General features: G+C 46.1%; 2 protein-coding genes across 3 annotated transcripts in view; both read right to left on the bottom strand.

Annotated features, from left to right (window-relative positions):
• Positions 1-7,835: 7,835 nt before the first annotated feature.
• Positions 7,836-50,432, bottom strand: LOC143285685 (prolyl 4-hydroxylase subunit alpha-3-like). Of its 2 annotated transcripts, none has more exons than XM_076593085.1 (13): positions 50,319-50,432; positions 35,381-36,379; positions 20,144-20,292; positions 15,975-16,219; positions 15,323-15,380; positions 14,336-14,577; positions 13,599-13,669; positions 11,926-12,043; positions 11,331-11,384; positions 10,310-10,384; positions 9,449-9,517; positions 8,867-8,963; positions 7,836-8,354 (listed from the first exon to the last, which is right to left on the bottom strand). In XM_076593085.1, exons 2-13 carry the CDS (start codon positions 35,587-35,589, stop codon positions 8,272-8,274), a joined length of 1,470 nt encoding a protein of 489 aa, XP_076449200.1. In that variant the 5' UTR covers positions 35,590-36,379; positions 50,319-50,432; the 3' UTR covers positions 7,836-8,271. The 2 variants fall into 2 exon arrangements, with proteins under 2 accessions (XP_076449200.1, XP_076449199.1); XM_076593084.1 differs by lacking the exon at positions 50,319-50,432 and adding an exon at positions 42,960-43,222.
• A 13,110-nt stretch (positions 50,433-63,542) lies between these two features.
• The window catches only part of LOC143285684 (uncharacterized), a 14,045-nt gene continuing 9,696 nt past the window's right edge, over positions 63,543-67,891 (bottom strand). The window contains exon 5 of the mRNA XM_076593082.1: positions 63,543-67,891. This exon is cut by the window's right edge and continues 1,043 nt beyond it. Coding sequence (XP_076449197.1) covers positions 64,077-67,891 — 3,815 coding nt within the window. The 3' untranslated portion in view covers positions 63,543-64,076.

The raw sequence follows: 67,891 nt of genomic DNA, 5'->3' as shown, positions 1-67,891 counted from the left end.
TTCTAGAAATTATTTTTTCTCATTCGGGAGATTGGAAGTTAACTTCAAAGCATTCTGTGTTTATGAATCTGAAGATTCATTCTGATATTGTAATATAATTGTTCCCAGTTGCAATATGGCATGTAATCCTTCAACGTTTGTGTTAAAATTTTTTTGGTTTTGATGTTTGAAAAAGATAGGTTTATCCAGTGTAGTTCGAGATGTAAATTTATGAGAAGGGGGAAAAGAACTGATGTATGCATTAATGCATTTGATGGAAGACATGTTTCAGGATGTTTTGTAAAGTTTTTTTTTTTTTTGAAAATTTATATTAGACACATGAGCTTGAATTTGTCAGTTTTGTGAAATGGTGAATATAAGATTTGGTGCACAATTTTCTCAATTCTTACATGGAGAGGGTGGGGGTGGGGTGATTATTGAGTGAAATTGATGCAGTAATGTTATTTGAATGACATGTTTTAGAATGAGGTTCTTCGCTTGGGGAATATCATGGAAAGATATAAAGCACCTCAAAGATTTTATGAGAAAGCGGACGTAAGATTTCGTCCATTTGTTCAGGGAGAAACTCCTTGAGAGATTTACACAGCAATGTTTTAATGTTGGATGCGCTTTGGAATCCAGAGAATTCTGGATGTGCTTTCTGACACTGATAAAGCAGTGTCACTCATATCCAGAAACAAAATCACTTCATTTTTATTTTTTAATGTTTTATTTGAACGTTTATTTTGCAATTTATATTCCACAGAACATACGCACACCTGTATGGCATATTACAAAATGAGTATTTGACCACCACAAAGCCATTGTGAATTGCACATGTTATGTAATATTTCTAAATTTGTACTGAAGCTGTTTTGGACCCAAAAGCCTGCACTTTAGTCTTCTCAATCAAGTCCCACCACTTTCCCCCATGGATAAGACTAGACATACATGTACGCTCATTCACGAGACTGGACATTATGGAAACAGCACAGTCTTTTTCTTCCATTCCCCCCCCCTCCCTCCCACAATCATTTAAGGTCCAGGGCCAGGTTGCATAAGGTGATCTTTCCAGCACTAAGTTTGCTTATCGTTTAGACGGTTCCCAACTCCACGGTAAATGCCATATACTTAGGAACATTCTTAGCATCTGAGCAAACTTAGCGCTGTTCGCTCATGCAACCCCCAAGTCAGAATCGGGTGGAAAAGTCCCTACCTCCTGCAGCCCAGTTGTCTGACACTGATCATCATGGGAATGACAGAAATGTTTGGTTGTACTTTGAAAACTACACATATATTTAACATGGAACCAATGCTTGTTGCTTTTTCAGAAACTTGCTGGGCTCTTTTTAACTGGCTTCATAAAGTTTTATTACAGGAGCAGGCGGATGGTTGCTTGCTACAAGTACAACTATCCTCACTCCATTTGTGTAACCATCATAGAAAGCAACATGCACATTTGGTGTCATATACTGTACCATGTCAAACTGATGCAAACTAGGCCTATTGGTTTGCTCTGCTTGGCCAAATTTTGCGCGGCTAACAGTGAAAAGACAGGCCCACCCGCTCTCAGCCAATCAAACGCCTCTAAAAACTATAAGCGCTTAATCATTCCTTTGGCCAAGGCTCTCCACGCCATCTTGTCAGGTTTACGCTCTGTCTCGTCTTACGCTTTTTTCGGCTATTCAGCGTATCCTTTTGGCCTTATTTTGTTGCATGCGGCTTGTGTTTATTGTATTCTTACATTCTGTGTACTCGATTCGACTCGGTACCCTCGATTTTTTCTGCCTCTAAGTCGATCCTGTCTTTCCTTTCTCTGTTGGGGGTCGGATTTTCGCTGGGTGCCTAAGCGCAGGTTCCATGCCTCGTGTGCCATACCACGAAGGCAGGGGATCATGATGCTGGGATTGAGACTTGGTAAGACTCTCCCAGGCCCGGAGCTCATGATTCCTCCCGATACGGATCGCGGCGATGCGTCGTTAGACGCGACGTTCGTACCAGTAAAACGGTCATGAAGGGGACCGGGGGGAAAGAGGTACGAGCGTCGCCTCCCGAGGTGTCCCAGCGCGAGGCGGGGAGAAGGGTGAATGGCAAGTCATCTCCGTGCTGTGGGGACTCGCAGCTAGGCGCGGACTCCCAAGGGGAGGCCGCGCCCGGCCATTACCCGGGTCCCCACTCGGAGACGGCCCTCACGTGCCCCATTGTTGTTCCCCCTCCTCCCTTCTCTGTCGACCCCCCTCCCCCACCTCCTTTTGGGGGGGGAGAAAAATTTGGTTCCGGGGGGGGATCTCTACTTTGCCCACCCCGGGCCAAGCCACCCCAGTCTCCCCACGGGAGGGGATTCGGGGAGCGTGGCAACCTGCTCTGCAGCTAGGTGGTTCCGCCTTTGAAGCGGATTGCCTGCTCAGAGAGGTGGCTAGGGGTGCCCCTTTGAAGGAAGCTAGAGACCCCAGAAGAGTGCCCCTCTGGGACTTGTTCCTGGTGCTGGATTTCATTCGAAAACAGCCCTTCCTACCATTGGGGACTATTCCTTTTGACATCCTCACCCTCAAGACCACTTTCCTTCTGTGGCTGGCCACAGGCAGTCGTAGAAGTGAGCTGCATGGGCTTAGTGGAATGCCACAAGATCTGGCCTTCCACAGAGATGGTTCCATCACTATTCGTTTCCTTCCAGAGTTTCTGGCTAAGAACCAAGACCCTGAGGTTCCTTCCCCCTCTCTGAGGGTCAGACCTTTGTCTGATATTCTTGCCCAAGATGATGAGGATAGGCACCTGTCCTGTTCGGTGTCTCAAATATTATTGGGATAGGTCTCGCCATAGGCGTTCTTCTCAGAGGTGTCTGCTCATCTCCCTCAATGAGAATTACAAGAAAGACATCGCTGCAGGCACCATTTCCCGCCAGGTTTCCCAAGTCATTCGTAGAGCCTACTCTCATGCACACAGGGATATCAGCTGTCTTCATCCCAGAGCACACGAAGTGTGGGCCATAGCTACTTCGGCTGCTTTCCAGCACTCAATGCCAACGCAGCATGTCTTGGAGGCAGCCTTCTGGCGGTCTCAGAATCTCTTCATCAACTTCTACCTCAGGAATTTCCATATGACCAGGGCTGACGGTTCCAAGGGGAACCCTTTGTCGCGGCTAACACTGCCGTCTCAGTTACAAGGGCTCCCCATATGAACCAGTAGGCGTTGCCCTCCTCCATTTGCTTTAAATTCTGCATCAGTTTGACATGGTACAGTATATGACACCAAAAGGAGGAGTTTGTATTATACTCCATGTTTGGTGTTAAATATACTTACCATGTCAAACTCGAATGCCCGCCCATCCGTCCCGCATCTCCGCCGTGGTTCTCATGGGGCATTTTTGTTCATGGCCACGGAATGATTAAGCGCTTATAGTTTTTAGAGGCGTTTGATTGGCTGAGAGCGGGTGGGCCCGTCTTTTCACTGTTAGCCGCGCGAAATTTGGCCAAGCAGAGCAAACCAATAGGCCTAGTTTGCATCAGTTTGACATGGTAAGTATATGTAACACCAAACATGGAGTATAATACAAACTCCTCCTTTTCATGACGATTTCATCATTCATGGTCAGTGTCTTCATAAACGAAACTTTAGTGCAATAAACAAGTTTTGATAACTGGTGCTCTTAATGACAAACACATCCCAATTACATTTTCATTAAAAGATATGACCGTAAGGGCACAGTCTCCTAGTGTGTTCAAATCTTATCTTGTAAAAGTGAGTGGACTTAAGTCAATTCCATTGTGAAAGGTTTTGGACCTAATTGTGATTACGACTGTGAAAATGATCAATATGGATGTTGTTGAAAGTTTTTTGTACAAATGTTGATTGAATCTCTGAACACAAGTGAAATAGATTTGTTTCAGAAACTGTGTGTGTACCTGTGGTTGATGAGAAAAGACTGGTCAAATAATATACCTGCCTTAAAAAAACTGTATAAAAACAAAAGTCATGCCTTTCCTCCCCCACCAATTCGGCAAAATCATTTTGTTGCTGCAAGCCATGTTGACATGCCAGTGCCCAGAAAAAAAATGTCAAGACAGCTGGCAGTGTGCCACCTCCACCAGTGAACACAGACCCCAGGTCAGCATGGCCGAAAGGGCCTTCACCATCAGGTCGTTATTGTTACTCGTTGCTTTTAGTCCAGCCGACCCCACAGGGCCATATCAAGACTGTCAAACCATACAAATGCTCAACCATGTCAACAAAAAAACTGTCACATGCACACACACAAAAACCTGCAAGATAAACACAGTTCATGACATCATCCTAACTATTAGCTCCTTACAGCAAATAGGATTAGGTTGTGCTGAGAACGCTAGCCATTCCACTTAATTTATTATCCCCAGATTACAAAAAAAATCGGAAAGAGGGGGGGAAAAAAAAAAAACTTATTCAAAGCAAACAAAAAGTACCTTAAACAGGCCATACAGGCAAATAACCCTGCAGAATGGGCAGCTTGTGCCCATCCAGTGCTTACATCTCACTACCTAATCACCAGAGCAAAACAGCAGAGACAGTACATCACAGATTGTGGAAAAGTGAAAAAAAGTGTCAAGGCTTGCTTGCAAAAGGAATGGACTGGGAAGGCAGAAAAAGGAAAATACAGCAAAGGAAGAAGAAAGAAACTCGTAGCACAGAATTTCCAGAAGACGCAGATGCTATTTATATTATAACAAAATTTTTTTAAAAACCAGCATCCCCATGGGGGCCTCAGGTCACAGCTCTAACTGTTGTGGGAAAACACTGGAATCCAGGATAAAAAGCATTGACTCATTCAACCCTGGGGAGTTTACAACCTTCCATGCTATATGGATGTGGAACAAATACAGAAAAATTACTGTTTTTCCTAAAATACATGGCCTTTTCTCAAAAATTATTTGTGGACAGATCTGGAAATGCTGTAAAAAGTTAGTCTGCTTTCTTTGCAGTTTATGCATAATACGAGGGTCATTCAATAAATAAGGTGAATTTTTCGGTATAAGGACTTCTAATACAGATAGAAGCTTACTTTTTTTTTTTTTTTTTTTTTTTTTTCCCCACATGGATTTAATTTGTTTTGCAGATTAAAAAAAACTTTGAGAGTTTTGGCGATTAACAAAGATGGCCGACCAAGAAGCATGCTCCAGGATTGAACAGCGGTCAGTTATCAAGTTTTTGGTTGCTGAAGGGTGCAAACCAGTTGAAATTCATAGGAGAATGTCAACTGTGTATGGTGCCACATGTTTCAGCCGAAAAAATGTCTACAAGTGGGCTAAATTGTTTAAAGAAGGACGGAGCAGTGTTGAGGATGAAGACAGGCCTGGAAGGCCTACAGAAGTGAGGTCTCCTGAGGTGATCGAATCAGTCAATGACCTCATGCAGTCTGACAGAAGGGTGACAGTGGATGACATTGCAAGGACTTTGAGCTTATCTGTTGGGACAGCACACAAAATTGTCCATGATGACCTTGGCTACTCGAAGGTCAGCTGCCGGTGGGTGCCAAAGATGCTTACTCCAGAGCACAAACAGAGGAGGGTCGAGTTGTCCCAGCAGTGTCTCTGCCGCTATGAGAGGGATGGTGATGAGTTTCTGAAGAAGGTGGTCACATGTGACGAGACATGGGTTTGGCACTATGAGCCCGAGTCCAAACGGCAGTTCATGGAGTGGAAGCACGTAGGCTCTCCTGTGAAGAAGAAGTTCAAGTCCCAGCGGTCCACGAGGAAGGTGATGCTCACCGTTTTTTGGGATATGCAAGGCCCAATCACCATTTCATTCCTTGAGAAAGGAAGCACTGTGAACAGTGCCAACTACTGTGAACTGCTGAGGCAGGTCAAAAAAGACATGAAGAACAAACGCAGGGGTCATCAGTCAGAAGGAGTCATCTTGCATCATGACAACGCAAGGCCTCACACAGCAGCCCGAACGGTGCAGACCATCAACGAGCTGGGCTGGGAACTGCTCCCTCATCCCCCTTACAGCCCAGACCTTGCCCCTTCAGACTTTCACCTGTTTGGTCCCTTGAAAGCATTCACGAGAGGCATGAACTTTGAAAGTGACGAAGTCAAAAGTGTTGTGAGCGACTGGCTGAGACATCAGTCCAAAGATTTTTACGCTGAGGGAATACGGAAGCTTGTGCATAGATGGGAAAAGTGTGTGACAGTGCTGGGAGACTACATTGAAAAAAAAAAAGAAAAAAAGTAAGCTTCTATCTGTCTTAGAAGTCCTTATACCGAAAAATTCACCTTATTTATTGAATGACCCTCGTATGTAGGAATGTGAAAAGTGTTTTACTGGGACAAATTTTGACGGCTAGTGATCCTAGGGCACAGGGCCCCGCGAGTAAAAGTCCATGGAAAAAAACATCAAAGGAGGACGCAGGAACCAGCAGCTTTCTGCAGGAGTTGTTGCCCGATACTGCCGGACGTGTGTAAACCCTCTGACCCCTGGGGACCTCTTGGCACACCAACAAAACAAACTGATGACCCCATCAACTTATCTGCCCCCTCCCAAAATACTTCAAGTAATAAACCTTATAAATCCACCCTGCTTGTGTGGATCAGACTGCCAATGAAAACAAAATCTGGATGCCCTCATTACTATTACAATCATCATTTCTTCACCAAAAGCAAAGCAAAATGGACAATACGAATACTCGTATGTTCACCAAAAGCAAAGCAAAAGAATATCAATGATTGTATGTTCACCACACACACACACACAAAAAAAGAAAAAGGCTTTAAAGTCATTGACTGGAAATAGACTGGACTAGTTATGAACCACACAATCTGTCAATGTACACATACGTGTTCCTCCAGACACAAGGAACATCTCACTTTTACATTACTGGCATCTTCAGACATTACTTGCTGACTGAAGTTTAGTTCACCCTGACCTGAAGCATGTGTTTACTGGGTGACTGGGTCTTTATGAAAGACTGACGGAAACTGATTCAACAAAATCAGATATACTGGTACTGCAATATTATACAGAACACACGATGGGATTCATCCACAAAAGATGCATCAGAAGTGGTGGGTATATGCTTCCAGCACTGCAAGGTTGGGGTGTTTTTGTGTGTGCTTTTTTCTGGCTGCCCCTTCATCTGCACCATTTCAATGGCATTACTCCCACACCGTTTACTCCATCCCCCCATATACAGCCACACACAGGTTCATCTGTCGCAGTCCCAATGTTAGCAATCCACAGGGAATTACTGACGTCAGGTCACCAGGAGGCCACACACCAGAGGAGACACTGCACTGCTGCGAAGTCACTTCGGTGGTGTTCAGTAGTGTCTGTTCTGATTAAACGTAGCACTGCAAGGTTTGCATGGAACAGGAACACAGAGGAGGAGGAGTGGTACTGATGAGTGATGTGCGCCTCCAACAAATTACCACCAAATATTTCATACCGGATCACAATGCTGCTGTCGAATCCTTTGGTCTGGGAAAAAAATGTAGTGACATCTTGAACACAAAATAAAGCACAAGCTGTCGTAGTTAAAACACTGCAACATGCTTGCAAAGTCCTTTGTTCAAGGGAAGTGGACAAAACATAGTACAATCCTTTGTTCCAGAGGAGTGGGCAAAACATAGTACAATCCTTTGTTCCAGAGGAGTGGGCAAAACATAGTACAATCCTTTGTTCAAGGGAAGTGGGCAAACATAGTACAATCTTTGTTCAAGGGAAGTGGACAAAACATAGTACAATCCTTTGTTCCAGAGGAGTGGGCAAAACATAGTACAATCCTTTGTTCCAGAGGAGTGGGCAAAACATAGTACAATCCTTTGTTCAAGGGAAGTGGACAAAACATAACAGCACAATCCTTTGTTCCACTGACCAGGGAAATAGTACCACAATATTTTTGCAATGCAAAGTCCTTTTTTCTGGCAAGGTGGACAAAATCCTTTGTTCTGGCAAAGTGGACAAAATCCTTTGTTCTGGGGAAGTGGGCAAACCATTGCAACACAAAGTCCTTTGTTCTGGCAAAGTGGAAAAAAACCCCGACAACATTGCAATATAGCTACAAAGTCCTTTGTTCTGGGGAAGTAGATAAAACAATGCACCACAATCCTTTATCTGGGGAAGCGGCAGTGATTTCCTTGCGGCCCAAATCAGGCGCAAGCTATGTCTTATATCAACAGGCGGTGTCTTATATCAACAACAAGCGGTGTCTTATCAACAACACGTCCTGGCTGGAGTGGATCTGGCGCAGAGAAGACACGAGGATGGAGTGAAGTGGAGGAAATAGCAGAACTGCCCTCAGCGTCTGACCTCCAACCTCTGACCTCACGTGTTGCCCCGAGTCCTTGGCGTGGTCCGACAGCTGTGGGTCATGGCCGTGCTGATCTCGTGGATCCATTTGTTGGCCACTGCAACACACTCATGTCATTGTGTGTTCATGTGCACACGTGTTCACACACACACACACTAACACACACACCATTATGTGTTCATGCACACACATTATGTTCACACACACGCATTATGTGGTAATATACACACATACACAATTAGATATTCATGTGTGCATGCACACACACAATGTATTCATGTGCACACGTAAGTTCACATTATTGTGTGCTCATGCACACACATTAAAAAAAAAATCTTCACACACACACACACACACACACACAGTAGTAATCCAATATCAGAAAATATGACATTGCCAAACTCACCCTTTTTTGCTCAATGAGGATTGCCCAACTCACCCCATTTCTGGCCAATGAGGACTGCCCAACTCACCCCATTTCTGGCCAATCAAGATTGCCCAACTCACCCCATTTCTGGCCAATCACGATTGCCCAACTCACCCCATTTCTGGCCAATGAGGACTGCCCAACTCGCCCCATTTCTGGCCAATCAAGATTGCCCAACTCACCCCATTTCTGGCCAATCAGGACAGGACACCCTCCGTGCAGACTCCTGCGGTCTGGCAGACCATCAGGACTGAAGTTGTACCAGAACAGAGCGGCTCTCTGAAACACAGTTATACAACCACTTTTTTTTTGTCCGTTTCTTTGTTTGTTTGAAGCTCATGGATCTTCATGAACCAGCTGACTATAACTTTGTGCTACTTGAAAAAAAAAAAAGAAGAAAAAAAAGAAGAGGATATGAAATCTGGGTTAAAACATTATTGGGAATTTTCACCCAAATATCAAACAGGTTCTTTATATCTTTTGTTGTACTCTCGCGTGTGTGTGTGTGTGTGTGTGTGTGTGTGTGCACGCACATGGATACGCATGCGTGCGAGTGAGTGTGTGTTGTTGTTGATGTTTTACAACACCCCAAAAACATAGTATAGATCCCTGCATGGTGGGACAATAACTGGTCATACATGTAAAATAAAATAAAATGGAAAAAAAAGGCTTGCACTTTGAGGTGAACATGGGAGTCGGTGCCCAGAAATACAAAAGAACAAAAACATTTAACAGTACAATAAATTCCAGACAAAAAGACCGACCTTCACAGGCGGTGCCCCGATGCCAAGGTCAGGAAAGACAGTGGCGCCACCTTGAGACACGTCCCCCAGCTGTCGACAGTTCCCGTCACAAGGGAGAGAAGTTCATGGTCAGTTTAACACATCAGTACCTGCCTGTCATGCACACATGTGTGCCGCATCAATACACTGATCACAATGTATTTGTGCAAGCGCACACATACATACATACAAATGGACGTTCAGTTACACACACACACAAAGAGAATATTTCTCCTTCGTTTTCCTATAATCCTATACAGACAGTGAAAATCCCAATTCTATCCAAGACAATTCTATGAGATGATAATGATAATAATAGTGAAGATAAGAAGAAGAATGAGACGATAATCAATAATGGATACTTACATAACACTCTGTCCTGGAAATTGATCTATGTGCTTCACAGAACACATGATATTATACATAAGACATTGCATCATGGTTACATATACACATCAAAATGAACATAACACACTATGCACACACAAAAACACAATGCATACACACCTACAGTAAACATAGTATTCAAACATACATGTATACATACCTACCCCCTTTACCCCACACACACATCTGCAAACGCATGCATATATGTACATAGTCATATGTATACACACACAGTCAAGCATATCACATGTACAAGACTATTTGGATCCATGTACATGCCGCAACAAAACATATTGCTGAGAGAAGAGGTGAGTTTTGAGGCCAGACTTGAAAGAGACGAGGGGGTGAAAGTGTCTGAGGCTGCCAGGGAGTCTGTCCCACATCTGCAGGGCTTCAACAGAAAAATATCTATGTCCATAGGTCTCAGTTACCAAATGGAATAATGGAAGAACTCACATAGATCATGAAGGTGGCAGCACGATCTCCACTATCCCTCAGGTAGGGCTCTGCCTCAACAAAGGCGTCCCTCGCCTGAAATTGAAGATGCCGACATGAAACATTTCTGCCTTCAGCCGCCATACCTCAACATGTGACAGGAATCAAGTGATACATTTAGGGAGGAAGGTGGTAGGATGGATGAGATGCTTGCATTGCAACACAGTGTCTGTGAGGGTCTGGGTTTGAATCCTAATCTCACACCTTCACCAAAGTTGGACCAGAAAATCAAACTGAGCATCTAGTCACTCGGATGAAACAATGACCTGAGGTTCTGTGTGCAGCACTCAGTTTGTGTACTGTAAAAGAACCCATGGCAACATAATTACAGTCCTCTGGCAAAATTCTGCGGAAGACATCCACTGTAATACCCCCGAAAGCGGAGTATGGCTGCCTACATGGCAGGGTAAAAAAACACGTAAAAGCCCGCTCGTGTGCATACGAGTGAACGTGGGGGTTGCAGCCCACGAACAAAGAAGAAGAAGATCCACTGTAATAGGTGTACAAATATATACGCATGCACTCAAAGCCCACGAAGCACGCTGGGTTTGCTGCTGGTCAGACATCTGCCCAGCAGATGTGGTGTGGTGTGGACAGATTTGTCTGAATGCAGCGACACCTCCTTGAGACACTGAATTTGAAACCATTCCATTCATCATAAAATGAAGTTATAGATGCTACAGTCTTGCATAAACATAGCAAATCAATCTTAATGGCAAGCACCAGTTCATTTACTGACATTGTATCATATAGGTACAAATGTAAATCTGTACATGTACATACAAATGACCGTCTAAGTATACATGCATGCACACAAGCAACCACACACCTTTGACTATCCTATGATGGTCACACACACACACACACACACACACGCACACGCACACGCACACACACACACACACGCACACGCACACACACACACACACACGCACTCACACACACACACACACACACACCACACAAAAGAAATGTCACTTACCCTGAAGTAGTCACAGTGTGGAATGTAATGACCACCAATTCCATAATTCACCACCTGCAATGGGCAAGGCAAGAGTTCTAAACTAGTACTGTATCACACACACACAGGGAGAGGAACAAGTGAGTGAGTGAGAGAGAGAGAGAGAGAGAGAGAGAGAGAGAGAGAGGGAGGGAGTGAGGGAGAAAGAATTACGAGAAAGGGGGATTGAGAGATAGAGAGATAGGGGGAGAGAGGGGGAGGGGAAGAGAGAGAGGGGTAGGGAGAGAGAGTGTGTGTGTGTGTGTGTGTGCGCGCGGACATGCGTGCATGCGAGCAATCGTGTGTGTGTGTGTGTGTGTGTGCGTGCATGTGTGCGTGCGTGTGGACATGAGTGCGGACATGCGTGCATGAGAGCAATTGTGTGTGTGTGTGTGTGCATGTGTGTGTGCCTGTGCCTGTGCGTGTGTGTGTGCATGTGTGTGTGTGTGTGTCTGTGTGTGTCCCTCCCTCCCTCTCTTGACGAGAGTGTTGGATTGTCTGGGTTTATCATTGCTCCAGTGTGCTATCGCTTGCTTTCCTCCAATAATGTGCAGCAAATGAACAATGCCCAGCTGACCTGGAAGTCTTCCCCAAAGCTGCGGAAGGGTCTGAAGACTGCGTGAAGTCCAGTGACGTCCTGGATGCGGCGTGACACCCTGGACAGGGCCCCACTGCTGACGTCACGCAGCCACGCCCTGTCAGACACAGGCTGTCGTGTGTCTATTTTTTTGTATTTTGTATTTGTATTTTGTATTTCTTTTTATCACAACAGATTTCTCTGTGTGAAATTCGGGCTGCTCTCCCCAGGGAGAGCGTGTCGCTACACTACAGCGCCACCCTTTTTTTTTTTGTATTTTTTCCTGCGTGCAGTTTTATTTGTTTTTCCTATCGAAGTGGATTTTTCTACAGAATTTTGCCAGGAACAACCCTTTTGTTGCCGTGGGTTCTTTTACGTGCGCTAAGTGCATGCTGCACACGGGACCTCGGTTTATCGTCTCATCCGAATGACTAGCGCCCAGACCACCACTCAAGGTCTCGTGGAGGGGGAGAAAATATCGGCGGCTGAGCCGTGATTCGAACCAGCGCGCTCAGATTCTCTCTCGCTTCCTAGGCGGACGCGTTACCTCTAGGCCATCACTCACTTGTTCACACTGACACACACTCAGCTCACAGCTGTAGTTTAACTCTTTCAGTGCCGAGCCTATTTCATTCTCAGTGTGTGTACGTTCACTTGTTCAAATTGACACACACTCAGCTCATGTACAATAGTAGTTTAACTCTTTCAGTGCCAAGCACACACACTGTCCTATTTGTGCGTTCATATGTTCAAACTGACATGCACTCAGCTTGCATACAATGGTAGTTTCCCTGTTGGACACATGCTGTCGTGTGTGCACGTTCACACATTCAGACTGACACGCACTCAACTCACGCACAATAGTAGTTTAACTCTTTCAGTGCCGGGCCCTATTTCATGCTCTGTGACAACTATTTTGCCAAAATATTTTGGTCATGAAAGTTTGTTTGTTGGTTGTTTTTTTAATCTAGCATGTAATCTACTGAAAGTACATGTACCATACTTTCCTTAACTCTCTTCATACGAACGGCGAAAGAGACGACGTTAACAGCGTTTCATCCCAATTACCATCATCAAAATATTGCAAGCGGAAGGCTCTTATACTGAAGAGGTGAATGTTGACAAAGAATACCACAATTCTGACGACGGAAGCTAAAGGTTGGGTCATTCAGACACCCACTGGACATCTGAGGGGTCTGTGTAGAGGAGAAGAGAGGACTGGCCGTACTGAGTGAGTTAAAGGAAAATGAACACACTGTACAATTTTGACAATTTCACATGAATTTCATGACATTTTGGTAGGAATTAATGATGCAAAAGATTTCCTTCTTACAAGATTCTGTATTTTACTGAGGCTGCTCATAGAGTACTGATACATGTAAGAAGGGATGAAGTCTGCTTACATCTGGTGCTCTCCTACGACAGCGTTCTTGTCCTAACCAGGTGGTCAGTTTGAGGGATGCTGGGAAAGTCTGGAGACTGTGAAGCATAGGCACTTGCACAGTTAAACGTGTTAGATCGTAACACATGGCCATCGCTGCAGTGATATATTCACACATTATCACATCCATCTTATCACACACACACACGCACACGAACTCAACTCACTCTCTGACACCCCACGCCCCACCCCCCGGCACACCCACCCACCCACACGCACACAGTTCTCTTACATTTTGCCCAGACGGCGCTGCACCCTGAGGTAGGAATCGTCCAGAGTGGGTCCTGTGTGAGCCTGCTCCAGCTGTCAGAAAAACAGTTTTAGAATGAGGCTATACATGATGATGATGATAACAATAATGATATTAATAGTAACAATAAGAAGAAGAAGAACAATGATAATGATAATAATGATGATGATGATAATTAATAATAAGAAGAACAATAATGACAATTATTATGATGACAATAATAACAACAATAATAATAACAATAAAAATTATTATTCTTTTTCTTCGTTTGTGGGCTGCAACTCCCACGTTCACTCGTGTATACACAAGTGAGATTTTACGTACGTGGATGTCCGTTTTTACCCCCACCATGTAGGCAGCCATACTCCATTTTCAATAATGATGATAATGATTGATAATAAAAATAGTAACAATCATCATCACTATCATCATCATTATGATTATATGATTATGATTATGATAATGATTATTATCATCACTGTTGCTATGATTATTATTACGATTATAATTATCATAAGAAGAATGGTCATGATGATGATGATGATGATGATAGTGGTGATTATGATGAGGAGGATGCAGAACTTTCACATGTTACGATCTCCTGTACAAAATGCTGCTCAAAGAGTCAAAGCACCTAACATGAAACAAATCATTCCATGCAGACCGCACAAGCTGTTCCGTCACCAGGCAGTGACAAACCACCACACCCTTCCACCCACCTTGCTCATGGCTTTGCTCACAATCATCGCCGCTTCCCGCTCGCTCACAAACTCGTAGTAGAGCACGACGGGAGGGTCGGTGCTCAGAACTTCCGTCTTCCACCTGCTCACAGGCACGGCCCCGGCCCTGTACTCGCAGCGCTGCGAGCGGAGTGCCGAGATGTCCGTGCTGTTCAGGAAGTGCTGGCACAGCGAGAAGAACTTGGCGTGCTTCCTCTGGATGATGTGCGTCTCTGTGATTTCTGTGGAGGGGGGGGGGGGGTGTGGAGGTTCGGGGAGGGGGGGGAGGGCAGAATGGTGCGAAAGGTAAGCAATGTACGAGACGGTGGGGGTCAGCGTGTCGTGGACGTGTGCATACACTTACATGATGTGACACTTGTCCTCACATTTGCGTGCACATTCTCGCATGCACATACATACATCGACACAGACACAGACAGAGACACACACATTCACACACATACACACACACAAAACAGACACAGACACACACACACACCCACCCCCCACACCCCCGCCCACACACACACACCGGCACAGACATTCACACACACACACACACACACACACACCTATAAAGTTTGTCTTTAACAATAATTTGCACACACACATAAACACACACACACACACCTATAAACTTTATTTTTAACAATTTGCACACACACACACACACACACACACACACACACACACACACACACACACACACACCTATAAACTTTATCTTTAACAATAATTTGCACACACACACACACACACACACAATAGCGTGGATATTTTTTAAGGCAATACATTTTGTAACGATCATCCATTGTTATCGTTATTGCTATTGCTATTATTACCATCATCACCATTATGATCACCATTAATTTTATCATCATTATCATTATCATTATTATCATCATCATTATTATTATTATCAAAACTATTACTAGTACTATCATCATAATACACGTTACTTAAGGGGGACATAACTGTATAACTTACCATCATTATCATTCTGTGACAAACTTCTTTTACCCAAAGACACATGCAACGGAAACTCCTGCAACAAAATTTACAGAGAAACAGCACGTCAATGAACCCTGATCAAATAAAAAGGAGAGGAATAATCATTCCATGTGTGCATACACACACACACAGACACACACACAAACCACACACACACACACAGTGTGCAAATGCACCAAACCCACAAACCTGCCCACGGACACACCTAGACACACATATTCAACACACTAACACACCTGGACACAAATACTTGTTCATACACCACACACACACCACCGAACACACACACACACACAACATCCAACACACACACACACCATCCAACGCACACACACATACACACACACACCATCCAACACACACACACACACACACACCACCACCCCTTCCCCCCCTCACACACACACAACCACCCAACACACACACACACACACACACCACCCAACACACACACACACACCACCCAACACACACACACACACCACCCAACACACACACACACACACACACCACCCACACACACACACACACACACACCACCACCCATTCTCCCTCCTCACACACACACAACCACCAAAAGCACACACACCACCCCCACCCCCCCACCCCAACCCCCCAAATCTCTCACCGATGAAGGAAACAGCGACAGCCCCAGACGCCTCCAGCCCTCAGCGAGGGACGGGAACCCCAGCCCCTCAGCCTCCACCACCAGGGAGGCGAGGTCTGCCCCCGTGAGGTTGCTGGTGGCGGAGGCGAGGAGGGCGGTGGGGGGCAGGTGGTAGGAGGCCTGCAGACGCACGATGGCCCGCCCAGCCTGCCGCAGCACCGAATGGTCGGGGTACTCGATGTGGCTCTTCTGCAGGCTCTTCCTCACTGCACCCACACACACAGTCATCGGCGTCATCGTTGTTCTGATGTCTACTACTACTACTACTACTTCTACTTCTTCTTCTACTTCTACTACTACTACTACTACTACTACTACTTCTACTACATTTACTACTTCTACCTCTACTACTACTACTTCTTCCACTACTAATGTCTACTACTACTACTACTACTACTACTACTACTAATTCTACTTCTACTACTTCTACCTCTACTACTACTACTTCTTCTTCCACTACTTCTACTACTGCTTGTTCTTCTACTTCTACTACTATTACTACTTCTACTACTACTTCTTCTTCTACTTCTATTACTACTTCTCTCTACTTCTTCTTCTACTACTACTACTTGTACTACAACTACTTCTACATCAACTTCTACTTCTTCTTCTTCTTCTTCATTCGTGGGCTGCAACTCCCACCTTCACTCGTACGTATACGAGTGGGCTTTTACATTTATGAACATTTTTACCCCGCCATGTAGGCAGCCATACTCCGTTTTCAAGGGGTGTGCATGCTCGGTATGTTCTTGTTTCCACAACCCACCGAACGCTCACATGGACTACAGAGGATCTTTAACGTGCGCATTTGATCTTCTGCTTTGAGAATACACACGCGCAGGGGGTTCAGGCACTAAGCAGGTCTGCACATAAATTATGTTGACCTGGGAGATCGGAAAAATCTCCTCCCTTTACCCACCAGGCGCCGTTACCGAGATTCGAACCCCGGGACCCTCAGATTTGAAAGTCCTACACTTTAACCACTCAGCTGTTGCGCCCGTCGTACTGTTTCAATTGGCAGGTTCAGTTTCTGTTTCTGTTTCAGTTTCTCAAGGGGGCGTCACTGTGTTCGGACAAATACGTGATTATCGTCGTCACTGTTACCATGACAACCACCCGGGTCCTGGTCAGTACCCGACATCACGGTTCCCGTCCCGAGCTCTGCCCCACCGGAGCGGAACAATAGTTAACATCATCATCATCGTTAATTGTTACTGCCGTGGTCAGGTTTTGCTCTATGGTGGAAAGATGACAATGTTACTGTTACCATTATTGATCATGTGAATATGAATTGTCTGGGTGCGTTATGTTTTGTTGTTTTTTTCTAAACCAAGCTTTCATCCATCATTAATTTAACTGCTGTGGTCAGCTTTTGTTCTGTGGTGGAAATAATTTTTTTATAATCTTTTTTTGTTTTTTTGTTTGTTTGTTTGTGTTGTGTTGTTTTGTTTTTTGTTGTTGTTGTTGTTTTTTGTTTTGTTTTTGTTTTTTTGTGCTTTTGTTTGTTTTTTGTTTTTGTTTGTTTTGTGTGTGTGTGTGTGTGTGTGTGTGTGTGTGTGTGTGTGTTGTGTTTTGTTTTTTTCTCTCAAGGCCTGACTAAGCGCGTTGGGTTACGCTGCTGGTCAGGCATCTGCTTGGCAGATGTGGTTAGCGTATATGGATTTGTCCGAACGCAGTGACGCCTCCTTGAGCTACTGAAACTGATACTCTGTGGTGGAAAGATGAGAATGCTATTGTTGCGGTTATTGATTATATGAATATGCACAGTCAGGGTGCATTATGTTTTGTTTGTTGTTTTTTTGTTTTTTGTTGGGTTTTTTTTTCTAAACCAAGCTATCACCCCCATCAGTGGAACAACAGCGGTCATCGCTTTATTTGTTGCTAAAAAAAAAAACCGGGCATGGTCACGACAACCAGGCATTTCTTCAGTGGTGGAACAAATAAATTTTGTATTTGTATTTCTTTTTATCACATCAGATTTCTCTGTGTGAAATTCGGGCTGCTCTCCCCAGGGAGAGCGCGTCGCTACACTACAGCGCCACCCATTTTTTTTTGTATTTGTTTTTCCTATTGAAGTGGATTTTTCTACGGAATTTTGCCAGGAACAACCCTTTTGTTGCCGTGGGTTCTTTTACGTGCGCTAAATGCATGCTGCACACGGGACCTCGGTTTATCGTCTCATCCGAATGACTAGCGTCCAGACCACCACTCAAGGTCTAGTGGAGGGGGAGAAAATATCGGCGGCTGAACCGTGATTCGAACCAGCGCACTCAGATTCTCTCGCTTCCTAGGCGGACGCGTTACCTCTAGGCCATCACTCCAAATACCTGGCCAGTCAGTCACTGTGTCGTTACAAAGACAGATGTAATCAACAGCGTGGCCACAAATATAAGCGACCTGATAGCAGTTTTCCCTTGTGAGCTGCTGGTGCTGGGGCAGCGACAAAACGGGTCTGGGTGTAGCTGTGTGTGAGGTTGGGGTCATGTAATGCTGATGAGACTGCTGGGACGATCAAGGAGCAAGGACTCAAACAAAAGCCACACACACACACACACACACACACACACACACACACACACACACACCAACTGCAGAAGAATTACAAGGAAGGCACTGACGGCATGTTGAATGAGAACACTGGAGTTACACAAACTCATACTAGTTAAAAGCATCCGCATGTATGCCGTCTTCACGTGGCTTTTATTCTTCAGTCACCCCCCCCCCTCCCTCCGTCCCCCCCCCCCCGCCCCCCTCCACAACCTCCCTTCTCGTAAATTCGCAGACGAATGAAATCCGAGCTTGATGTGAACCCACACCCAACCCATCTCACCCTACCCCACCCCTCTCCCACGATCCTGTTCAGTGTATCGATTGATCGATCGAACCGTTAGCTGACCAAACCAATCACGCAGCGTGTAGCGTGCAGCGTGGCTGAGGAGTTGGGTCAGTAGTCTGGCGTTGCGGGATTTGAACACGGGACCTACACAGCCCGTCTCTGCACCCTTCTGTATGTGTGTATGATTGTCAGTCGTGTCCGACTGTGACCATCAGAACAGCCGAGGAGGGAACTGCTGTCCCGATTCATTTATCTGGGTTGGAATTTCATTCACCCAGTGAGAAGGCTCCACCTCAGGATCATGGTGTGAGTGTGCGTGCCAGCTATCTGGGCATCAGTTCGTGTCTGACTCGTCTGAGCGTCGGTCGCTTTCATCACAGCTCGAGTCACTCGGTTGATGCGAGTTTTTGCTCGTGTACCTGATTTCTGTTTCCTTCTCATGCGGTAGAACTCCGATTAAACTTCAACTTCCAGATAAGTCTCATTTGATCAGTCAATTATGGTGGAGAGTGTCTTGCCCAAGTTACATCCCCACTCACTCCGGCGAGAGGGTTTTATGACAGCTGGCGTTGGGGGTGAAACCCCCAAGGCCGACTAGCCTAAGCTGCAGCACTGAAAGCCAGTGCAGTCTTGCCTCCAAGTTTGAGAGTCACAGTCCTTCACAAAAGACTTAAACTGTAAATGACTTCCCACTGCAATGGAGAAACCATTGATCACACAGCTATCACTTTGCTGTTGTACCAATTTACAATCATAACACGTAAGCGTCTGCCCCAGTGACATCAGGGGAGCAGTGGCTTTTCCCAGTAAACTTGTGCATAAAGAAGCGCTGGCCTGGCTCGTCAGGATATGCCATTTCCCTTCAATGTGCACGCACACACGCACGCAAAAGGCATAGAAAATACCTAACGTAGCTTGTGTTTTCAGAACGACCCATTCTACCAACATGAACAATTTCTCGCTCGCAAGTCCTGACCGAGTTTTTGGTTTTTCCCCAAAAGACAACACTACAACAAATCAGACAAGATAATAAAACCTGCAGAAACCACACCAAAGATAAAAACTCACACATCAGACGAAAACAATTAAATCACAATCGATACATGTGTAACACAAACTTTAACATCTGTAATAATGACATGAGCTTCGTAAAATGTGCAATGCATGTGCTACTTTTTCTTTTCTTTTCTTGTTCATGTGTTACACATGTACTGTATGCCATAAAAGAAAAGAAAAAAGAAAAAAACAAAAAAACAAAACAAAAAACACGATCAAACCAACTCAATCCGCTCACCGCTCCTTGCCACCACAGGGTCCAGCCTGGTGATGTACTTGGCCCAGTACTCAGTGAACCTCCTCAGTCCCACGAAGGCGTCGAGAGGGTGTCTGGCGTCCTGGGTCAGGGGCAGAGAACTCAGGTCTGTCTGCAGCTCTCGGGCCAGTCTGCAGCCACACGGTTGGTGTCAGTGCTGGGTTGGGGATGTTGACCACAGTCTGTAGTTTTGTGTCACATGTTCACAGGGTTTGTGTCTGTGGATTAGGGGTGTTGGCCACAGTCTGTGGGAGTTTGGTGTTACATGTGCACAGAGTTTGTGTTTATGGATTGGGGGTGTTGGCCACAGTCTGTGGTAGTTTGGTGTTACATGTGCACAGAGTTTGTGTTTATGGATTGGGGGTGTTGGCCACAGTCTGTGGTAGTTTGGTGTTACATGTGCACAGAGTTTGTGTTTATGGATTGGGGGTGTTGGCCACAGTCTGTAGTAGTTTGGTGTTACATGTGCACAGAGTTTGTGTTTATGGATTGGGGGTGTTGGCCACAGTCTGTGGTAGTTTGGTGTTACATGTGCACAGAGTTTGTGTTTATGGATTGGGGGTGTTGGCCACAGTCTGTGGGAGTTTGGTGTTACATGTGCACAGAGTTTGTGTTTATGGATTGGGGGTGTTGGCCACAGTCTGTGGTAGTTTGGTGTTACATGTTCAAAGGGCTGGTGTCTGTGAATTGGGGATGTTGGCCACAACAGCCGAGTGGTTAAAGCGTTGGACTTTCAATCTGAGGATCCCAGGTTCGAATCTCGGTAACGGCGCCTGGTGGGTAAATGAAGGAGATTTTTCCGATCTCCCAGGTCAACATATGTGCAGACCTGCTAGTGCCTGAACCCCCTTCGTGTGTATACGCAAAGCAGAAGATCAAATACGCACGTTAAAGATCCTGCAATCCATGTCAGCATTCGGTGGGTTATGGAAACAGGAACATACCCTGCATGCACAGCCCCGAAAACGGAGTAAGGCTGCCTACATGGCGGGGTAAAAAAACGGTCATACACGTAAAAGCCCCCTCGTGTACATACGAGTGAACGTGGAGTTGCAGCCCACGAACGAAAGTTGTACGTCTGTGGTAGTTTTGAGTTACATGTTCACACGGTTGCTGTCAGTGGGTTGGGGTGTTGACCAGTCACACGGTGTATGCCTGTGGCAGTTTTCAGGTAGATGGTAACAAACGATCGCAGAAATTATATTGCGTGTTTTTTGTCAGAGAGCGCATGACATTCGCACGCACCCACGCATACTCACGCACGCATACTTACACATACACAGACACACACTCGCACACACACACGTACGCACACACGCACACACACGCACACACACACACACACACACATGCACACATACGCACGCACACACGCACACACCCACACACTCTCTCTCTCTCTCTCCTTCTCTCTCCCGCACGCACACTTGCATACACGCACGCACGCACACATACATGATTTATTCGAACAAAAACAGAGTCAGACTGACACGAAATGTCACACATACAACCCCACCCTGAGCATGCTTGGGTCATTTAAATTATTTATTCTGGACAGGCAGCGACAGACACAGACATCCATAGAAAAAAACACGAACAAACATATAATATGAAAATGGAGCTCGCTCGCTGGAACGCACAGACACACATGAACATTATTTACCCATTCATTGCTTCATTACTGATCGCTTCCCTCCTAAGTTTTTCCCCTATCCTCGTCTGATATTACTTTTCGTGAAAAGACTTTAAACGAAAGAACGAATACATACGCACACAAACACACACACACTCTCTCTCTCTCTCTCCCCCCCCCCCCCCCCATACACACACTCTCTCACACACACACACACTCTCTCTCTCTCTCTCTCTCACACACACACACACACAAACGCGCGCGCGCGCATGCACACACGCACACATTCTCTCTCTCTCACTCAAATACACACACACAGACACACACACACAGACACACACAGACACACACACACACACACACACGAGGAGAAGATGGGAGGCAAACAAAAACAGAGATGGGGACACAGAGAAATTACAGCACTCCATAAAGCCTCTGAATTATTCTGAACGACGGGAAGACAGTATGGGAGAGAAAGATATAAAGTCTCCGAGAGACTTTTATTAAGACAGACACTCAGAAAGAGAGAGACGGAGACAGGGAGATAGACAGAGACAGACAGACAGACAGACAAACAGAGACAGAGGCAGACAGGCAGGCAAACAGAGACAGAGACAGAGAGAGACGGTGATAGAACAGTATCCCAGATAGAGAAAGATCATCTCGAAGCTGAGAGAGGGAGAGAGAGAAGAGAAGGAGAAGAGAGGGGGGAGAGAGAGGAGGCCGGAGAGAGAGGGGGAGAGATAGGGCTTGGGGGAGAGAGGAAGGGGTTGATGGAGGGCGGAGACGGGGGTGGGGGGGAGGAAGGCAGATAGTTTAACTCTCTCCATACGAACGGCGAAAGAGACGACGTTAACAGCGTTTCACCCCAATTACCACCATCAAAATATTGCAAGTGGAAGGCTCTTATACTGAAGAGGTGAATGTTGACAAAGAATACCACAATTCTGACGACGGAAGCTAAAGGTTGGGTCATTCAGACACCCACTGGACATCCGAGGGGTGTGTGTAGAGGAGAAGAGAGGACTGGCCGTACTGAGTGTGTTAAAAGGAGGGGAGAGATGAAATGAAGACGGGACACGCGCGCGCACACACACACACACACACACACACACACACACACTATGTCCTTCTATATGAAAACAAGTATAAAAGAACACTAAACACTTAAAATGTTTAATGTCATTAGCTGTTCAGCTCCAGTGACATGGGAATGATGATGGTGCAAAACCTTGAAACAAAATGGAACAGAAAAGAAAAGCATATCCGGAGTGAAGTCCACCAATGAGAGATCGGAGACACTTCGATACTTGTGCTGTCGTTGGCTTGGAGGTACATGTGACAAGAGGGTACAATGCCTTGTTTCCAGCCATTCGACTCCAAAGTTAAGACAGAAAAAGAGAAAGGCAGACACAATCCAGCTTTCGGTACCGCACGAAAGAGGGAAAGAGAGACAGAGACAGGCAGAGAGACAGACGGACGGACATAGTCCAGTCTATGGTATGAGAGAGACAGACAGGGGCAGAGAGAGACACAGACAGACAGACGGACGGACACAGTCGCAGTCCAGTCTTCAGTCGGTATGATAGAGAGAAAGAGAGAGGGAGGGAGAGAGAGAAACAGACAGATAGACGGAATCCAGCCTTCTGTCAGAAAGAGAGAGAAATAGAGAAAGAAACAAACAGACAGATTCTTCTTCTTCTGCGTTCACCCGTATGCACACGAGTGGGCCCCTACGTGTATGACCGTTTCCACCCCGCCATGTAGGCAGCCATACTCCGTTTTCGGGGGTATGCATGCTGGGTATGTTCTTGTTTCCATAACCCACCGAACGCTGACATGGACTGCAGGATCTTTAACGTGCGTATTTGATCTTCTGCTTGCATATACACACGAAGAGGGTTCAGGCACTAGCAGGTCTGCACATATGTTGACCTGGGAGATCGTAAAAATCTCCACCCTTTACCCACCAGGCGCCGTCATCGTGATTTAAACCCGGGACCCTCAGATTGACAGTCCAACGCTTTAACCACTCGGCTATTGCGCCCGTCTGACAGACAGATAAGACAGACAGGCAGACAGACTGACAGAATCTAGCACTCGGTATTAAAGAGAAAGTGTGAGAGAGAGACTGACAGACTGTCAGACAGAGACGGGTTGATACAGGGCATCCATCCCAAATTCAAGAGAGAGACTGACAGACAGTCAGACAGAGACGGGTTGATAGAGGGCATCCATCCCAAATTCAAGAGAGAGACTGACAGACAGTCAGACAGAGACGGGTTGATAGAGGGCATCCATCCCAAATTCAAGAGAGAGACTGACAGACTAAGAAGAAATGGCAGAGACACAGGGATAGACATGCAGACAAAGGTAAACAAGGAAGACGTAATAAAAAATACTCCATAACCTCAACATTTTTTTCGTAATCCAGAAAAACACTCCCCGACTGACTTGAAATGCAAGTAAACGCGTGACTTTGTCACGTCGGCCAAAACAACAAAGCCTAGCCCTCCCCCCCCCTCCCCGCACCCACCCACACCTCTCCCCGCCCACCATACCTACCCAAGCGTATCGGTAATCGAGGCAATTATTCAGCATTATTTCGAGAGAGGGCAGCACGTTTGACCGAGTAGATAGTGATCCTGCTGGCACAGGTTATATGTCGGTCAAGCTATAGTTCAAAGTCGTGTCGCCAGGACCCGCTTCAGTTTTCGCCGTTATTGTCTTGACTGAAGTGAAGAACAGGACACATGATGTTGACTTGGTTTGAATTGAACAAACTGGTAGTGTTGTACTGTTATTCTTACTTTCCGTCACAGCAGGTTTCTCTGTGTGAAGTTCGGGCTGCTCTTCCCAGGGAGAGCGTGCCGTTATTGTCCAGCGCCACCTTTGTTTTTTGTTGTTTTTTTCAAATTTCCCCCCCTCTTTTTTATTCCGCCTGTAAGTGTAGGCTACTTGTTTTCTTGTCAAAGTGGGCTTTTCTATAGAATTTTGTCAGGGACAACCCTTAAGTTGCCGTTGGTTCTTTTACGTGTGCTAATCATCCGTGTAGCCGATTGTTGCAATTATTTCATGTGTATAAAACCGGCGAAGGCGGGCTGTTAAGGCCTAACCATTCGCTTCATATGTAGGTCACACACCTCCCTTTCTCTTTCTTCTTCTTTCTAACATGTGTTGTAGCGTATATGGAATATCCCGCATGCTTTGACATCTTGAAACTGACACTGAAACTGCGTTTTCTTTCCCTCATTCTTTCTTACTGGTTGGTATCGTTACTGAAGACTATATAATATAGGGACTTAACTCTTATGCCGTTGGTCAGTGGTCAATACATGTAAAACCTTGGTCATAAGAAATACCAGGTTGGGGGCAAACCAACTTAAAGGATACACACCGATTCTAAACACGCTGCAGTCAAATACATGCATGATTAATATATTTATATCTTTGTTGCTGTGCAAATAATGAAGCCCAGACGAAGTCACCAGGTCTGAAATTCAGTAGTGATTTTTTTTTTTTTAATAAGTAAAAATTTAAAAAAATATAAAAAAGAGGCAGCTTGACCATAATCGCCGAGATATTCTTAGGCCTGTTTTTGACCGAACAAGACGACTACTGACCCCTTCTAATCTGGGCGAAGGAAGTGTTGAAAGAGCTAGTCCATCAAGACAAAAAGACGTGCAACAACCTTCTCTGCGTACCATAAAACTGCTCGTAAGCCTGGGAGAAGAAGTGCCCTTGCCCTTGCTAAGCCTCCATAAAACTGCCCAGGGTTCGATGTGTGTGTGTGAGAGAGAGAGAGAGTGGTTGTGTGTGTGTGTGTGTGTGCGAGAGAGAGACAGAGATCTTCAGTTTGACGTCTGTTTACAAGAAGTGTCATTAGACGGGTGTGTGTGTGTGTGTGTGTGTGTGTGTGTGTGTGTGTGTGTCTGTGTGTCTGTGTGTGTGTGTGTGTCGGTATGGTGCTGTGTCCTTGCGAAAAGCCACTTCTCCTGACGGCACCCAGGAGGTGAACGGGTTCCTGCCTTCGATGGGAGAAAGGTAAAAACGGCGGAAGGGGAGAACTGGGCCCCGCCTTCCTATACCGAGCCCCTGACACCGTGGTTATGACTTCACCGCCCCAACGGCCGTAAAAGGCAAAGAGACCTTAACCCTTTAACCCTTATAAAACTGTCCGAAAGCCAAGGAGGAGTGTGATGTATTCCCTCGCTAAGCTCCATAAAACTGCTCGGCGCAAGGGATGTGCATGGCACTACCGTCCCTGAGCTAAGCTGAACGGGGGCGGTCCACTTCATACCTGATGTACCCAAAGCACACCCTCAGGTCAGGATGTGTGGCAGCCTGTGTGGTAGTGTCTGCTCAGGGTGGTTAGGGCGCCAGAGATAGGAGTCAAGGTTGAGGGCTCGATTCACGCACGACGGACGCAAGCAGAAGATTAATTACACACGTTAAAGACCCTGCGCTAGGTGGGTTATGGAAACAAGAACATACCCAGCATGCACACCCCCGGAAAACGGAGCATGGCTGCCTACAAGGCGGAGTAAAAACAGTCATACATGTAAAAGCCCAGTCGTGTACACACGAGTGAACGCGGGAGTTGCAGCCCACGGACAACGAAGAAGATTCACGCACGAGCCGATGCGAGTCAGGTGGTCTGCGTACTGGTTCTTTTCTCTTGGGATGAAACGGTAAACCGAGGGCCGTGTACATCATGCACTTGGTGCACGTAAACGAACCCATGGCAATACGTGAGCTGTCGTTTGAAAAACTATGTGAACAAATCATCTTTGAATTGGGGAACCAATATGTATGAGGACAAGGAGAAGATGAAAACGGGTGGCGCTGCACTTTCAACACATCAATATGACGTGGCAATAAAAATACAACTCGACACAAAACCAAAATTGCTCAGAAATCGCGAAGCAATGCAACCATATCTCAGACCACAGGCCAAAATTAATACAGACAGCTATTGGCACTCCAAACCACACTATCATGTAATCACATATAGCATGCACCCCTGCACTGCTGGTGCAGTGAAAAACGCTTTGCTAACGAAAGTTTATTTTTCCAGGGTATTGCAATAAGCAAAACAACAAGACAGTGGGAAAAACCGAAAGAAATCCAGAGATACAAAGAGAGGCACGCTTCCACACACACACACACACACACACACACACACACACACACACACACACACACACACACACACTCACACTCACAGGCACACACACACACAAACACACACACACACACACACACAAACACACACACACACACAGAGAAACATACACACATCACATACACATCACATACACACACATACACACACACACGCACACACACACACGCACACACACACACGCACACTCAGACACATACACACACATACACACACATACACACACACACACAGACATACACACACACACACAGACACACACACACACACACTCACAGACACACACACACATACACACACAAACACACACACATACACACACAAACACACACTCACACACACACACACACACACACACACACACACACACATACACACGCACGCGCACACACACATACACGCGCGCGCGCGCGCGGACCCCTGTGGGTGGGAAATGAAGACACGTTTCAAACCCCAGGGAGGCAAAAGGAGTTGGGAGAAACAAACAAACAAAGAGAGGCCCACAAAGAATGAAAAGAAGAACGCAGGGAGTGGGAAAGACAGCATTAAGTTTCGTTGAGTCACACGACACGCAGATAACTGAGGGCGAGGGAGAGGGAGAGGGGTTGGGGGGGAACAGTGGGAATCCTCTTTTGTGGAAAACGGGTCACCATTAAAACCATGTGCATCGGGGTGTGTGGACAGAGACATTATTTATAATCTGCACCTGCCCTTGGCATCAAGGTGTTTCCCTCCTCCCCTCCCCCTCACTTCCCTTTCTCAAGTATGTGTTATTTTACACTTGTGTCACAGTCAAAACGTCTCGAACTACTTCTCGTCTCCTGCATGTGCATCTGCGTGTGGATGTACTTTTGTTGGTGGTTTACCTAAGTTTATCAGTGAGGATTAAGCAATGAAATAACCCTCGTTAGGCCAAGGGAGAGATGGGAAGAGGGTGTGTCGATTCTGCTCTGCAGGGGGGGGGTACTGACCACTATACTACCAGGACCATTCAGGAAGTTCACGTTATTTTCATACATACACGGCGATACTTGACGAGATTGTCACATAAGTCGGCTGTTGTCTGAATACACTTACATTTTAATCATATCTGTAAACAAAATCGATCGATATATATTTCGTTTGAATTATTTTTCGTTTTAATTCATTGTCATTATCATTTTGCGCGAGCTCGAGTGCGTGTGTGCGTCCACACGCCTGCGAAAAGGCTACATGCTGAAAAAAATAAACACCGCTGAATAAAGCAAAACTATAAGTATCCATACTGCAGATGCCTGATACAAACCAGTTCAGCATTGAACAGATCTTCTTCTTCCACTTAACGACGAACTTCAGTATGCTGATGAAAATTGTCGTGTTGTGGGAGGTTGCTGCTGAGCGCAATTTAGCTGGGCTACCGAGGGATGTTCTGTTAGCTGATAGGGGAGATGGGGCACAGTGCACTGGTGTGTTCGCATCTCCAGCTATTCAGTCCTTCAGGAGGTCGGTCTTCACCCACTCATTAGCCTTGTTAATTCACTGTCTTGGGACAACTGAACGGACGCGTGCCTGAGTTCGAGACATTCCATCAATTCTACACCCGCCAATGCAGTCAACAGCCACACCTCGCAATGACCGCGACAAGTCTTTGGATACATTTCACATTTCCACATGTGTTTGAGTCAACACTCCACTCCCCCTATCTCAATATTGTACCGCTGTGAATGGGTACAGATCCCTGTTCGTCCCACACGAAGCAAGCGGTAACACTGAAAAGCGAAGCATTATTGTCATGTGGTTGTTTGTTCGTTATGAGTGAATGGAATCAGAACGGTGCGCCTTTCCTCCATCAATTCTGTCACGTTTCATGGACTTCGATTGAAAGAAGAGAAACAGAGCAAACTTCGTCACAAATGTGTGTCCCAAAACTTTTGAGCAATGACGAAAGTCGCATTGTACAAGCTATTTTTTTTTTAAATAATAATAAAAAAAGAGAGAAAAACGAAACCGTATTTTGTACGATATCATAATAATATTCGTACTTTACTGCGTATGTCTTGGTGTCGATCTGATTTTGTTCTCTCTCTCTCTCTCTCTCTCTCTCTCTCCCCAGCTTCTCTTTCTCTATATCTCTGTCTCTGCAGTCTTTCTCTTAATCTCTTTTTCGTATTCTCTTTTACACACACACACACACACTCTCTCTCTCTCTCTCTCTCTCTCTCTCTCTCTCTCTCTCTCCTCTCTTTGCTGTATTATTTTTATGCATACGATGAACTGATTGTGGACCATTTTGTTAAATTGTTAAATTCATTTCAAGCTTTCTTTGTATGCCTTTTCTGTCTGTCTCTCTTTTCAGTCTGTCTGACTGGCTGGTTCTCCTTCTCAGACTATGTCTCCCCAACAACATTATAGTTATATTCTGATGTGTGTTCCCTTTTAAAAGATGATGGTGTCACCGACATGCTTATATACCATCATTTAGTACTGTGTGATGTAGCTCTTATTGATGACGAGGTCTTGATGGGGGAAAAGACAGCACATTAGTGCTTATCTATTTTCTTCGAAAATGACTTCTTTTTTAGAGAGAGAGAGACAGACAGACAGACAGTGTGTGTGTGTGTGTGTGTGTGTGTGTGTGTGTGTGTGTGTATGTGTGTGTGTGTGTGTGTGCGCGCGCGCGCGCGTGTATGTACGTCTGTGTGTGTGCGTGTCAATAATTCACTTGCTTATGTCTGTTGGAAGAACTGCTTCTCTCCGGAGTAGTAGTGGCAGTTATAAACCTCCACTGTTATCTCAGCAGCGGTCACAACGGTGACCATAAAACTTCACGATCGGCCATTCCGTTTACCAACACAGTACCTGAGTACCCAAAACCAACCACTGAGCTACAGCTAAAGCTCAGTAGCACCACCCATGACGTGGATCAGGTTACAGGGATGTCAACGGGGAACAAAAAAACAAAAAAAAACAACGAACCACCCTTCACTGGGTGACTGGTACGCTCGGAATTCCCCCCAGAGAAAAAGTGAACAGCGCTTGACGTTTTCACAAGTCTTGTCCACTACGGGTCGGGAAGCGCAGAAGAAAGAGCGCATCAGCCAAGGCTTTGTTGGGGTCTGTAAGGTCCAGCCACCTGGGCGTGGCTGTTTAATCGGTCACGGCTAAGATTTCGTCACGCTTGCTTCGCTCTGTATGGGGCAGAGAGATGTCCTCTGTGGAGAGTTACTGTGGAAAGGGGGTGTCGTTTTCACATTAGAACCACTGCCGTGGAAAGGGAGAATTCTCTCTCTCTCTCTCTCTCTCTCTCTCTCTCTCTCTCTCACACACACACACACACACACACACACACACACACACACACACACACACACACACACTCAAACCAATACAGTTGAGAAAGTGGACGTTCTTTTCACAATGAAATCAAGTTTTATCCTCTGTGATGAAGGTTCTTCTCACATGAAACTAAGCTTTAACGTTTGTAATCAAGTTGCTTTCAGCCGTCATGTTTCAGGAAAAATTGGCGTGTGTGTGTGTGTGTGTGTGTGTGCGTGCGTGCGTGCTTGTGTGTGTGTGTGCGTGTATGTATATGTTCGCGCATATCTTTAACGTTGCCTATTATGCATAATTATGATTGGTCACCCTATGTGTTCAGATCAATAAAAAAAAGATGGTGTTGTGACAAATATAACCATTACAATTATCTATATTCAAAAATGTTAAGAACCGCCACTTTTTGAAGCTAAACATTATTTCCTCTTCCATTAATTTAGAACATTGCAGTGAAGTGAATATCAACCAATTAAAAAATAAAAATTTCAAACCATAACCATAGAAATATATACGATGACTGACACAGAGTGCACATCGAAAGAAGCCAACGTCCATTTCAACTACTCATTTTCTTGACAAACGCCATGTAAGATATCTAAAGCTGTTTCATGTATGTATTTTGTGTGTGTGCGTGTGTGTGCGTGTGTGTGCGTGTGTGTGTGTGTGTGTGTGTGTGTGTGGTGCCCAACTGTGTCTATCAGAACAGCAAATTCCAGTCGCAGTGGAAAAACCGCTGATCTCTCACTTTAAAGCTGTAATTTATCGAATATTACATTACGCAATCTTGCATTTGCCAAAAGCAGTACCATTCAACCATTCTGAGTGTCTGTAGTTCAAGCTTACCGCGATAGCCTTCAATGGTTTAAATGTGAATAATAGCGAACTTCACAGTGTCAGTCCAGCCCGTCTGATGAATGACATCCTCTCCAAGTCCTGTCTGGAGCCATGGAGCTTGGTGTGCAGCAGGGTTGGTGTCGTCCTCTCCAAGTCCTGTCTGGAGCCATGGAACGTGGTGTGCAGCAGGGTTGGTGTCGTCCTCTCAAAGTCCTGTCTGGAGCCATGGAGCTAGGTGTGCAGTAGGGTTGGTGTCGTCCTCTCCAAGTCCTGTCTGGAGCCATGGAGCTTGGTGTGCAGTAGGGATGGTGTCGTCCTCTCCAAGTCCTGTCTGGAGCCATGGACCTAGGTGTGCAGTAGGGATGGTGTCGTCCTCTCCAAGTCCTGTCTGGAGCCATGGAGCGTGGTGTGCAGCAGGGTTGGTGTCGGCTACACGGTGTCTCTGAGCCCCTTCAGGAGGGGACAGGACTGAAGAATGTGTTCTGGTGTTTGGTCTTCGATACCAACATAAGCCAACGAAAACAATCAAATTATAAACTAACTTATGATAAAATAAAGAGATAAGTAAACTGTTCAAGTGATTCAAAATATAATAAAACCAGTACAGAATAGAAACCAAACAAGCGCAGACATGACCAACGGCCTTCATTACTCAGCAACAGCAACCGGCCGCCCTGTGCAAATGTTTGCATTCGTGAGGCTTCCTTTATAGTTCAAGACGTCTGGGTGTAGCTCAGATAGGTCATCTGCATGTTGCGAAAGACGATCCCCCCCCCCGCCCTCAAACCCCCCTCTCCCAGGCAATCCTTTGAAGGTGTTTTTTCAAGTTACGTGCTTCACCTCTCTCTCTCTCTCTCTCTCCACCCCCCCTTCACACATATGAGCTATGTACTAGAGACACAGACAGACAAAGAGGAAAGACAGACAGACAGGCAGAGCGAAAGATGGTGAAGAAAGAATAAAAATGAGAGGGGAAAACAACATGAAGATGTTCAACCCGTAAAATACATACTCAGAAAAAGACAGAAGGAAATAAAAGAGTGTAAGAGACAGACAGAAAAAAAAAAAAAAGTATGAGACACATCGCAAGCTCACAGGACTTTTTGAAATTCTTAAACCCATTAAATAAATAAGCATTTAAAAAAAGACAAAGAACCCCCCACCCCCCAAAAAAAGAAAAAGAGACAATGAGAAAGAACGAAATTTAATTCCGACAGACAGAAAGACAGATACGGACAGACAGAAAGACAGACACGGGCAGACAGACACGGACAGACAGAAAGACAGACACAGACAGACAGAAAGACAGACACGGGCAGACAGACACAGAAAGACAGACACGGGCAGACAGACACGGACAGACAGAAAGACAGAAACAGACAGACAGAAAGACAGACACGGACAAACAGAAAGACAGACACGGACAGACAAAAAGACACACAGACACGGACAGACAGAAAGACACACAGACACGGACAGACAGAAGGACAGACAGAAAGACAGACAGACACGGGCAGACAGAAAGACAGACACGGACAGACAGAAGGACAGACAGAAAGACAGACACGGGCAGACAGAAAGACAGACACGGACAGACAGAAAGAAACATAGATACGGGCAGACAGAAACACGGACAGACAGAAAGACAGACAGAAAGACAGACACGGACAGACAGAAAGACAGACAGAAAGACAGACACGGGCAGACAGAAAGACAGACACGGACAGACAGAAAGACAGACAGACACGGACAGACAGAAAGACAGACAGAAAGACAGACACGGACAGACAGAAAGACAGACACGGGCAGACAGAAAGGCAGACACGGACAGACAGAAGGACAGACAGAAAGACAGACACGGGCAGACAGAAAGAAACATGGACACGGGCAGACAGAAAGACAGACACGGACAGACAGAAGGACAGACAGAAAGACAGACAGACACGGGCAGACAGAAAGACAGACACGGACAGACAGAAGGACAGACAGAAAGACAGACACGGGCAGACAGAAAGAAACATAGACACGGACAGACAGAAAGACAGACACGGACAGACAGAAAGACAGACACGGACAGACAGAAAGACAGACACGGACAGACAGAAAGACAGACACGGACAGACAGAAGGACAGACACGGACAGACAGAAAGACAGACACGGACAGACAAACAGAAACATAGACACGGGCAGACAGAAACACGGACAGACAGAAAGACAGACACGGGCAGACAGAAACACGGACAGACAGAAAGACAGACACGGACAGACAGAAAGACAGACACGGACAGACAGAAGGACAGACAGAAAGACAGACACGGGCAGACAGAAAGAAACACAGACAGAAAGACAGACACGGACAGACAGAAAGACAGACACGGACAGACAGGCAGAAAGACAGACACGGAGACAGAAAGACAGACACGGACAGACAGAAAGACAGACACGGACAGACAGAAAGACACACAGACACGGACAGGCAGAAACACAGACACGGACAGACAGAACAGACAGACACACAGACACGGACAGACAGAAAGACACACAGACACGGACAGACAGAAAGACAGACACGGACAGAAAGACACGGACAGAAAGACTGACAGACACAGACAGAAAGACTGACAGACAGACAGAAAGACTGACAGACACGGACAGAAAGACACGGACAGAAAGACTGACAGACAGACAGAAAGACTGACAGACACGGACAGAAAGACACGGACAGAAAGACAGACACGGACAGAAAGACTGACAGACACAGACAGAAAGACTGACAGACACGGACAGACAGACACGGACAGAAAGACTGACAGACATGGACAGAAAGACACGGACAGAAAGACTGACACGGACAGAAAGACTGACAGACACGGACAGAAAGACTGACACGGACAGAAAGACACGGACAGAAAGACAGACACAGACAGAAAGACTGACAGACACAGACAGAAAGACAGACAGACACGGACAGAAAGACTGACAGACACAGACAGAAAGACTGACAGACACGGACAGAAAGACACGGACAGAAAGACAGACACAGACAGAAAGACTGACAGACACAGACAGAAAGACTGACAGACACGGACAGAAAGACACGGACAGAAAGACAGACACGGACAGAAAGACTGACAGACACAGACAGAAAGACTGACAGACACGGACAGAAAGACACGGACAGAAAGACTGACAGACATGGACAGAAAGACTGACACGGACAGAAAGACTGACAGACACGGACAGAAAGACTGACACGGACAGAAAGACACGGACAGACTGACAGACACGGACAGAAAGACTGACAGACACGGACAGAAAGACTGACAGACACGGACAGACAGACACGGACAGAAAGACTGACAGACATGGACAGAAAGACACGGACAGAAAGACTGACACGGACAGAAAGACACGGACAGAAAGACAGACACAGACAGAAAGACTGACAGACACGGACAGAAAGACACGGACAGAAAGACAGACACGGACAGAAAGACTGACAGACACAGACAGAAAGACTGACAGACACGGACAGAAAGACACGGACAGAAAGACTGACAGACATGGACAGAAAGACTGACACGGACAGAAAGACTGACAGACACGGACAGAAAGACTGACACGGACAGAAAGACACGGACAGACTGACAGACACGGACAGAAAGACTGACACGGACAGAAAGACACGGACAGAAAGACAGACACAGACAGAAAGACTGACAGACACAGACAGAAAGACTGACAGACACGGACAGAAAGACACGGACAGAAAGACAGACACGGACAGAAAGACTGACAGACACAGACAGAAAGACTGACAGACACGGACAGAAAGACAGACACAGACAGAAAGACTGACAGACACAGACAGAAAGACTGACAGACACGGACAGAAAGACACGGACAGAAAGACTGACAGACATGGACAGAAAGACACGGACAGACTGACAGACACGGACAGAAAGACACGGACAGACTGACAGACACGGACAGAAAGACACGGACAGACAGACAGACACGGACAGAAAGACACGGACAGACTGACAGACACGGACAGAAAGACACGGACAGAAAGACAGACACGGACAGAAACACAGAAACGGACAGAAAGACAAGGACAGGCAGACAGACACGGACAGACAGAAACACAGACACGGACAGAAAGACACACAGACACGGAAAGACAGAAAGACACACAGAAACGGACAGAAAGGAAGAAAGAACAAGAGACACACATCGCTCTATAAACCTGACCTGCTGAACTCCGCGTTGCCCGTGTTGCGGGCAGTCTGTGTCAGGCAGCGGTGCACGAACCCCAACAACAGCGGCTCGCTCTCCAGCAGAAGAGTCGTCTCCGCCGTGGACAGGTGTAGATCCGAACCCTCGCCCCTCGCCCCCCACCGGGGACCCACCACCACCGCTCCCACGATCACCAGCACGTGTGCAAGCTTCCATAACTCCATTCTGAAGGGTTGTGTTATGACGTCACTATTAGTTGACGAGGACTTCTTTCGCGAGCAATTTCAGCAAATCACAATTTTCATTACGCAATTTTCATTATGTCATTATAGGATGTTTATGACGTCACATTTTGTTGGGAGAAAAAAATATACAAACACATCACACAAGTAACCTTGGCAAATTACAATCGTCAAATTCTTAACAAGGCCAGTTTCCGTGCAGTGCCGTCGAAGTGGGTGGACTTTTTGAGTAATTCCGTTCTCTTTGAAACTAATGTTTCTGCACGCACAAGCACGTACCACATTGGAAATTTATGAGAATATTCCAATTCAGAAACTGAGCACGCTTCTGATATCTTTTAACTTTATAATCGTGGCTTTGAGGTACCACAGCTCTGACTAAAAACACAAAACGTGGCGATTCCTTTCTTCTTTTTCTTTCCTTTTTCTTCGGATTCACAAATTCGACATCAACATCACACTACAAACACTTAAACTCTTTCCGCGCTACGTTGGAATCGAGTGTTCAATGCTACAAAAAAAAAAAACACAAAAAAAGAGGATAAAACATCCAACATTAATGGCGCTGCATTCGTCTGACGACCTCACAGTCGTGAAGGAACTGTTTTTAAAGCTTCCTGCTTTGTGCGATGTCGGACCTTTTTCACCTGGGGGAAGAAAAACAGATCGTCCAGGCAAGTGTCCATCAGTGGTCAGTGACGTGACTGATCGCTGCCCGTCTCAAGACACCGTCGTCCACGCGTGATGTGCGGTCACTGTATGGCCCGTGAATCTGTATAAAACAATTCAACTCCACTTGATTATCTCTAGAGAGAAATTCGCATGAGGTAGTGTTATGTTGTTTATGCTCACAATACAAAACATAAAAATAAGCACTGAAAAGACATGTACGTGTTTAGATTGTCAAGAGATCACGTGGAATTATAAACGTACATCATACTGACACATCAAAGAACAGACGGAATGATTATTGGAAACGAGTGCCTGGATAATGCATGGCGTGTGAATTGAAGGCTTTTTTTCCCCCCTTTTCTTATTCTTTTAACTCATAAACGAAATAGCATGCTGTATCACAACAGAAACAAAGTCTGCAACAGTAGTATCGCTTTGTTTCACAAAAAGTACAAATCAATAATAACGGCAGTGCAATTATACCAGAGTGTACTGTTGGGTTTTAGAACCAGGAATACAGATGAGGTAACTGCCGTCATTTTATTCGCTGTCATGCGATTTCAATGGAAATCAATAGTTCGGAAGGAACTTGAGAATCCTTCAGTCGTCGGACACACAAATTTCAATGCAAGCAGAATACGATCCAAGCGGCCCGTTAGTGTTCGGCTGACATTCGACGTCCTCCTTAAAATGCACAGTTTACAACAAACTTTCAACAGTCTTTTGCTTAGCTGTCTGCGCTAAATCACCCCGCTAGATTAGATTTGGGACGATATTCAATGTCCCCCTTAAAATGCACAGATTTACAACACACTTTAGATTTGATTGAACGGTCGTTTGCTCACTTGTCGGTGCTAAATCACTTTCCACTTAACATGGAAAAGGTGCATGGTTTGACATTGCTGGTGCATGGTTTGACATTGCTGGTTCAAACATACACCCCCCGAAAGAGAGGTTTGTCCTATCTTCCTCACAGCACAAAACGAATAAATTACTAAAGAGCGTCAGTCTCTCCTGGCGGACATGCCGGCGTGATCTGTCACGACTCCCGTCAACATAGACCTTATTCTGACACCACGATGTTCTGGATTACGTGTCAGAAAATGTTACTTGAACCGCTGTCCCTGTGTGTGTGTGTGTGTCTGTGTGTGACTTATAGCCTATGTTTAGTAGTAGTAGACGGACAAGTTCTAAGCACTGGTGGTTGTTTTTTTGTTTTTTGTTGTTTTTTATCGCCCCAGATATTTTTCCACTACAGTGACGAGTTCTCGAGACTTTCAGTAGCTAAACTAGCATTCAGACGGTGAATGTCTTGATTGTGGTGGTCTTTTTTGGAATGCGCGTGCTTCACGCAACAGACAATGTCTGTCTTTGAAATTCCTTACCGATTTCAATCACAGTATCACCAAAGGAAGCAAAATGCGTGTCCCGATTCAAAAGAAGCCGAGTTTATGTCTATTAACACCAACACCCAATCTGAACTGTAAAAAGAAAAAGAAAAAAAATTTTTTTAAATGATTGTCGGGCGTAACCTCAGTTGAACAACGAGGGATGGGGGTTAAGGGAAAATCCTGTTCAATGGTCGATAAAATAAAATATTTAAAAAATCTTATGTGCGTGACATTCAGTATAATGGTTCTCTCCTCTGGTGAGCAGTGTGGTGAAGAAAAGTGCATCCTGGTACAATGGATGCTGCATAAAAATGAGTTGGGTATTCTTATTCGTATTTTTTACTGCTTGTATGTAAATTTAAATTTCATGTTGGTTTTTTCTGTTCGTAAAAATCAAATATGCGCAACTGTGCTTTTGTTGTTATTGTTGTTTGTTATTTTATTTTTGCTTTGTTTTGTTTTTTTGTTGTTTTTTTCATTTTTATTGTTGTTGTAGTTGTCGGGGTGGTGGTGGTGGTGTGTGTGTGTGTGTGCGCGCGCGCTATTTTCATATTTTTTGTTTTTATTTCATCTCTTCATTCGGCAGTTTCATTTTAGCATGTAATTTACTTTTCTATTTTTTCCTATTTATATTTAAGGAGCGTATTAATTTTCATTCCATTATTTGACGGGCACAGTAGCCGAGTGGTTAAAGCGTTGGACTTTCAATCTGATGGTCCCAGGTTCGAATCTCAGTAGCGGCGCCTGGTGGGTAAAGGGTGGAGATTTTTCCGTTCTCCCAGGTCAACGCATGTGCAGACCTGCTAGTGCCTGAAACCCTTTCGTGTGTATACGCAAGCAGAAGATCAAATACGCGCGGTTAAAGATCCTGTAATCCATGTCAGCGTTCGGTGGGTTACGGAAGCAAGAGCATACCCAGCATTCACACCCCCGAAAACAGAGTATTGCTGCCTTCATGGCGGGGTTCAAAAAAAAAAAAAAAAAGCGGGGTGTGGGGGGGGGGGGGGGGGGGTCATAGACGTAAAACCCCACTTGTGTACATACGAGTGAACGTGGGAGTTGCAGCCCACGAACGAAGAAGTAATTTCCCTTATTTGGTTCTGATTTTTCAAAGTTAACAGCATTTACTGCATCAGTTCTGTCCCCACTCCTTCCTTCCCACTTCCCCTTCTGTCCCCGCCTCCCTTTTTCCCCGTCGTTGTTTGTTTTGTTTAGTCCCTTTTTTTCCTCTTTCTTTCGTTTTTTGTGTGTGCGTGTGTGTGTGTGTGTGTGCGTGTGTGTGTGTGCTTGCTAGACTGCGCCACCATCAGTACCAGGCACACTGTTTTGTGTTTGCTTTGTGCGTGTGTACTGTGCGCACGTGTCAGTTCGCTCGCTTGCAGGCATGCAACCACCAACGCGTGTGTGTGCGTGTTCGTGTGTGTGTGTTTACGTATGTGCACAGGCGTGCATGTGCGCGTATATGCGTGCGTAAGCGTACGTTTTAAAATCAAACAAAAGCAGGCGTGCTACGATCCCATTCCAGGTTGTGAACATGCGATTAATTCATGCCTTTGACTCTGAACCCTGTACCACACACTCCAAACAACTTCTACCAATGAATTCAGTTTCTCGAAAAACAAAAAAAGCAACCGCGTACAACGCTCAAGGCGGTGACCCCTTTTAAAGTAAATGATGCTGTTAACAATTCAAATACAACCAGTGAAGAGGGCAAACACACACACAAAATCTGACCATCAAAACATAAACACTAAGCAAGTACGCGAGAGTGAAGAAAAAAAAAAATCACCCCAAGGATATGAAGCTGAACTAAAGAGAAGGCAATGGATTGTAAATTACTCGTACTCGTACCAGCTGCAGACAGGTACTGGTAGGCCCTACAAGAGACAATACTGTTGTCTCACCAAAGACAATCGAACGTCGGAAACGAATGATGAGCGCCCAGTGGCAGCTGGCAGTCGGCGCTACCCAGGTAGGCAGCCCCGTTAAGTTGTGCAAATGACTCCCGTGTTTGATAAAGCTTGGGTCTCTGACCGGGAATAAGGGCTATATATAAGTATCCGTATCATCATAATCATCATCATCATCATCATGTCAACTGTTTACATTAATTCCATGATCACCGCATAGCATTCACACCACCGCCTAATTCTATTGTTTTTGTCTTTGATTTGCTTTGTCGTTGTTTTTTTCACGGGAAAAGAGCCATAATCAGATTACATATCTGTTCTATTGTAACACACACACACACACACACACACACACACACACACACACACACACAGCATCAGCAATCGCTCCAGTGGCAAAACACAAAACAGTCCCTGGCCCGGAAAATCGATGCCACAAAGGCAGAAAGCAAACACGCGAGACGGACAGGTGTAAGGTGAAACTGAAGCAAGAGAAAGAGAGAGAGATACCTGCGGAAATTGCCGTACCCCAGCCACAATACAATGGAGCAGGACTAGACAGGCAGACAGTATCATAACGGAGGCAGTCACAGTGTGGTGCGATGAATGCAAACCAGGCGAGCAGAGAAAGAGGGCGCAAGTGGAATGCTGTATTGTCAAAGCTGTGTGCCTCGCGTCGTAAACTATGTTGTCAGGGCCGCGCTGCCTCTTCTCATCCGTCAGTTTTTCTGAAGGGCAGAGACAAAGATGTGTGTGTGTGTGTGTGTATGCGTGTGCGCATGTGTGTGCGCGCGCGTGTGTGTCGTGTGTGCGCGCGCGCGTGTGTGTGTACGTGCATGTGTGTGTACGTGGCTGCGTGTGTGCGAGTGATTGTGTGTGTGTACGTGCATGTATGGATGTGTGTGAGTGATGTATGTAATGCGGTGAGGGAGGGAGGGAGGGAGGGAGGGAGGGAGAGACAGACAGACAGACAGACAGAGAATTAATAAATGAATGAATGAATGGTTTATTCATTATAGGCCAAGGCCCCTAAACGATAGGGTATGAAACAACAATCATACCGTCACACAAAAATATTTGTATACAGTCTGCACAGTGTCAGAGAGAGACACACAGACAGAGAGAGAGACAAACAGACGGACGCACAGAGACACAGACACAGAAAAAGTGATAAGAGACAGAGAAAGGATAATCGGGCCATCTCATTAATCATTCTGACATAAGAGGCAAAGTAATGTGTCATGTGCCGTGTGTGTGTGTGCTTGTGTGTGTGTGTGTGCGTGTGCGTGTATGTGTTTGTGACTGAATGATAGAGAGGGTGGAGGGGGAGAACTGGGTGAAGGAAGGAGAGAGAGGCAAACAGACACAGACGAACACACACACACACACACACACACACACACACACACACACACACGTCCGCGCGAGCGTATGCGTGTGTGTGTCCAACACGAACGGAAGCAATGAGCCCACCACAGAAGGCGGTACACGGCAACCCCCTTCCCAGTCATCCACTGATCAAAGGCAGCAGGACCGAGTCGCCTATTCCCGTTTCACCTACTCTTTGATCGTCCCGCCACGCTCCGAGTCAGGGCTTCGTGGGAGTTTGACTCTGTCCTGTTTATTAGTTTCCGATCGACGGCGGACAAACCCTGTTGTTTCAAAGACTATAATTATTTGTATTACCGTAAACGCGAGTTGTTACTTTGCACCCTTTCCGCCTTTCCCGGACAACACAAAACAAAACTGGCTGTATACATGTATATATATATAGAGAGAGAGACAGACAGACAGACAGTTGATTAGAAACACATAAGTATAAGTAGCCTATCTTTCGAGCATATTTATAACTCGTTTCCTTGTAAGTGTGACAATGACAATACAGTCTACTTTACTACCGTACCTGTAAAATTATTAATTTGCTCCCCTTTGTGGAGCTCTGTCTGCGTGGTCGTAATAAAGAGAACAGTAGGCTACGGGATGGCATATAAAATACACCATAGTTTGCGCCTTTCTCAGATCGAGTGTAACAAAAAGCTTAAATGACATTTTCAAGCTGCCACATAAACTACTGAAACAATAGAAGGTTTGAGATAAATCTATTCATTTATTAGTTACCGTCCATTATATCATAAAATAAGACAAGCTATTTCAGAGTATTGAAAATATTTTTTTCTATTTTTAAAAACACAAACAAAAAAACAAACTGACACCGCGATGATTAAAAAAAAAGTGCAAGACCTTGTTTAACAATGCACTTTTCTTGTCGTCAACACGCTGGTTGCAAACACTCACGTATAATATACAAACGGCTAACAGCAGAAAGGTAGCGGATGGATAAGAAAATAAGGAAGAAGAAAAAAAACACATAAAAAATAAAGAATCTGAAACTGATACTCAGAATAATGAACACGGACTTACTATCAGTCTATTAACTTATCTTGACCTGCCAGCTGGTTTCTGGTGCGAGTGGCGTGATAATAAAATAAGAAGGAAAAAAAAGATTTTGAAGAAGGATAAGAAGAAATAATTACCTAATAATAATAATAATAATATAATGAACACAGACTTACCACTCTTTTCACTTATCTTGTCCTTCCAGCTGGTTCATGTTCTGGTGGGTAAGTGGCGTGATTATGAAATAAAAAGAAGAAAAAAGAATTTGAAGTAGGAGGAGGATAAGAAGAAATAATTACCTAATAATAATAATAATAAAATTAACTCGGACTTACCCCTCTTTTCACTTATCTTGTCCTGCCAGCTGGTTCAAGTTCTGGTGGGTAAGTGGCGCGATAATTAAAAAAAAAAAAAGAAGAAGAAAAAAAAAAGAATTTGAAGAAGAAGAAGGATAAGAAGAAATAATTACCTAATAATAATAATAATATAATGAACACGGACTTACTCTTTTCACTTATCTTGTCCTGCCAGCTGGTTCATGTTCTGGTGCGTAAGTGGCGTGATTATAAAAAAATTTTTTAAAAAAGAAGAAGAAAAAAGAATTTGAAGAAGAAGGATAAGAAGAAATAATTACCTAATAATAATAATAATAATATAACGAACACGGACTTACCACTCTTTTCACTTATCTTGTCCTGCCAGCTGGTTCATGTTCTGGTGGGTAAGTGGCGTGATAATTTACAAAAAAGAAGAAAAAAGAATTTGAAGTAGGAGGAGGATAAGAAGAAATAATTACCTAATAATAATAATATAATGAACACAGACTTACCACGCTTTTCACTTGCCAGCTGGTTCAAGTTCTTGTGGTTAAGTGGTGTGATAATAAAATAAAAAGAAGAAAAAAGAATTTGAAGAAGGAGGAGGATAAGAAGAAATAATTACCTAATAAATAATAATAATAATATAATGAACTCGGACTTACCACTCTTTTCACTTATCTTGTCCTGCCAGCTGGTTTCCAGCGGCCATGTGGCGCGAAAACTGTGAACACAATAACTGCACACGGTGGGCAAACCTTGCAGCCTCTCGGGCGGAGAAAGCTACTCTTTCCACCTCGCTTTGTCCGTGTGAAGCTCAACCATCCAAGCGCACATGTCAAATTCTCCAAGTTCACTCCTGACTGAGTTTAATTTTTCCAACAAAGCGCACTTTGTGTGGTTCAAGTGCTGGGGAGGACAAGGCGAGTGCACGGTTTTCTGTCGTCTGCTGTCCTGGTGCGTGTGTGTGTGTGTGTGTGTGTCGCCTGCTGCCTGGGCTGGTTTACTGCGGAGTTATATTTTTTCATCACCAACGTTGTGTGTGTGTGTAATGGAGGTGGATATGTGCGTATGGGTGTGGAAGGGTGTGTGTGTGTGTATGGAAGGAGGGTGTGTGTGTGTGGATGGAGGGTGTGTGTGTGTGGATGGAGGGTGTGTGTGTGTGGATGGAAGGTGTGTGTGTGTGGAAGGAGGGTGTGTGTGTGTGGGAGGGGTGGGGGGATGTGGATGGATATATATGTGCGTAAAAAGTGTGAGTGTGTGGATGGGAGACTGATGTGTGAGTCAGTGTGTGTGTATGTGTGTGTGTGTATGTGTGTATATATATATACATATATATATATATATATATATGTGTGTGTGTGTGTGTGTGTATGTGTGTGTGCGTGTGTATGTGTGATAGGGATGGAAGGGTGTGGCGTGTGTATGTGTGTGTGTGTGTGTGTGTGTGTGTGATGGGGTGGATGTGTGTGTATGGAGGTGAAAAGGTTTGGGTGTGTCGATGGGGGATGGATGTGTGTGTGTGTCAGTGTGTGTATGTCAGTGTGTGTGTGTGTGTGTGTGTGTGTGTGTGTGTGTGTGTGATAGGGATGGAAGGATGTGGTGTGGTGTGGCGTGTGTGTGTGTGTGTGTGTGTGTGTGTGTGTGTGTGTGTGTGTGTGTGTGTGTCGCCTGCTGCCTGGTGCGTGTGTGTGTGTGTCGCCTGCTGCCTGGGCTGGTTTACTGCGGAGTTATATTTTTTCATCACCAACGTTGTGTGTGTGTGTAATGGAGGTGGATATGTGCGTATGGGTGTGGAAGGGTGTGTGTGTGTGTATGGAAGGAGGGTGTGTGTGTGTGGATGGAGGGTGTGTGTGTGTGGATGGAAGGTGTGTGTGTGTGGAAGGAGGGTGTGTGTGTGTGTGTGTGGATGGAGGGTGTGTGTGTGTGGGAGGGGTGGGGGGATGTGGATAGATATATATGTGCGTAAAAAGTGTGAGTGTGTGGATGGGAGACTGATGTGTGAGTCAGTGTGTGTGTATGTGTGTGTGTATGTGTGTATATATATATACATATATATATATATATATGTGTGTGTGTGTGTGTGTGTGTAAGTGTGTGTGTGATAGGGATGGAAGGGTGTGGCGTGTGTATGTGTGTGTGTGTGTGTGATGGGGTGGATATGTGTGTATGGGGGTGAAAAGGTTTGGGTGTGTCGATGGGGGATGGATGTGTGTGTGTGTCAGTGTGTGTGTCAGTGTGTGTATGTCAGTGTGTGTGTGTGTGTGTGTGTGTGTGTGTGTGTGTGTGTGATAGGGATGGAAGGATGTGGTGTGGCGTGTGTGTGTGTGTGTGTGTGTGTGTGTGTGTGTGTGTGTGTGTGTGTGTGTGTGTGTGTGTATGGGGGTGAAAAGGTTTGGGTGTGTCGATGGGGGATGGATGTGTGTGTGTCAGTGTGTGTGTCAGTGTGTGTATGTGTGTGTGTGTGTGAGTGTATGTGCGTGTGTGTGTAGTGTATGTGTCTGTGAGTGTGTCTGTGAGTGTGTATGTGTGCGTGCGTGCGTGCATGTGTGGGTGTGTGCGCGCGTGTGTGTGCGTGTGCGTGTGTGTGTGTGTGTATAATGGAGGTGGATATGTGCGTATGGGTGTGGAAGGGTGTGTGTGTGTGTGTGTGGATGCAGGGTGTGTGTGGGGGTGTGGGGGGATGTGGATGGATATATATGTGCGTAAAGGGTGCGAGTGTGTGGATGGGAGATGGATGTGTGAGTCAGTGTGTGTGTGTGTGTGTATATGTGAGTGAGAGAGAGAGTGTGTGTGTGTGTGTTATTCACTTAGCCCTTTGTTAAGATGAAAAGGTACAAATCAAAAGCGTTAGATATAATAAAAAACAGTATCAAAGAAATATAATAACTTGGGATGAGAGACTGAAAAACAAACTTTGAATACTCACTGATACCTTCAAAGTTAAAAACAAAAGTAGTTGTGTGTTGTTTTTTTAACAGAACTTAAAATTCTAACTTTCCAAATAAACACACACACACAAAAATAAAATAAAATAAAATAAAGAATCTAATAACTGAACTGAATGCTGCCATAAAAACCAGTGGATTTTTTTTTCTTCAGTACGATGCAGTTCGGCCGTCTTGTCCTTATAATGACGTATAATCATGCTCTCTTGGACGGAATACCGCGAGGCTTTTACCCCTAAAGCAACAACGATAATTATGAGCGGGAAAAAGTATGGGTTGTTGTGCTTACTGCGGGTCGTCTGTCTGTCTCTTCTTCTTCCTCCTCCTCCTTTTCTGTTCGTATGCTGCAACTATATGTAGGCCAACAGTTGTCGTCTGCTCTCTCTCCCTCTGTTTTCCCCCAACGACTTGTGTAACTACTTATCAACCAATCATCTTCATCTTCCACATTTAGTCCATCCTTGTGTTTCTCCATTTCTCTACCAAAACCCCAAAAGTTTCGTGTGTTGGTTTGTTGGTTGGTTGTTGTGTTTGTTGTTTGTTTGTTTGTTTGTTTTTTATGTGGATGGAAATCTAGTATCGAAGAGCAGTGAAAACAGAGAGAAGGGTATGAAAGAGATTCCTAATAAGTAGGAAAGAGAGACAGACATACAGACAGAGTGACTGGCTGACTGAGTGAGTGATTCAGTGACGGATTAATTGAATGAATGAATGAAAAAGACAGACTGAGTGACTGGCTGGATGATTGATTGAGTGACTGAGTGATTAAATGAATGAATAAATGAACTATGAATAAATGAATGAATGAAAAAGACAGGAAAAGTGGGAATAGGGGGGAAAAATTAAGAACAGCGGAAAGAACGTGGCTACAGAAAACGCTTTTTGCGACTTTACAGTGTCACCAGAAGGGGACTGTTTTGAGTCAAGAATGGAGGGCACATTTGGACTTGGAAGGATGGGGTGGGGGGTGGAGGAGGGAAGGTGGTGGTGAGGGATGGGGGGGGCGAGTGAGGGGAGTCTGGGGGGCGTGCAGTATTTCGCTGCTAAACTTAATCCTCTTGAGAACATTCCACGGGTTTCGATCAACGACAGCTCTTCGACAAAGACCTCGCTTGTGCGAGATAGGGAAAAGGCACAATAGAAAAACTGGACGGTCCTGTGAATTGTAGTCGTGATGTTCCATAAACACACACACACACACACACACACAGTTGTTAAAGTTCTCGCACCAAACTCTCCCCCCCCCCCCCTCCCCACACACACACTGAGTACATATTTTATTGTGAAAATTCTAACAACCACATGCATTCACACACACATACACAAACGCGCGCGCGCACACACTGGTACGCATACCCCGCCCCCAACACACACACACACACACACACACACACACACACACACACACATCTTTATCCTAGTCAAACACCTTTTTGTCTATCTTTATAGCAACAGTATTGTTACAACACAACTTTATTTCTTTAACACTATTTTCGATACTCTTTCTTATTAACAGCAGCACACCTCCTGAATTTCTACCGTGCAAAGATATTTTCTTAGCCGGTGCATGAAACTTTAGAGAGAGGCGGGAGAGTAGGAGAGAGAGAGAGGGTGAAGTTTAGTTCCTATTAATTAGTTCCCGGCCTATTGCTTCCTCGCAGAATCGGGGAGAGAGAGAGAGAGAGAAGCGGGGGTTGGGGGGGGGAGATAGGGAGGGAGATAGAGGGGAAGTGTGAGAGAGACAGAGGGAGAGAGAGAGAGAGAGAGGGAAGGAGTGAGAGAAGGAGAAGGAAAGAGAGATGGAGGGAGGGAGAGAGAGAGAGAGGGGGGGGGGGAGAGAGAGAGAGAATTACGAGGGGAAAGGGGAATTGAGAGAGATAGAGGGAGAGATAGGGGGAGAGAGGGGGAGGGGAAGAAAGAGAGGGGGAGGGGAAGAGAGAGAGGGGGAGGGAGAAAGGGAGAGAGGGAGGGGGGGATGGAAAAAGAGTGAGAGAGGAGGGAGGAAGAGAGAGAGGGGGAGGGGGTGAGAGTGAGATAGAGTGTGTGTGTGAGAGAGAGAGACAGAAACAGAGAGACAGAGACAGACAGACAGAGCGTTATGAATGTTCTCAGACACGGACGAAGGGTTGCAATACACAAAATCAAGCACAGTCTTGGCAGAACATTGTGAAGTTGCGACGGCTCGTGAATACAGCTAAAGTGATAAATCCTTCGCTGCGCTTTTCAGACTCGGAGGCAGTGTGTGTGTGTGTGTGTGTGTGTGTGTGTGTGTGTGTGACAGACAGAAAGAGAGAGAGAGAAGAAAACCACAGTGACAATGCCTATTGTTTACCCCCTCCAGCCCACCAATACCCTCCCCCCCCCTACCCCCACCCCAAAATCTCCCCTAAGCCCTTTCTAATTCCATTGAAAAACGCACCGTCACCCATGCAGAACCCGACTCCATGCAACGCCGACCAACAAACAAAACCCGAACATGTTCCCACAGCAAAGAACAGCGCCCATCAGGGTCCCACCGAGCTTTCTTTTTTCCTTTTCCTTCCAACAAAACCGACCACGCCCCTTTCAATCGAATCAGTCACACACACACACACACACACACACACACACACACACACCTACCTCCACTTGATCTTGAGTGGCTTGATGGGTAGTAGACTTTTGGATGAACCGATAAAAACACAGACAATGCAGTACAATACAATGCAATACAATACAAAACGGCACAGCACAGCACAGCACAGCACAGCACAGCACAACACAGCACAGCACAGCACAGCACAGCACAGCACAACACAATGAATAAATGAATCATATGGATACTTACATATCGACTATCCTCGGCCAGAGACCAAGCTCTAAGCGCATTACTAACTCGGGGTCATTTGCACAACAGGCTGCCTACCTACCTGGGTAGAGCCGACTGACGGCTGCCGTTGGGCGCTCATCATTCGTTTCTTGTGTCATTCCATCAGATTCCAGGCACGCACACGTGCACACGGACTTGAAACATTTTAACGTGTTTTACAACAACACAGCACAGCACGGTGCAGCATTGCACAGTACAGACCCAACACAAAGGTGGATTATGTTTGTTGGGAAAACACATGCTGGCTTATTGTCCATAATCAGTGAAGGAGAAAGATCACATCGACTCTCCTGGACCACAAGGACTCGGATTGTGTCTGCGTGGTTCCATGCTGTGCCAAGCTGTTTGGCTTACAGGCCAAGAGAACAATAGTTCGGGTGTTCGTTTGACTGTATCACACACGGGCCACCCCATAGGCAGTGTGATTATCGCGGTTATTATATTCTACGTTCGGTGCGTGTGCTTAGTACACTACGTGCATGCGGATTTACTTACCGTAAAAGGATATTTAGAGGGGCGTGTGTGCGTGAGTGCGTGCGTGTGTGTGTGTGTATGTGTGTGTGTTTGTGTGTGTGTGTGTTTGTGTGTGCGTTTACGTGCACATGCGTGTGTGTATGTGCGTGCGTGTGTGTGCGCGCGCACGCATGTATGTACGCACAGGCACGCGCGTGTGACGGTGTGAGCATGTTTGCGTGCACGCATCAGTGCGTGCGCTGGCATGCATACGTGCGCGCGTACAGTATGTGAGCGAACGTGCTGCACGTGTTTTTTGCAAAACGTACCCCAGTTTATGGTTCCAAGTTTGGGTGCAGTGCAGTGAACACAGTGATTAAGTGCGGTGATGGCCAAGAGGTAACGTGTCCGCCTAGGAAGCCAGAGAATCTGAGCGCGTTGGTTTGAATCACGGCTCAGCCGCCGATATTTTCTCCCCCCCCCCCCCAACTAGAACTTGAGTGGTGGTCTGGATGCTAGTCATTTGGATGAGACGAGAAACCGAGGTCCCGTGTGCAGCATGCACTTAGCGCACGTAAAAGAGCCAATTCTGTAGAAAAATCCACTTCGATATGAAAAAAAAAAAAAAAAACGTACGCAGGAAAAAATATAAAAAATACAAAAAAAATGGGTGGAGCTGTAGTGTAGCGACGCGCTCTCCCTGGGGAAAGCAGCCCGAATTTCACACAGAGAAATCTGTTGTGATAAAAAGAAATACAAATACAAAGTAAAAAGTAATGCAGGTATTTAAAACCTTCTAAAAATGATGTTGCGCTTGTGGTGAGCAGTGTTTATAATGTCCCGCCCTGCATACACATTTACATGTGTGTGGGAGCTGGGGTAAAAAAAATCAATTTAAAAAAAGGGGGCGTGGGGGAGGGGCGAGAGACAGAGACAGAGAGAGAGACAGGCAGGTAGAGGCCGGGAGAGACAGAGACGGACAGACAAAGGCTTCAAAAGATAGAGAGTGACAGAGAAAGAGTGACAGAGATAGAGGAAGAAAGACACACAGGCAAAGAGAGAGAGACAGAGAGAGACGAGAGAGAGGGAGAGACAGAGCATGGGAGAGAGAGAGAGAGAGTGAGACAAGGGCAGAGACAGAGAAAGCCGGACAGAGATATCATATCAGCTGACCAGCCACTTGTCATGTTGACGAGAGCATTCACAATAGCGTGTATCACTTTCACAACCTCCACAACTGCTACCGAGTACTATCCATACCTTTTTCGAAACACCAAAAAAAAAGCAAAATAAAATAAAACTGAAATTGAATAAAATATTGGATTTTTTGACATGCTGTTTTGAATTTGACAATACTCGCCTAATTTCCGTCCGAACTTTTAGATATTTTGCAGACTTGTTGATGATACCCTAAGGATACTGTGTGAACATTTTCAATGAATTCGGTTTCTCTGTCACTGAGAAAATACTTGTCAAAAAGTGGTTCACTTTTTTTTTTGGGGGGGGGGGGGGTCACCCGATATGTAGTATACTCTACATTTCTTCCCCTGTGAAATGACGTAAAGAAGGCCAGTCAAACAGTGGAGGAGAAGAAGGGATAGAATTATGGAGTATATATTACAATGTTATTAACCAATTTGCAACTTTTTCCGTCTTATAAACGGAAAAGTACAGGGGTAGAAATGTTGATATTGCCGAAGCATATACATACATGTAAACACACACAACAATAATAATAAAATCACAATACTCACTCATATCCCTACATGTCAGAAAATCCCTTTTTACACTCCCGGTGTTACACACCACTCCACACAAAATGCCTTACATGTGTGTGTGTGTGTACGTGAATGCGTGTGACTGCGAACTCACCATCGTAGTTTGTTCCCGAATGTTCCACTGAGGCATTTTATTTTTGACTTGTTCAGCACTCTGTCTCCCGTGTTCTCAGCACGTGCGTGTGTGTGTACTACGTGCGTGATTGCGCGTGAGTGAGTGTGTGAGATGTTGGAAGGTGGCGGTGGTGGAAAATGTGTGTGTGTGTGTGTGTGTGTGTGCGTGCGTGTGTGTGTGTGTGTGTGTGTGTGTGTGTGTGTACGCACATTCTCTGTCTCACTCCATCTCACAATACTCAGTCAGCTTCTAGCCCCCCCCCCCCCCCCCCACACACCCACCCCCCGCCCCTTTCTATGCTATCTTCATTGAACTATGCATTTCTCACTTTTTACATTCCTGTATTTTTATGTTCTGCCCTTTTTGTCAGATTTTTTTTTATCAGACCATGTCATTTTTGTCCGTCTGTCTATGTATCTCTCTGTCATTGTCCCTATCTCTGTCTGTCTGTCTGCCTGTCTCTCTCTCTCTCTCCTAAAATCTTAATCCTTGAATAAAAAAACGTTTTGAGTTGAGTTCTCTGTCTCTCTCTCTGTCTCCCCCTCTCTCTCTCTCTCTGTCTCTGTCTCCCCTCGAACACACATAAGCAAAACACACACGCACTGGCACAAACATGCACTGATAGAATCATCAAGAAATGGGAATAATCATTTTCGTGTGAGTGGAGAAGAAATGAAAAATTATCAAGGTATAATCTCTCCCTCTCACTCTATCTCTCTTTCTCCGTTTCCCTCCAAAACATCAGCAAACGCACAAGCACTGGCTTAAACTAGTGCTGATAGAATCGTTAAGAAATAGGCTTATTTTTCGTGTGTGGTCGCAGAAAAGGAAAATAATCATGGAATTTTCTCTCTCCGGGAGAGGGGGGGGGGGGCTCCAAAGAAGAAATAAGCTACGTATCTGAATAGACATGACAAGACTTTCCCCACAATCCAGCTTCCACGCTTTTTACTTCCGTCGTTCTATTGTAAAGGTCTCCATTCTTTGTCACTCCTTTCCCCCCAGAAACACCACTTCATGATACATCATAAAGTATCAGTATCAGTTGCTCAAGGAGGCGTCACTGCGTTCGGACAAATCCACATACGCTACACCACATCTGCCAAGCAGATGCCTGACCAGCAGCGTAACCCAACGCGCTTAGAAAAATAAAAAAATAAAAAAATGAAAAAATAAGATAAGTAAATAAATATTTTTTAAATACATCATAAAAAGCCATTCAAAAGTGCACGTTTGAAGATTCTCTCTCTAGCTTTTTTCCCTTTTTTTATATAATGAACGTAATAATTTATGCCGTGTGCGGTCATGCTGGCTTCTAAGCTGGCTTCTAAGCAACAAAAGAGACCCTTGGTTCATAAATCATTTCCTAACCCTCCCCCCCCCCCTTTTTTTCTTTTTTTTTTCATTTTTCTTTTTCTCCTTCCCCCCGTGCTCTCTTTCTGTCTCTTTTCTTTTCTTTTTTCTCTCTCATTGGCAATAAAAGAAACCTTTTTGTTGTTGTTTTTTTGCAACAATTTTTTAATTCCACATCTCTCACCCATCCATTCCACAAATCTTACATTCATTCATCAATATCTTTCTGCAGTGGTATAAAAGAAACCTTTATTCATAGATTATTTCCTGTCCTTTTTGTTAATACTGTGTGTGTGTGTGTGTGTGTGTGTGTGTGTGTGTGTGTGTGTGTGTGTGTGTGTGTCCGATTTTCCGAGGAAGACATGAACCGCGAACTAATAGGAACTGAACTTCACCCATTGAAAATGTACTACATTGTGCATTGGCTACTTTTTTTTTCTTCTTCTTTTTTTTTCTCGAGGGGGGTGAGGGAAGGGACAGGGAGGGTGGTGGTGGTGGTGGTGGTGGAGTGAGGATTTGAGGATGGGTGGGGCGGTGAGTGGTGGGGAGGGAGAGAGATTAGCTTCAAGGAGAAGAAGGAATAAGCATCATGTCTGAATAAAGATGACTTGACTTTCCCACCAATCCTTAACGCTTTTCACTTTCCGTCGTTCTATTGTCACTTCCTTCTCTGACACTCCTTCCACCGAAACCCCGCGTCATGCCTCATACAGCCATTCAAAAGTGCACGCCTGTAGATTCTCTCTCTCTCTCTCTCTCTCTCTCCTTTTTATGGTTTTGTTTTGATAATGAATATAATTCATGCCGACTGCGGTCGGCTGGCTTGTAAGCAACAAAAGACACCCTTGGTTCATGGATTCTTGCCTGTTTCTTTTTTTCCGTTTTTATTCCTCTCTCTTTCTCTCCGCTTCCTTCGAACACACATGAGCAAACACACACACACACACACTGGCTTTTAAGCTCATGCTGATAGAATCGTCAAGAAATAGGCATATTTTCCGTGTGGGTGGATACAGCAGAAGAAATGGAAAATAATCATAATATCCCCCCCCCACCCCCCTCTCTTAAATGAAGTCTTTCAAACCCCAGTCTTGATGGAACACGAAGCAAAGCCTATCCCGGCAAATGTCACCCACCCATCTTGGAAGAGGCGGGTGTTCCCAACAGTCGTCACCAGCATTCCCGGAGTGGAGAAGAGAGGAACACAGTCAGACACCCAAAGGAAGGCCCTGGCCATGGAGTACATCTGCAACCAGTACCCCCAGGAAGACTGGACCCATGTCTTTACAGATGGCTCCGTCACAGAAGCAACGAGGGATGGTGGAGCTGGAATCTCCCTCCGAAACAAAGACGGAGATGAAGAAATTGCAATCCCAACAGGAAAATACTCCACCAGTTTCCGAGCTGAGCGAGAAGCCCTCTGTGAGGCAGCCACAACAGTCTCGCAGAACTCCACAAGAACAACAGGGCAGGTGGTGGTGTTCTCAGATGCTCTTTCCGTGCTCCAAGCCCTCAAGAACTCCCGCTGCAAAGAACAGAACCATCTCACTTCAGCCGTTGTTGCCATGAGTGCCAGAGTGGAGAAAGTGGTGATACAATGGGTACCAGCACACTGTGGCATCACAGGCAACAAAAAAGCGGACTTTCTGGCAAAAGACGGTGCACAGAAGGAGCAGGCCAACAAACTGGTGTCATACGATGAAATCAAGACAATCATCAAGGCACAGCAAGGAATAAAGTGGCGCCTCCAGCACCCCAAATATAACCCAGAAGACAGATACCATTTGCTGGAACGACGGGAACGGGTCAAGATCTTCCGCCTGAGGGCTGGACACAACCGCCTGCTCCACCACATGCACACAAAATTTGGCATTGGACAGAGTGGAGAGTGCCCTTGTGGTGAGGGACCAATGACAATCGACCACATCCTTCAAGACTGTACGACGCATGCAGCATCCAGGAGGAAGTACTGGCCAACACCGACAGCAGTGGAAGCCAAGCTGTACGGCACCCTGGAGGAGCTGCGACGGACGGCAGCCTTCATCGAGGACACCGGGCTGCTCATCTTACGGGAGGTGAACGAGGAAGAAGAAGAAAAATGATGTCCTTTATTCACAGATGACTTTTTTCTTCTTTACTTTTTTATCTTAATTTTCTTCTTCTTTTTTTTCTTTTTTTTAAATTTTTTTTACGATCTATCTTCTGTTCACATGTTATCTAATAGTGATTCTTTGTGCCTTTCATCCTCTTTACTCCTGCCCCCACCCCCCCACCCCCCACCCCGCCCCCTCCCTCCCTGTCCCTACTCCTTTATCACTTTTCATTTTGCCACACCCCATCCCCAACTGGCCACCCACATGCAAGGCAACTCCAGAACGGAGAATGCGATGCTAGATTTAACTATTTCCATACGAACGGCGAAAGAGACGACGTTAACAGCGTTTCACCCCAATTACCATCATCAAAATAGCAAGCGGAAGGCTCTTATACTGAAGACGTGAATGTTGACAAAGAATACCACAATTCTGACGACGGAAGCTAAAGGTTGGGTCATTCAGACACCCACTGGACATCCGAGGGGTCTGTGTAGAGGAGAAGAGAGGACTGGCCGTACTGAGTGAGTTAAACCTTCGCCGTACCTCGCTGGTGACTGAAAAATGACCCACTCTCTCATTTGAATCTTCATAACTCCGTCACTTTTGCAGCTATTAAGTTGCAATTTCACTGGCGACTTTCCATTCATGATTCTTGCGCATCCCGATGAAATATGGTGTTGTTTTGTTTGCAAACAAAGGAGTAAAGGCGCCAATAAAACAAAAACTGATGGTTGCTTCTCACATACCTTAATGATAGCCAAATTCTTTATATACAAATGTAGAATCAATAAAGTAAATCCAACGATACAAATGTTCATAAAAGATCTTAAAAAGGCATACGAAATTGACAAGTATGTTTTTAGAATATCCATGGAATATAACAAATTTGTGCAGAAATTGGCATCATACGTACAGGATTAAGATTTGTATTATGTATAATTGAACCTATATTACTTTGATATGAACTGGGCTTAGCAGTACCAGTTGAATCAATGTGTGAACACATAGTATACTGTCATTACTACAGTTTCACTGTAATTCGTGTGCTATAATATCACACAGATCAATGTTTGAATTGATATTGTCGATGTAATGCTTGATGTGGAATGGTTGATGTTCGGAACGCTAAAAAGTTGTGCCTTCCTAATGTGAAATATCTATTTAGTATGTAAACCTTTGTCTGAATAAAAATGTTTGGAAAAAAAACTGATGAAAAAAAAGGAGTAAATACGGCCGTCAGGGCAGTGAATTCATATCCACTGTGTCCAGGGGTCGGCATAGGAAGGCGGGGCCCAATCCTCTTCTTCCACCGTTTCAACCTTCCTCAATCGAAGTGAGGTGACGGGCGCAATAGCCGAATAGTTAAAGCGTTGAATTTCCAATCTGAGGGACCCGGGTTCGAATCTCGGTGACGGCGCCTGGTGGCTAAAGGGTGGAGATTTTTTTTCCGATCTCCCAGGTCAACATATGTGCAGACCTGCTTAGTGCCTGAACCCCCTTCGTGTGTATACGCAAGCAAAAGATCAAATACGCACGGTTAAAGATCCTGCAATCCATGTCAGAGTTCGGTGGGTTATGGAAACAAGTACATACCCAGCATGCACACCCCCGAAAGCGGGGTATGGCTGCTTACATGGTGGGGTAAAAACGGTCATACACGTAAAAGCCCACTCGTGTAGAAACGAGTGAACGTGGGAGTTGCAGCCCACGAACACAGAAGAAGAAGTAGTGAGGCACTGACCCTCCTCATTCACACCCGGGTGTCGTCAGGAAGCACAACCGATGCCCAAACGGGACTGGAACCCTGACCCCTGGTGAACACTGGGTCCCATCTATCAGTTGATAGCACATCCCTCGGTAGCCCAGCTGAATTGCGCCCAACAGCAGCCTCTCACAACACGACAGTTTCATCAATCGTTCGTTTATTTATTTATAGTCTGTTATATCTAAGATGATGATATTAGACTGAAAATAAAAGATTAATTATTATTATTGTTATATCATTATTATTTGGATTATTATCATTTCTATCATAATGATAATGATTGTTATTACTAATTAGAAATCGACATTTCTGTATATTCAAATGAAAAGGGGGGCGGTTGAGGTGGAGGGGTGAGGGGGGGCGGGGGCGGGGGGGGGCAAGGGGGAGGGGACTAAGAAAGGAAAAGAGAGAGAGAGAGAGAGAGACAGAGAGAACCGAATGTGGAAAAGATAAGAGTACAAAATGTAAAATGGAGAGGGTGAGTGTCAGTGATTGGAGAAAGAAAAAAAACCCATAATATTGGAAGGGTGTGTGTGAGAGGGAGGACGGGGGAAGCGGGATTAGGACTAATTGTGTGTGTCTCCCTGTGTGTGTCTCATTGTCTGCACTCTCTGTCTCTCTCTAACACCCCCCTTCTCTCTCTCTCTCTGTCTCTTTGACATATGAGCGCCACGGTCCATGTCTGTCATATACATGTATGTGAATGTGTATGACTGTTTGTGTGCGTGTGCATACGCGTCTACCTGTGAATGCCGTGTGAGAGAAAGAGAGAGAGAGAGACAAAGAAAGAAAGAGAGAGGCAGAGAAAGTCTTCACGATCATAAGAACAGAGATAGACAAAGAAAGAAAGAGAGACAGAGAAAGAGTCCTCACGATCATGAAAACAAAGTCACTTTGATGCCCCATGAAATGGTAGTTAAAAGTTTCGTTTCCCGATTCCTGCAGTCTGCAATGTCCGAAAAACCTACAAGGTCTGGCCACAAGGCCGGTTTAAAGTGTGTGTGTGTGTGTGTGTGTGTGTGTGTGTGTTTTGTTTTTCTTGTTTGTGTGTGTGTGTATGTGCGTTGTGTTGTGTTGTATTGTGTGTGTGTGTGTGTGTGTGTGTGTGTTTTGTTGTTGTTTTTGTGTGTGTGTGTGTGTCTGTTGTTTTGTGCTCTGTGTGTGTGTGTGTGTGTGTGTGTGTGTGTGTGTGTGTGTGTGTGTGTGCGTGCGTGCGTGCTGTGTTGTGTGGTGTGTGTGTGTGTGTGTGTGTGTGTGTGTGTGTGTGAGAGAGAGAGAGAGAGAGAGAGAGAGTCTTAATACCCTATGTATTATGGCAAAGGTATGCCATGAAGGCGGTACTAAAACAGAGCGTAGTATACATTTTCAATATTTTCTAAAGTATCTCTCTCTCTCTCTCTCTGTGTCTTTTCTTTACATTCAATCCTCTCCTTTCCTGGTTCCTTCGCAATCCAAAAACATTTGTCTTGTATTCCACTGTATTTTTGCTTTACTGGTATATTTCAACATGTTCTAGTTTCATCATGCTTTTAGCCTTTACCATTTTGATTTGTATCGCGAGGAGCCTATTTTGGGCGGGGACTGGATGGAAAAAAAAAATGCATACCAGAACTATTCCATCATCTTCTGATATGAACACACACACACAGTGCACAAACACACACACACACACAGTGCATGCACACACAGAGTCTCTCTCTCTCACACACACACACACACACACACACACACTGTGCACACACACTTCCATTATATTACCATTCACTTGAATTTCAGTTCAGGAAAAAACAGGACTAAATGAAACTGAGAAGCAAACAAAGAACAACTCAAACATCAACTTGTCTCCATTTAATGATGACATAATCATGATAATGTATGTCAACTTTCATTCAAAACCCTCATTACTGAGTAATTCACACCAGCACACGCCCTCCCGCCCGCACACATACAAAACATGCAGGCAGGCAGGCACACACACACACACACACACACACACACACACACACACATAAGGAACATGAACCATCAGTATGGCAAAACAAATTATTTAAGAGGCAAAAGAAAAAAAAAGAAAAAAAAAAGGTGGTGGGGAGAGTTTTAAACCAGTAGATTCTATTACTCAGTTTACAAATTTTACAACTTATAAGTCGATGGGAGTAGACATGACACAATTATATATATCACTGAAAAATATTACTGTTACTTGCAACAGTTGAAGATGTGTAAGTACTTGATGAATGTATCTGCAAGTTCTGCATGTGAGATTTGTAATGTAAACATTTCACAGTGTTCCCAGCATTTCACATGTTGAGTTTTAAGCCTTCAGAACAAATCGACAAAGACAAATATATACATGCTTCACATAGGTATAAATAAAAATTTAAGAAGTATAATAGTGCATATATATATATATATATATATATATATATACAATCAAAAGAAATTTTCATATTGTAACCTGCTGATAAGTATGGTAGCTTGCTGTGTAATGATAATATACATATCACTGTTATCAGCAGAAGTATAACAGTGAAATGACAATTATTGAAAAAAAAAAAAAAAAATCAAGAGAGAGAGTGTGTGTGTGTGCGGTTAGGTGTGTGTGTGTGTGTGTGTGTGTGTGTGTGTGTGTTCTTGTTTGTATTTAAGTACAATCTTTTTTTTCTTTTATCACCTTTAATGCTCAGTTATAATGACAAAAAATAATGACTCCTCTCTCTCTCTATATATATATATATATACAGAGAGAGAGAGAGAAAGGGAGAGACAGAAGAGAGAGAGAGAGAAGAGAGAGAGAGAGAAAATTAACTTTTTTTCAGACCATTTTCTGTTATCTCTTAATTTAATTCAATTTTATACCTGTCCATATCATCTATCTCTAACATAACAGTAACAGCAGCAGCAAACAGAGCAACAGCAGTGGCCCTATGTTCACAGTGGCTGAAAACAGTAACAGTTTGGTGCATTAGCCCTCATAACAGCCACAGCACAACTATTACCAATAAACAGCTGTAGCACAACTTAACAGCAGCGGGCGAGTGAGTGGTAGTACTGTAAGTGGTAAAAGAAACACACAGTTACAAAACTGACTTTATTTCAATACAGTTTCACTTGTTTCCCTTTGAAACTTCAGCAGGAGTTTGGCATTGACGCCACATACAATGCAACTGACATTGCAGGACTAATAATACACAAACGTACAACGCAATTTGATGTTGCTGGACCTCATCTCATCTCATCTATCCCTTGACCCGTGGGTGGGTCGTTGGGGCACCATGGATGACTGCCTGGTCAACTCGCGCCACCTGCCTCGGTCCTCAGCGGCCCTTTGAGTTGTGGCAAATGGCAGGCCCGTCCACTCTTTGATGTTGTCCTCCCACCGCTTTCTCTGTCTGCCTCTCTTCCTCCTTCCTTGTACGGTACCCTGCAGGATGGTCTTGGCTAGACCGTCTGATCGTGTGACGTGTCCATACCAGCGGAGCTTGCGTTCCTTCACTGTGGTTAGCAGGTCTTTGAATGGGCCAATGGCGTTTTGGACTCTTCTTTTCACTTCCTCATTTGTGATGTGGTCTTTGTATGTAATGTTCAGGATCTTGCGGAAGCATCTCATTTCCAGGGCCTGGATTCTTCTCTGGAGTTCTGCAGTGAGGGTCCAGGATTCGCAAGCGTATAGAAATATTGAGAAGATGAGGGAGTGCATTTGTCTGATTTTGGACGAGAGGGAGATCTTTTTGTCCTTCCATATAGTCTTCAATCGACTCAGTGCGGCAGTAGTCTGCGCGATTCTGGACAGGACCTCTGGTTTCGAACCCTCGTCTGACACAATGGCACCCAAGTATTTGAAGGAGGAGACTTCTTCCAGTTTTTCACCGTTTACGTGCAAGTTGGACGTTACGCCTTGGCTGTTGTTGGTCATAACCTTGGTCTTCTCGGCACTGATCTCCATGCCGTAGGCTGATGTCTTGTCAAGTTTGTGCACGAGTTCTTCGAGTTCTTTCTCTTCTCCTGCCAGGCCATCAATGTCATCGGCAAAGCGCAGGTTGGTGATGACTCTGCCTCCAATGCTGACAGTTCCCACATGATCTTCCAGGGCGTCAGTCATGATCCTTTCAAGAAAGAGGTTGAAGAGAGTGGGAGAGAGTAGACAGCCCTGTCTGACTCCGACCGTGGTTCTAAACCAGTTACCCGTGCTACCATTGAAGAGGACTGCACTGGTTGCTCTTTCGTATAGGTTCTGTATGGCTTGGATGATGTCTTCACTGATGAAATTGTGCATGGTGGCCCATAAGGCAGCGTGCCATACCCTGTCGAACGCCTTCTTGAAGTCAATGAAGACGTGGTAGAGGTCTCTTTGGTGCTGGAGATATTTCTCGCACAGCAAGCGCAGGTTGAAGATTTGTTCTGTTGTGCTTCTCCCTGCTCTGAAGCCGGCCTGCTCTTCGGCGATGATCATTTCTGCTTGCGGCTTCAGTCGGTTGAGAAGGACCTTTAGCATGACCTTGCTGGGGTGGCTGATTAGGCTGATAGTGCGGTAGTTTTTGCACTGTTGTAGATTGCCCTTCTTGGGGATTGTGATGACCAATGATTGTGTCCAGGTGGTTGGCCGCTCTCCCGTCTGCAGGATCTTATTACAGATGGTGGTGAGGGCATCAATCACCGCTTCGCCTCCAGCTTGAATCAGTTCGGCGGGAATGTTGTTGACGCCAGCTGACTTCCCTGCTTTCAATGCTGGACCAATACTGTAATAATACATAAGCATACAGTGCAACTGACATTGCAGGACTCGTAATTCACAAACATACAATGCAACTGACATTGCAGGACTAATAATAGTATTAATATACAACTGTACAACACAATTTGATGTTGCAGGACTAATATTGTAATAATACATAAACATACAGTGCAACTGACATTGCAGGACTAATAACACACAAACGTACAACGCAATTTGATGTTGCAGGACTAATCATACACAAACATGCAACACAATATGATGTTGGAGAACAAATAACACACAAACATACAATGCAACTGATGCTGCAGGACTAATAACACACAAGTTGATTTCCTGGTAATACAAGCAAAATAACTGGGATTTCCTCAGCTTTACCATATCACAGCTGGACATTGAGCATTGGGTATTCAGTAACAAAGCACCAAGATAATAGCACAGCATTAGCACAATCACGTCTCTAAATAACATAATGTACATGTACACAGCACAGAATATATCAATATGAATCAATGTGCTTGCTCTCACTTAGATACTTACATACTGACATGTATGCATGCAGCATACACACAATAAATGCATACACAATGAAGTCTCTCGCTCTATGTACAATATTAAATATATATACTTCACTTCTGTTAACTTGAACAGCCCTCGCTTTCTTGAAAACATTGTGTTGATAAACGAAAATGTCTTTTCTAAATGCACCACAATGAGAAACGATGATAAAAACCTGAACACCAACTCACAGTTGTAGAATTTTGTTATTCCCTCATATGCACAAATGCATTGTAATTCATGTAGAAAACTGTCATCATGCTATTGCCTCCAACCCTTTGGGCACAATGCTCGGCTGGCAATGAGAAGCTGGTCTTTGGTCTTGCTGATGTGAAGCACCAACAGGTAAGGAATCTGGATAGATGGTCAGTGCACTGGGTTCCAATTCTGACATCAACATACTCATCCATCTTTGGGCCCAGGACTAAGATGTTGAAAGCTTGCTTTTGAACTGAAAACTTGTGCCTGGAGCTGAAATGATGTAAGCTATTGCTTCTTGAGTGTTCTGTTTAGGGTGGGTGTGACATAGGGCAGGCAGCCTTATTCCCAAATGTATAATCCACACTGAGTCTTATTCCTATTTGGTTTGGAGAGATAACACAAGCTTAGACTCGCATCTTGGAAGTAAGTGTTTCACTGGAACATGTGAAAACGTCTGCATACAAACACAACACAACACAACACAACAGTGAGGACTATGGATGCTTTCACTTGGTGGTGGTGTAATTGGAGTTGTGATTTAGAGGAATGGCTTCATCAGATTCTCTCTTATCAGTTATATCAGACTCCCAGATTCTGCCTTCACAGATTGTCTCATTTTGTTTTCACAGTTTGCACGAAGGAAGACAAAGACACAACCTTCAAAAAAATATATATACAAAAAAGTAATAGAAATAAATACATGATTAAAAGTGTCATGACTGCAGCTTGACAAAAACTGAACCAACAACATTCTGTCACAACGAGAATCAAACAGGTCAGATCCATAACGCTCACCCCTGCCAAGAGACTAGAAACAAAAATATTCATGCTACAAAAACGAACCCTAAATGACTGTCATGAACGGTGAGGTGGGAGGGTCACTGACCACGGACAAATGGATGGGCAAATGGACAGACAGATACTGAGACAGAAATACAGACAGACAGTCCGGAACGAGGTTTAGTCTCTAAGAGATAGACAGAAAGACAGACAGGAAGGAGGCTGAACGTAACTACCAGACAGACAGACAGACAGAAACAAAGTCCAGAACGAGGTCTACTGTCTCTATCAGACAGACAGACAGTCCAGAATGAGGTCTAATGTCTCTACGAGGCAAACAGACAGACAGACAGTCAGGAAGGAGGCCAAACGTCTCTACCAGACAGACAGGCAGACTGACAGAAACAGTCCGGAAAGAGGTCTAACGTCTCTAGCAGACAGACAGACAGACTGACAGAAACACAGTCCAGAAAGAGGTCTAGCATCTCTACCAGACAGACAAACAGACTGACAGAAACACAGTCCAAAAAGAGGTCTAACATCTCTACAAGACAAACAGACAGACAGACAGAAACACAGTCTGGAAAGAGGTCTAACGTCTCTACAAGACAGACAGACAGAAACACAGTCCAGAAAGAGGTCTAACATCTCTACAAGACAAACAGACAGACAGACAGAAACACAGTCCAGAAAGAGGTCTAACATCTCTACAAGACAGACAGACAGACAGACAGAAACACAGTCCGGAAAGAGGTCTAACGTCTCTAGCAGACAGACAGACAGACTGACAGAAACACAGTCCGGAACAAGGTCTAACGTCTCTAGCAGACAGACAGACAGACTGACAGAAACACAGTCTGGAACGAGGTCTAACGTCTCTACGAGACAAACAGACAGACAGACATAGACAGGAAGGAGGCCAAACGTCTCTACCAGACAGACAGACAGACAGTCAGGAAGGAGGCCAAACGTCTCTACCAGACAGACAGACAGACAGACAGACTGACAGAAACACAGTCCGGAACGAGGTCTAACGTCTCTATGAGACAGACAGACAGACAGACAGTGAGGAGTGAGGCCTAACGTCTCCACCAGACAGACAGACAGACAGACAGTGAGGAACAAGGCCTAACGTCTCTACCAGACAGACAGTGAGGAACAAGGCCAAATGTCTCTACCAGACAGACAGTGAGGAACGAGGCCTAACGTCTCCACCAGACAGACAGACAGACAGTGAGGAATAAGGCCTAACGTCTCTACCAGACAGACAGACAGTGAGGAATGAGGCCTAACGTCTCCACCAGACAGACAGTGAGGAATAAGGCCTAACGTCTCCACCAGACAGACAGTGAGGAACAAGGCCAAATGTCTCTACCAGACAGACAGTGAGGAACAAGGCCTAACGTCTCTACCAGACAGACAGTGAGGAACAAGGCCAAATGTCTCTACCAGACAGACAGTGAGGAACGAGGCCTAACGTCTCTACCAGACAGACAGTGAGGAACAAGGCCAAATGTCTCTACCAGACAGACAGTGAGGAACAAGGCCTAACGTCTCTACCAGACAGACAGTGAGGAACAAGGCCAAATGTCTCTACCAGACAGACAGTGAGGAACAAGGCCAAATGTCTCTACCAGACAGACAGTGAGGAACGAGGCCTAACGTCTCCACCAGACAGACAGACAGACAGTGAGGAATAAGGCCTAACGTCTCTACCAGACAGACAGACAGTGAGGAATGAGGCCTAACGTCTCCACCAGACAGACAGACAGTGAGGAATAAGGCCTAACGTCTCTACCAGACAGACAGTGAGGAATGAGGCCTAACGTCTCCACCAGACAGACAGACAGTGAGGAGTGAGGCCTAACATCTCTACCAGACAGACAGACAGTGAGGAATGAGGCCTAACCAGACAGACAGTGAGGAACGAGGTCTAACGTCTCTACCAGACAGACAGACAGTGAGGAGTGAGGCCTAACATCTCTACCAGACAGACAGACAGTGAGGAATGAGGCCTAACATCTCTACCAGACAGACAGTGAGGAATGAGGCCTAACCAGACAGACAGTGAGGAGCGAGGCCTAACGTTTCTACAAGACAGACAGAGAGTCCAGAAGGAGGCCTAACATCTCTACCAGAGCATGGCCTGAGTCTCCTCCGTGTCAACAAACAGCTCCTCGTGATGCGGGTCAAACCCGGACGTCTGCGTCTCAGTGCTCACCCCAACCCCCACCACACCATAGCCATAGCCAGAAGCCGACCCCCCCTGGTCATCCTCCTCCCAGTGGAGGGGGTGGGGTGGGGTGAGGAGGACGCTGGTGGTGGTCTGGGTGTGGGTGTCGGCCACAGCCATCCTGAGGTCCTCCGACAGCTCCTCCGTGGTCTGCGTCTCCATGTTGTTCATGAGGAAGGTGAGGAGGTCGTCGGCCGTCTGCGTGTGCATGTCCATGGCAGGCACCCCGGACAGGAGGTCTGTGTCCGTGGTGGATGTGCTGGTGGGTCTCGACTGCTGCAGCCCCGCAGGGGGGCTGGCACAGCACAGGTCCATGCTCATGTCCCCCACCTCCCCCTCCAGACTGCTCACGTCGTCACCAGGCATCAGGTCCATGGAAGCAGTGCCCACACAGTGTGTGGGGGTGGGGGGCAGGCCTGGGTGAGCGCAGAGGGAGGACAGGCCGGGCGGGGGTGGGGGCAGACACCCCCCTTCCTCCTCCCCCTCTCCTTCCTCCTCCTCCCCCTCCCCTCCTATCGTCAGCTCCAACCCGCCGTGGGTGTGGGTGTGGGTCTGGGTGTGGGTGCTAGCAAAGAAGTCCTCGGTGCCCGTGCCACAGTCGGAGAAGCTGAGGTCCGAGTCGAACGAGTCAAACAGCTTGGGGGCCGAGCCGGCATGGGGAGGGGAGGAGGGGGGCAGGGAGGAGGCTTCAAACTGAAGGTCAAACACCTGTGACCCTCCATGTGTATGGGTGGCAGTGTGGAGGTCAGAGGTAGAAGTTGAGGGTGCGAGCCCCTGACTGGTCATGGTGGTGGCGTTGTTGTTCTCTGGCCGGCAGTGGAAGTGGGGCATGGTGGTGGTGGTGCTGGAGGAGGCTGCAGCGTGGTCCCCGTCCCCCCCTCCTTCCCAGGTGAGGTCTGCATCAAGGTTCTCCAGGAGGCATCCCAGCACGGACGTGACCGTCTGCACACCAAAGTCAGCCGTGCATGGCTGACCAGCGTCCAGTGTCTGCACAGCCAGGTCAGCAGTGGTGGACAGAACGTCGTTATTGTCGTCAAACGCCGCAGTCTGCACCCCAAACTCCGCAGTGAACGGGTACTGGAAGTCCTGTGGGGTTTGAACCCCCAAGTCGGCCCTGTACTGCGACAGCAGCTCATCCAGCTGGGGAGAGGAGGACAGGCTGCAGGGAGGGGGTGAGGGGGCAGTGGGGGTGGAGGAGGAGGTGAGGAATGGGTCCCAGACGTGGGGAGGGCGTTCTTGCTGGGGGGGCGTGGCAGACACGGACAGTGAAGGGTTGTGCAGGAGTGGAGGGGTGGTGGCCGCACTGCTCCCCCTCCTCCTTGTCCTCGGCTGTCCCTGGCTTCTGCTGCTGCTGCTGTGTCTGTGGTGACTGCCCGTGTCGCGGCTGTGTGACTGCTCCACCGCATGGTCAGTCCAGCCTGAGGTGGCTGCTGTTTGTTGCGGAGACTGCTGAGCTGGAGTCTCTGCAGCCATGCTGACCTCCTGCATGCACCCCCCATGTCCCTCCTCGCCCCCCTTCCCTCTCCTCCCCTTCTTCCTGCGGGGGGAGCTTGACTGGGTCTGCGCCTCCCGGGATCGGGTGGATCTCTTTTTCACCTGACGACTCCCACCATGCGCAGGCCACCCAGACGCGTCCTCAGCCACCCAAGGTGAAACAACAGCGGTGGCATCCCCAGAGGTTTGGGTCTGGGCGGCCATTGTGCCCAGCTTGGGGCGATGGATGAGAGTGACGGAGGTCTGTATGCCCCGGGAAGCCACATCAGTGTCATCCGGGGGGCAGGCTGCAGAAGCCGCCTGTGTTCCAGTGGAGCTGGTGCTGGTGGCTTTGTTGAGCAGGATGTAAGGGAAGGAGGTCTGGCTGGCCGTGTGAGTAGCTGACGGAACACCTCCACCACCACCACCACTACCACCCCCCACACCCCCCTCGGACTGACCCTCACACAGCCTGACCACGTCCAGTGAGAGCGGGGCATGGTGGGGGTGGGCAGTGGCCTGAATGGCCATGTTGACCATGTGCACCTGGCCGCCTCCTGTCTGGATGGCCACGGCGCAAACCTGTCGCTGCTCCTCCTCCCCCAGCCCCTGTCTGGCCAGGTGCAGCATCCCCTGTGAGTCAGGCAGGGGTGCGGCCAGCTGGGTGGCGTTGTGTGTGGTCTGCACGCAGGTCTGCACAGCCGTGTGCGAGCTCTCCGCCCGCACCTGGCTCTGGCTGTGCCCGTACACCTGGGTGCCTGCGTGACAGGTGGGGGCAGGGGTGGGGGGCGGGGGGTGAGCCCCCCAGCTCACCTGCGTGGCCATGTGCACCACCGGCGCCTGAACCCTGCCCCCCACACCTCCCACAGTGGAGCCCATGCTTGTCTGACATGCCACGGCGTTCACCCCCCCGCCTCCTCCCCCCTCTGCGGTGGCCTCTGTGGCGTTGTTGCTGTCGGCTGTCTGCAGCCAGGATAGTGGGGGGCTGTGGAGCACCGGGGGGCCTGCCCCACCATCCTGCACTGCGTACACCGGCCCCCCAGACCCCGCCCCAACAACCACCAACCCACGCTGGCATTTGGGCAGAATGGGGCGCAGCTTCTTCTGTCTCCCTGCTCTGCTGTGCGCTGCAGTCTTTGCTGGTGGTGTGCCACTGATGAAGCCAATGTTCTGCTCTGCTGGCAATGTCTTTGCCGGTGATGTTCCGCTGATGAAGCCAATGTTCTGCTGTTCTCCTGGCAATGTCTGTCCTGGTGATGTGCCGCTGATGAAGCCAAAGTTCTGGTGTTCTGTCTGTGCCAGTGGTGTTCCACTGATGAAGCCAATGTTCTGCTCTGTAGGCAATGTCTGTGCCGGTGGTGTTCCGCTGATGAAGCCAATGTTCTGCTCTGTAGGCAATGTCTGTGCCGGTGGTGTTCCGCTGATGAAGCCAATGTTCTGCTCTGTAGGCAATGTCTGTGCCGGTGGTGTTCCGCTGATGAAGCCAATGTTCTGCTCTGTAGGCAATGTCTGTGCCGGTGGTGTTCCGCTGATGAAGCCAATGTTCTGCTCTGTAGGCAATGTCTGTGCCGGTGGTGTTCCGCTGATGAAGCCAATGTTCTGCTCTGTAGGCAATGTCTGTGCCGGTGGTGTTCCGCTGATGAAGCCAATGTTCTGCTCTGTAGGCAATGTCTGTGCCGGTGGTGTTCCGCTGATGAAGCCAATGTTCTGCTCTGCTGGCAATGTCTGTCCTGGTGATGTGCCGCTCATGAAGCCAAACTTCTGCTGTTCTGCAGCCAATGTCTGTGCCGGTGGTATTCCGCTGATGAAGCCAATGTTCTGTTCTGTAGCCAATGTCTGTGCCGGTGGTGTGCCGCTGATGAAGCTAATGTTCTGCTGCTCTGCAGGCAATATCTGTGCTGTACCAGTGTTGACTATAGTGGTGTTAACGTATGACTCTGTACTGCACACATCTGAAACACTGCCTCCTGTTGTGGGGTGTGAGTGTGTTGGGGCGCTGCTGGAAACATTGCACTGTGATGCCGAGAGGCTAGCACTGACTGACAGGGACACTGCTGACTGGGAACAAATCGCTTTGGGCTGTGAAAGGGGAACAGTGGACAGGGACTCAGCTGATGACAGGGACACACTGGGGGCACTGAGGTAGACGCCAGGTGCATGCGACGAAGGCTGGGACACCTGTGGTGTGACGAGGACCACGCCTGGTATTCTGAGGGCCACCTCTGGTGGCCCCCTGAGCG

The sequence above is a fragment of the Babylonia areolata genome, chromosome 9, assembly GCF_041734735.1.
Source record: "Babylonia areolata isolate BAREFJ2019XMU chromosome 9, ASM4173473v1, whole genome shotgun sequence".
Classification (NCBI taxonomy): Eukaryota; Metazoa; Mollusca; class Gastropoda; order Neogastropoda; family Buccinidae; genus Babylonia; species Babylonia areolata.
Note: the sequence above shows the minus strand (reverse complement) of the source record. Positions and strands in the feature narration are given on the sequence as shown.

Excerpts from the sequence above, each read along its gene's own strand:
- LOC143285685 (XM_076593085.1), bottom strand. The coding sequence starts at position 35,589 with ATGGAGTTATGGAAGCTTGCACACGTGCTGGTGATCGTGGGAGCGGTG. Across the intron at positions 9,518-10,309 it reads CTGCCACCTTCATGATCTAT|CTGGGGGACGTGTCTCAAGG; the intron begins GTGAGTTCTTCC and ends AACTGTCGACAG. Across the intron at positions 8,964-9,448 it reads TCGGGGCACCGCCTGTGAAG|AGAGCCGCTCTGTTCTGGTA; the intron begins GTCGGTCTTTTT and ends ACTGTGTTTCAG.